At 33.1% G+C, this 72,089-nt stretch overlaps 5 protein-coding genes, 1 long non-coding RNA gene and 1 other non-coding gene across 9 annotated transcripts; 3 read left to right on the top strand and 4 right to left on the bottom strand.

The window, feature by feature from the left end:
* The first annotated feature begins 15,348 nt into the window (after nucleotides 1–15,348).
* On the top strand, nucleotides 15,349–15,874 carry LOC140862065 (uncharacterized). Its single transcript, XR_012143722.1, has 2 exons — nucleotides 15,349–15,514; nucleotides 15,595–15,874. It is a non-coding gene; the product is annotated as an uncharacterized lncRNA (long non-coding RNA).
* A 134-nt stretch (nucleotides 15,875–16,008) lies between these two features.
* On the bottom strand, nucleotides 16,009–18,666 carry LOC140862064 (two-component response regulator ARR17). The gene is made up of 5 exons (XM_073265068.1): nucleotides 17,573–18,666; nucleotides 17,128–17,210; nucleotides 16,677–16,757; nucleotides 16,517–16,587; nucleotides 16,009–16,427 (listed from the first exon to the last, which is right to left on the bottom strand). The coding sequence occupies exons 1-5, from the start codon at nucleotides 17,712–17,714 to the stop codon at nucleotides 16,319–16,321; spliced, it is 486 nt and encodes a 161-aa protein (XP_073121169.1). The 5' UTR covers nucleotides 17,715–18,666; the 3' UTR covers nucleotides 16,009–16,318.
* A 508-nt stretch (nucleotides 18,667–19,174) lies between these two features.
* On the top strand, nucleotides 19,175–19,246 carry TRNAH-GUG (transfer RNA histidin (anticodon GUG)). The gene has a single exon. It is a non-coding gene; the product is annotated as a tRNA-His (tRNA).
* Nucleotides 19,247–29,886: 10,640 nt separating this feature from the next.
* Nucleotides 29,887–34,289, top strand: LOC140862935 (uncharacterized). Its single transcript, XM_073265963.1, has 2 exons — nucleotides 29,887–31,858; nucleotides 32,312–34,289. The coding sequence occupies exons 1-2, from the start codon at nucleotides 30,468–30,470 to the stop codon at nucleotides 33,765–33,767; spliced, it is 2,847 nt and encodes a 948-aa protein (XP_073122064.1). The 5' UTR covers nucleotides 29,887–30,467; the 3' UTR covers nucleotides 33,768–34,289.
* A 342-nt stretch (nucleotides 34,290–34,631) lies between these two features.
* LOC140860385 (uncharacterized) lies at nucleotides 34,632–38,356 on the bottom strand. 2 transcript variants are annotated; one of them, XM_073263392.1, is made up of 4 exons: nucleotides 37,977–38,356; nucleotides 37,733–37,892; nucleotides 35,683–35,801; nucleotides 34,632–35,536 (listed from the first exon to the last, which is right to left on the bottom strand). In XM_073263392.1, the coding sequence occupies exons 1-4, from the start codon at nucleotides 38,109–38,111 to the stop codon at nucleotides 35,195–35,197; spliced, it is 756 nt and encodes a 251-aa protein (XP_073119493.1). In that variant the 5' UTR covers nucleotides 38,112–38,356; the 3' UTR covers nucleotides 34,632–35,194. The 2 variants fall into 2 exon arrangements, with proteins under 2 accessions (XP_073119493.1, XP_073119492.1); XM_073263391.1 differs by having other exon boundaries at nucleotides 35,683–35,810; nucleotides 37,977–38,350.
* Nucleotides 38,357–42,184: 3,828 nt separating this feature from the next.
* Nucleotides 42,185–46,436, bottom strand: LOC140867185 (uncharacterized). Of its 2 annotated transcripts, none has more exons than XM_073272259.1 (7): nucleotides 46,180–46,436; nucleotides 45,957–46,062; nucleotides 43,392–44,402; nucleotides 43,193–43,255; nucleotides 42,923–43,113; nucleotides 42,623–42,735; nucleotides 42,185–42,486 (listed from the first exon to the last, which is right to left on the bottom strand). In XM_073272259.1, the coding sequence occupies exons 1-7, from the start codon at nucleotides 46,237–46,239 to the stop codon at nucleotides 42,375–42,377; spliced, it is 1,656 nt and encodes a 551-aa protein (XP_073128360.1). In that variant the 5' UTR covers nucleotides 46,240–46,436; the 3' UTR covers nucleotides 42,185–42,374. The 2 variants fall into 2 exon arrangements, with proteins under 2 accessions (XP_073128360.1, XP_073128361.1); XM_073272260.1 differs by having other exon boundaries at nucleotides 45,957–46,047.
* Nucleotides 46,437–49,336: 2,900 nt separating this feature from the next.
* LOC140860699 (uncharacterized) lies at nucleotides 49,337–49,996 on the bottom strand. Its single transcript, XM_073263706.1, has one exon. It carries the CDS (start codon nucleotides 49,994–49,996, stop codon nucleotides 49,337–49,339), a length of 660 nt encoding a protein of 219 aa, XP_073119807.1.
* Nucleotides 49,997–72,089: the final 22,093 nt, after the last annotated feature.

The following is a 72,089-nucleotide window of genomic DNA, read 5'->3' as shown; positions in this document are numbered from 1 at the left end:
TACACTATTATTTTTGGTATGAGTTGCAAGAAATTCTTTACTGAGCTTTCAATTTGTTTAGCTATGAATTCATCAACACCGATGAAACATATTCTTTATAGCATAATCATCCACCATATGTATAATTGTTGATACCACAAAAATTTGTAGTGGTTCATACGTTGGTCGATATTAAGTAATAAATACAACGATCTAAACTATATGAATTATGCTACACACATGATCACGTGTTTTTTTTTGGGATTCTTTACGCAATGTCGTACCTAGGATTTCGGAAGCTTGAGTCGAATTAAGAAATCGAGCCCCTCAAATAATGTCGTAAATTATTTAATTAGAATTTTTTTTTTCAAAAGAGAACGAAATTTTTTTTGGGTCATTTTTCAATTATGAACGTCTTTGTTGAAAATATATTATATTATATTAGAATTGTATGTTGAAAATTGAGTTGTATTATTTTGAAAATTAGTGTGTGATGATGTAGATGATGATGAATTAATTTTTGGACTAATCTCCAATTAAGATCTATAAATAGGTCTCTCCATTTGTGTAGAAAAACACAATTTGAGAGAATAAATTTAAAGTGTGGAGTTTGAGAATATTTTGAGTTTTTGAGTTTTTATAAATTTTACTTTTCACAACACGTTATCAGCTCGATCGCTCGAAGGTTCTCTATAATTTCCAACGCTCCAAAATACAAGAAGAAGTCAAAAATATTCAACAAGTAATAATTTTTATTTTACTGTTTATATAATTTTATTGTGTATATATTAATATATAATATCATGTTATGAAAAAAAAAAAAAGTTTTTTTCAAAACTTGTTATAAATCCTGGGAGGATGTTAAGACGACATCCCACACTCCCGGTAAGGGATACGACAAATATAAAAGACTCTAAGGTTCTTAAACAATATAATCATATTTGTATAATTTCATGTTATTATATAAAAGGTTGTCTATGACACCGATCTTATAATAATGTGATATGATATACTATACCTGACTTTATACTAACTATATTGGTATAATTTCACAATATTATATAAAAGGCTGTCTACGACACTGACCTTATAATAATGTGATATGATATACATAATTATTTAATTATGATTATCATTATATGCATTGCATCATTATCACGAATTTTTATTCAACATATATTCGATTTTTTCTTTACCCTCAACGGTCACAAACGGCTAGTTTTTGGTCTATAAATATGTTCACTCAAACTTATTTTCAATCACACCAAAATTCACTCTTTCTCTCAAAATATTTTTACTCGATTTTTCGAAGATGGAGATGATGGCATTTATAAGGCTATTTTTCATAACGATTATGATCATCATGCTCACGAGTCTTATACTCACCAGCGATTTTTCACCACATACTTTTTATCTATTTGTATACGCACTTGTAATTTTCATTTTTCCATTATTTTGTATTGTCATATTAATGGAAATTAACTAATAAAATGCATTTTTATTTTTCTAGTACCACTATGTCAAACTTGACAAAGCTTGAATTCGTTGCACTCGATATCACTGGAAAAAATTATATGCCATGGACTCTTGATGTTGAGATGCTTCTTGAGTCATTGGATCTAAGTGATACCATCAAAGAAATAAATATATCAACCTCACAAGATAAAGCAAAGGCAATGATTTTCTTACGCCGACATCTTGATGAAGGGTTGAAATGTGAGTATCTCACAGAAAAAAACCCAATGATTTTATGGAAAGGATTGAAAGAAAGATTTGAGCATATAAGGGAAGTGATACTCCCGACCGCCCGTGATGAATGAAATACGTTGAGATTCCAAGACTTTAAAAAAGTCAGTGATTATAATTATGCGATGTATCGAATAGTCTCGCAATTAAAATTCTGTGGACTTGAAGTCACAGAGATGGAAATGCTTGAGAAAACATTTTGCACTTTTCACGCATCAAATATAACTCTACAGCAACAGTATAGAGTGCGTGGTTTTACGAGATATTCTGAACTCATTGCATGTCTTCTTGTGGCGAAAAAGAACAACGAATTGTTAATAAGAAATCATCAATCCCGATCCACTGGATCAACGGCATTTCCTGAAGCAAATGTCGTAATGAAAAATCAAAATCAAAATCAAAGGCATAGACCAGATTTTGGTCGTGGACGAGGTCGAGGACGTGGGTGTGGACGTAAAAATGATCGCGGTCGTGGTCGCGGCCGTGGATATGAAAATAATCGAGATAGTTACTTCAATAACTCATCTCAAAAGAACGTAACGAACCACCCACCAAAAAGGCAGCATGAAAATACGAGTGAAAATGAAAATCACTCAAAAAGAACTGAGAGTGTTTGTTATAGATGTGGCACTCCAGGACATTGGTCACATATTTGTCGAACCCCTGAGCACCTATGTAAGCTCTATAAAGAATCGACAAAGGGGAAAGGAAAAGAGACCAATTTTGTTGAAAATAGTGACCATTTAATTGGTTCAACTAGTTTTAATGTTGCAGATTTTTTGAATGATTTCGAAGACATTGATTAAAGATTGGTGGAACTAGATTGTAACAAATTTGTATTTTTCATGCATTCTTGTATTATAAAGCATGTTATATTTTGCATTTGTATTGTACTTAATTTTTCTTTATTGCATTTTTGTGAAGTTTGATATGGAAAATGCTATGAGCAAACATGGAAATAATAACATGGAAATTTGCATATCGGATAGTGGTACAACGCACACTATTCTGCGAGATGAAAGATATTTCTTGGAAATAAAACCAACAAAAACAATGGTGAATACAATATCAGGTCCTGTAGACTTGATTGAAGGTTGTGGTAAAGCACAATTTTTGTTACCAAATGGTACAAAATTTCTGATAAATGATGCTTTATATTCACCACAATCGAAAAAAAATTTGTTGAGTTTTAATGACATATATTCTCATGGATATAATACTGAGACGATAACTGATGAAACTCAGAAATATATGTGTCTTACCACATATAAATCAGGAAAGAAATATGTGGTTGAAAAATTATCAATGCTCCCTACTGGATTGCATTATACACATATAAGGCCAATCGAATCAAATATGGTGGTTAATAGTTCTTCAATATTAATCAATTGGCATGGTCGATTGGGACATCCTGGTTCAATAATGATGCGAAAAATTATTGAAAATACGCATGGTCATCCATTGAAAGACCAGAAGATCTTTCAGAATAATAAGTTTCAATGTAAATCATGTTCTCTTGGAAAACTTATTATAAGACCATCACCAGCTAAAATCCAAACAGAATCACCCATATTTCTTGAACGTATTCAGGGTGATATTTGTGGGTCAATTCATCCACCATGTGGACCATTTCGATATTTTATGGTATTGATCGATGCCTCCAGCAGATGGTCACATGTATGCTTATTGTCAACTCGGAATGTGGCATTTGCAAAACTAATGGCTCAAATAATAAAATTGCGGAATCAATTTCATCAAGAAAATAAGACTTGATAATGCTGGAGAATTTACTTCCCAAACTTTCAATGACTATTGTATGTCAATGGGAATTACTGTTGAACATCCTGTTGCTCATGTTCATACACAGAATGGATTAGCTGAATCATTGATTAAATGTCTACAACTGATTGCTAGACCAATGATTATGAGAACAAAACTCCCTATTTCTATATGGGGACATGCAATTTTACATGTTGCGGCATTAATTCGCATCAGACCAAGTGCATATCATAAATTCTCCCCATTGCAGCTTGCATTTGGTAAAGAACCAAATATTTCTCATCTGAGAATTTTTGGATGTATGGTGTATGTGCCTATTGCACCACCTCAACGATAAAAAATGGGTCCTCAAAGAAAAATCGATATTTATATCGGTTATGATAGCCCATCAATCATTCGATATCTTGAGCCTCAGACAGACGATGTGTTTACAGCACGTTTTGCTGATTGTCATTTTAATGAAGAAATCTTTCCAATGTTATGGGAGAAAAGAAACACATCGAAAAAGAAATCACATGGTATGTACCATCATTGTTACATTTGGATCCAAGGACCAAACAATGTGAGAAAGATGTACAGCAAATTGTGCACTTGCAAAGAATTGCAAATCAAATGCCAGATGCATTTGCAGACACAAAAGGGGTAACAAAATCATATATATATGTTGTAAATGCCCTTGCTCGAATTGAAATTCCAAAGAAACAAATTGAAGACACTCATGATGTTATAAAACACTTGAAGCGTGGAAGGCCAGTCGGTTCCAAAGATAAAAATCCTCGAAAAAAAAAGGCATAGAGAAACACGATGATCATAAAATAGAAAATGGTGTTTCAGAAAAAACACCTGATGATGAAAATGTTCTGTCAGAACCACAAACTCACGAGAATCGTGAAATCTCTATCAATTATATTAATACTGGAAAAATATGGAACCGAAGAGATATAGAAGATATTGATGAGATATTTTCTTATAATGTGGCATGTGACATCATAAATGAAAACGAGGATCTTGAACCAAAATTTTTTGGTGAATGTAAAACTCGTCATGATTGGGAAAAATGGAAAGATTCCATCCAGGTTGAATTGGATTCGCTAAATAAACGCAATATTTTTGGACCTATAGTCCTCACACCTGAAGGTGTAAAACCTATTGGATACAAATGAGTTTTTATTCGAAAGCGAAATGAGAAAAATGAAATAGTAAGATATAAAGCTAGACTTGTTGCATAAGGTTTTTTTCAAATGCCTGAAATTGATTATGAAGAAACGCATTCTCCTGTTATGGATGCAATTACGTTTCGATATTTGATTAGTTTGGCAGTGTCTGAAAATTTGGAAATGTGTCTGATGGATGTTGTTACGGCTTACTTATACGGATCACTTGATAGTGATATATACATGAAAATCCCTGAAGGATTTAAGATGCCTGAGGCACAAAGTTCAAAACCTAGAGAATTTTATTCTGTAAAATTGCAAAGATCATTATATGGGTTGAAGCAATCCGGCCGAATGTGGTATAATCGGCTAAGTGAGCACTTGATGAAAAAGGGATATGTAAATGATCCAATATGCCCTTGTGTTTTCATCAAGAAAACAACATCCGGATGTGTAATTATTGCTGTATATGTTGATGATTTAAACATCATTGGAACGAATAAAGAAATTCAAGAGGTTATGATGTACTTGAAGGAAGAATTCAAAATGAAAGATCTTGGAAAAACCAAGTACTGTCTAGGTTTGCAAATAGAACAAAAAGAATGTGGAATTTTTGTTCACCAGACAAATTATACAGAAAAGATCCTTAAACGTTTTAATATGGATAAATCAAATCCATTAAGTACTCCAATGGTTGTAAGATCATTAAACATAGAAAAGGATCCATTCCGTCCATGTGAAGATGATGAAGTTATTCTTGGTCCAGAAGTACCATATCTAAGTGTCATTGGTGCCCTTATGTATCTTGAAAATTGCACTAGACCAGATATATCTTTTGCTGTAAATTTATTGGCAAGATTCAGTTAATATCCAACAAAGAGGCACTGGAACGGAATTAAACATATATTTCGTTATCTACGAGGAACGACAGATTTGGGACTTTTGTACTCAAAAGACACCAATCAAAGTATCATTGGCCATGCCGATGTTGGATATTTATCTGATCCACATAAGGCACGTTCCCAAACCGGATATGTATTTACTCGTGGAGGCACCGCAATTTCTTGGCGTTCACAGAAACAAACACTCGTAACAACTTCATCAAATCACGCTGAGATTATTGCGCTACATGAAGCAAGCCGTGAATGTGTTTGGCTAAAATCAATGACACAACATATCCAAACTTCTTGTGGATTATCATTAGACAAGAAGCCTGTGACGTTGTATGAAGACAATGCTGCATGTATTGCTCAAATGAAAGAAGGATACATCAAAAGTGACAGAACAAAACATATACCCCCAAAGTTCTTTGCCTACACTCAAGAGCTTGAGAAGAATAAAGATATTGATATCTGTTATATTCAATCAAGTGAGAACTCAGCAGATCTCTTCACAAAGGCACTTCCCACGACGATATTCAGAAAGCATATATACAACATTGGGATGCGCAATCTGCGGAATATGTGAAGAATCACTCATGTTAACATAAGGGGGAGTTTACGTGGCTGCACTCTTTTTCCCTTACTATGGTTTTTATCCCACTGGATTTTTCCTAGTAAGGTTTTTAACGAGGCAGCATAAAACACGTAATAAAGATAATCATCGTATGACGATCATCATCACAAGGGGGAGTGTTGAAAATATATTATATTATATTAGAATTGTATGTTGAAAATTGAGTTGTATTATTTTGAAAATTAGTGTGTGATGATGTAGATGATGATGAATTAATTTTTGGACTAATCTTCAATTGAGATCTATAAATAGGTCTCTCTATTTGTGTAGAAAAACATAATTTGAGAGAATAAATTTTTAAAGTGTCGAGTTTGAGAATATTTTGAGTTTTTGAGTTTTTATAAATTTTACTTTTCACAACAGTCTTAATATTTTTATCAGTTTTTTTTTTTTGAATTATATGGACATGAATATTTAGAGGCGAACTAACCTTCTTAATTCATATTTGCATGTTAAACATCTTTGCGGCATCGGGTTAGACCCTAAACAAATTGAACATAGTAAAAAACTAAAAAAATTAAAATTCAAGACTTGATTTCGGCTCTAATTGGTTCGGATTAGAGCTCAGCTCGAGACTAACCAAAAGATTTGTACAGTTTTGTGAGATATTTACGGTTGAGTTATATCACTAAATTGGAGTGAAGTTGACTGCTTGAGTTTGAGCGGATTGAAAATTTTAATATTCAAGCTTATTAAACTTCAACTCAATTAGTAGAGCTTCACAAGATCGATTGATTTTCGAGTAATTTGAGCATTAAATCAAGAAGCTTGATTGTGTACTGAAAAAAATAGCATATATTATTTATAAATCGATTATTGATAGACATAGTATATGGTATAATAGTAATTTAAATTATATTTGAATTATAAATATAATAAACGAAACTATCTATATATAAAAACAAAAAAGTATACTGGAAAAAAATCGATTTTTTCCCGCCTAAAAATTACTAAAAATAGAAAAATGCATAATATATATTCGTGAAACGGTGGAAACATGAAAAATATATTCAATATTTCTGTTTTTAAAATATTATGAGATAAGATTAAATTAAAATTTTTGTTTTTAAAAAGATGATAAGCAATAACACCAAAAATATTCATCATATTTAAATTTGTTTAACAGCAAAATCCATTTTCAGATAATATTACAAGATAATAATAAATTTAAATTTTTTAAACATCAGAATCTTTTTTTTCAAAATCACTTTTCAGATGATATTACGAGATAACATTATTATAACCCTTTACTTTTAAAAAGATGATAAACAGTAAGACCAAAAAATAAAAAAAAACATATTTTTTTTTCAGATTATATTACGATATTATATTAAATTAATTTTTTTTAAAAATATGTTAAACAATAATACAAAAAAATATATAACAAAAAATTTAAAATTTTTAAATGATCCCTTTAACGAGATAATATTTAAATTTAAATTTTTTAAACACGAGAATCATTTTTCAGATGATATTACAAGATAATATTAATCTACATCTTTGCCTTTAAAAATATGACAAGCAGTAACACCAACAAATATACAACATCATATTCTTTTTTTCAAATTCACGAAGACTAAACCAGTCGAGATTTTGAAGAATGACAATTGACACACATGTTTAGTGCAACGTTGTCGTGAGGTTTCGCCATCAATGAAATTTTGTTCTTTGAAGCTCCGTTTGATTCATCGGTACGAACATGCATTCAAGAAGAACAAAATTTTCAGCTTAGAATGTGTGTTCTACAATCGAGACGACGAATGATTAAGTTTTTGTTTTTTTACTAAAACATTAGAAATATTCATCTAAACTTTTTATATAATTGTCCTATTCTACTGTTCACGAATTCATGGAACGATCAAGAATACAGTTTTGAACAAGTTTAGACCGATCCTCAAATGGAGAAATTTGTTTGTTGTTAAAGACGTGATAGTTGCTGAAAAATCATATGTACAACAAAACAACACAAAATAAATACAAAATTATTGTTCTTAAGAAGACTTGAGTTTTTGTGCTCTTTGAAAACACGTTTCCATCCTTCTTTATGTATGAATTCAAATCATTTGGTGAATTGAAAATCAGAAATTAGTGGATGAAAAAAAATACTTTTTGGTTATTTAAATTCTAATTTTTTATTTTTTTTCTGAAATGTTATAAACAATTTTCAGATTTAAGTGTTTGTTTTGTTTTTTCATATGTCACAAGCAAGGTGGTGACGAGGGAATACACACAAAATAAAGAGATAGACGGACACTTACAAAACTTATCAATATCATCCTTGAAGACACATGGTAAGTACTAATATTTTGAATTCTTGCTTATTGTTCACACTAATTCAATGTTAATTTTTTTTTATAAATAATCGATTGACGTGTACGTTATGGGGAAGTTAATTGACGATTTGATGACTTACTTTGATAAATATGGGTAAGAGCCAACTGTTTGCTCAAAAAATATTTAAAGGTGAAATAAGTTTATCGACCGCGTACAATATTTCCAAAATGTTGATGAATTAGGATTTGGATGAAATTGACTAAGGTATTTTTTTAAAATTTAATTGGTAATGATAAATTAGTTTGTGTTTATTTAGAACGAGAGAGGGATATTGAGAAATTGGCAATTCAGAAGGAGAATCTCGACCCCTATTTATAGATAGGAGTTCAAAACTTCCGATCGTGCCATCGAAGCTTCCTATCGCTACTTCAAGAATGTGTGTCATGTGATTGGACAACTCCCTATTGCAGGTTGAGTTCGGACATTCCGATCACTAGTTTGGAGCTTCCGAACTTCCTTGAGTCAAATCATCAATCAGAAACCCATACCCTGTTTGTTTCAGAGAGTTCGGACGTTTCGATCTCAAGTTCGGAGCTTACGACTTGCTCGGTGCTTCCGAGCACCATCCTTGTCATTCGAACTAGTTTTGATCTTTCGAACTTTAAATACTCTAATTCAGACCTTCCGAACTGCTCAAGCCCTTGATTTCCTTTGGGCCATTTTCGAACGTCCTGAATCCTATTTTCTACTTATATTCCTCAAATAAGGGATTCTTAATCATGTTTAACCATTTAAACATTCTTAGACAGTTTAATTGCTTAATTTGGAATTGGGTTACTATCTAACTCAAGTGTCAGGGGAATAAAAAACGTCAGCATGAGAAAAATTTTCTCGTGTCGGCTCCACGATAGAAATTGTGAGTCATCAAAAATTTTGTGTTCCAAAATAATTTTCTAGCAGTTTGTTGTCGATGCATACATGATGATTGAATCTGCAAGGTTTACGTATATTAAGATGCATAAAAAAACAACTACGATGTGAAATGTACAAAGACCTCCATGAAGCTCTTTTGTGTGGAGAAACTGATATGTCTAGGGAAGGAAAACAAATTATATTACCATTTTCTTTTATTGGAGAGATGAGATACATGATTCAGAACTATCAAGATGTTATGACTATATGCAAATGAGCTGGACATCAAGATTTATTTATAATTTTTACACCTGAATGGCCCGGATTGTAAGATTTATTGAGGCTAAGGATTTGAAGACTGAAGATCATTATGATATTGTGAGCAGAATGTTCAAAGTGAAGCTGGATGGCTTGATCAAAAATCTTCGTAAGAACAATATTTTCGGTGATGTTCAAGCAGGTAATAATTTTAAATTTCTTGCATCAAATTATATATGTACGTGTATCTTGATATATATAGGACTAATTTTATTTTAGAATAATTTCAAAAAATTTTATTAACTTTATTGCAGTTATATATACGGTGGAATTTCAGAAGCTATGATTACCTCATACACACATTCTTCTCTTTCTCCATAAAAAGAAAATTTCCAGGAGAAGATGCAATAAAAGGTATAATTTCGGCTGAAATTCCTGATGAGAAAGATGATCCAATTTATCATTGGATTGTGCGTGACTTCATGATTCATGGTCCATGCGATGCGAGGTAATAATTTTAAATTTCCATGTCAGATGGTTGTTGCACAAAACATTTTCTGAAAAATTTTGTTGACATCATACTAATAGATGAGGATGGATACCCAGTCTATACGCGTAGGGCGAAATGTTCAGAAGAACGCTGTTAATTTGGACAATAGATATGTCGTTCCATATAATCATTATCTATCGAGCTCATATGATTGTTGAATGGTGCAACCAATCTCGAGCCAGTATTTGTTCAAGTATATAAATAAGGGACACGACTATACGACTACATCATTTTATCAGATTGTTGATGATGAGAACTCATGTAAGCATATTGACGAAGTTAATATATAATATGATTTCATATATATTTCCTCATGTGAGGCAATTTTTGGTTTTGACATTCAGTACAGAGATCCACCAGTTGAGCGATTGAGCTTTCATCTTCAGAATAAACAAAATGTTGTATTTTATGACTTGGATCAAATTGTTAATGTTCTTGATCATACTGTTAATCAGAGTACGTTTCTAGCTTGGTTTGAAGCCAATATAATAAAAAATATTCCGAGGCAAGAGAGATAATATATGCTCAGTTTTCGAGGTTCAAATGAAACAAAAATTTTCAACTGGACGTATCTTTTTCGTTCCACCTGGACGCGGAGATTTGTATTACTTAAGATGTCTATTGAATGTAATCCGTGGTGCAAAAAGCAACGATGATATATCTTTTGTTAATGGTATTCAATATCAGTCTTTTCGTGATTCTTGCTATGGATTAGGGTTGTTAAACGATGACAATGCGTATACTGATTTTATTGTTGAGACAAGTCAATGGGCTTCAACACAATCACCGAGAGCTCTTTTTACTACAATATTATCATCAGATTGCATCAACCAACTCGAAGTAGTTTGGGAGTCCTGTTGAACATACTTATCATATGATATTTTGTACAGACAACGAAACTTGTTAAAACACCAAAGTAAGCACCAGGTAATAATATGACTTTTATTTTATAGTAATATTTTTTACAAAATGTGTTAACGTCATTGTTTTTTTTTTTTTTTTTTTACAGAATTGCAATTAAATGAGGAAGAAATTTAAAATTATGCATTGGTGGAAATCAAAATGTGTTAATGACATGTGAATGACACGTTAATGGTTGTACGTAGTTTATTCAAACAAGGGTGGAATTTCTTTTTTTACGGTTATGGAAGTACTGGAAAAACTTGTAAATGGAAGACCCTATCGGCAGCCTTAAGATCGAAGGGATAAATTGTATTAATGTGGCATTCGGTGGTATCACATCCCTTCTTTTGCCTGATGGAAAAACTGCTCATTCTCACTTTGGAATTCTTTTTAATCTCAATAAAGAATCAACATGCGATATAAAACAAGGGAATCATCTTGCGGAACTTATTGTAAAATCCAAACTTATCATATAAGATGAAGCTCCAATGATGCACAAGTTTTGTTTCGAATCACTTGACAGAACCATGCGCGACTTAATGAGATTTGCAAATACTTCAAACTGTCAACTCCCTTTTGGAGGCAAAACAATATTCGGTGGTGATTTTCGATAGATTTTGTCTATTGTTCCGAAAGAAAGTATACATAATATTGTTCATGCCACTATTAGAGCCGCCAATTTGGGTTAGGTCCGCCGGGTCGGCCCGCCCACCACACAATTTAAGTGGGTTGAGTTGAAATTTTTTCAACCCAACAAAAGGTGGGCCTAGATGGGCCAACCCGCCTAGGCCCGCAACCCGCGCGAGTTGGCCCGCGGGCCTGGAAAATTAATAATTTATATTTATTTTTATTGTGATATATGTATTTTTTAATTAAAGTTGTGAAATTTTTTTTGTATTAATTACTTTATATAAAATTATACATATGAAATCAATAATTAAAATTTTTATTAATATGTTTATATTAATATTTATTTATGAAATGATATTTATAATTAATTATAATAATTTTTATTTATTTTTATTTGTCGTGAGTCAACCCGCGGGCCGGCCCGCCTAACCCGCAACCCACCTTGGGTTGGGTTGGGTTGAAGATTTCCAGCCCGTCGGGATGGTGGGTTGGTCAGCCCTCGACCCGCCAAAAGTTGGGTTTTTGGTGAGCCGGCCCGCCCCGCCATGGGTTGACCCGTCTGACAGCTCTAGCCACTATTAATTCTTTATGTCTGTGGAGACACTGCATAGTTTTGAAATTGAGTAATAATATGCGACTTAATAATTTAGCTTCTAATGAAAAAAATATGAAATTAAGAGATTTTGGGATTGGATTATAAATATAGGAGATGAAAAATTAAAGAACTAGCTGATGACTATGTGACCATTGATATTCCAGATGAAATGCTACTGAAAGACTACGATGACCCTATGGCAACAATCGTAGAGATCATATCCGTTGTTTGGTAATACGGTAAGTGATACAACATACTTCCAGCAGAGAGCTATATTAGCACCGAATCGCGTTGTTGTTCAGTCCATAAGTGAATACATGACATCACTAAACAGTTCGGAGGAAAAATTGTATTTAAGTTATGATTCGGCGTGTCATTCGGATAAAAATGTTGATCTATTGCAAGATGTGCATACACCCGAATTCTTAAATGAAATTAGATATTCTGGAGTTCCGAATCACAAGCTAAACTTTAAGGTTGGAACTCCAGTTATGTTGTTACGAAATATAGACCATTCTGTTGGATTATACAATAGAACTAGATTGATTATAACAAGGCTTGGGAACCATGTTTTGGAAGAACGAATTCTTACTGAAAGTAATGCGGGTCATATAATGCTTATTCCAAGAATATCATTAACCTCTTCTGATCCAAGAATTCCTTTTAAGTTCCAACGAAGACCATTTCCGTTGATTGTTTCGTATGATATGATAATTAACAAAAATTAAAGAAAATCATTATCCCATGTAGGATTTTTTTGAAAGAAACATGTTTTCAGTTATGACGAACTATATATTTCTTTATCCACAGTTACAAATAAGGTTCTCAAACTTTTTAATATGTGATGTAGATGATAACCATAAAAACTCAACGACAAATGTCGTATTTAAGAAAGTTTTTCATAATTTTTAATTTTTTTTTTTTTCACATTAATTGTATTAGTCACTGTCAAGTTAGTTTGTGTATACGTTTTAATTACATTGGCAAAATTTTTATTTTATCTAATTTGTAATCATATAATATACAAGATACACTCTATACATCATCATAGAGTCAAATACTAGTTATAATTAAAACCAAAGCCGCTAAGCGAATTTTTCTGCAAGCTTAATAACACAATAATATATAAATCCAAATCATTATTATAAAACGTTAATCCTCCCAGAAAGCGAGGTTTTATTTGGTTGTATTTTTGGACTTCTAAGGGAAGTACTGTTTCGGGAAAATATTTAACAAAATAATTTAAGGAAACAAATTGTATATTGGTTTTATTTTGCAACAATAAGATATTTTTTTATATCGTAGATATCGAATCAAATAATTAATTACTTTCACTTTTTTTAGAGCATTACATTCTGGGTTTAAAAAAATGATATAATCACATAGTATTTTGAAAATGTGGAGAGAAGATGAGGTAAAATGTAATAATTATGTTGGAGATACGAAAAAGATAGAAAGATAAATCATGGAGAACGAAAATGAAAACGAATGAATTGTTTTTTTTTTTAATTGAAAGAAATCCGTGATGATATTCAAAATTCAAATACATTTCGTAATCCACGAGATTAAACATAAAAAAGTTCAAATACATTCATTTTTAAACAAATTAAGATGATGACAAGAACACTTACATCTTGCAAAACAAGAATCTATTTTTGAAGATAACGAATGTTTATTCAAAATTTTGTGAAGAAAAAGTTGAGAAGTGATTTCTTGAAACTCTATCACTGGTTAAGTCATGCTTTTCTCAAACACTTTTTAGGAAAATACTTTGCAAAATAAAAATATGTGTTTAGTTGTTTTACTTTGTGAAGATAATTAAAACTGTTGAAGTCAAATTATATTCATATTGTTACTAAAAATTACTTTAAGACAACATAAAAATAGCATCTCTTTTGAAAATAAATAATTTAATAAAATAATAATAATAGTATTGGAGCAGAGCTTTATTCCAGGGGAAGAAGATAATAAAAATAAATTACAATGTTTTTTTTAATAATTATTATAATGTTTTTAAAGTGAGAATAAAAATACAAACAAGAACTATAGTATCGACGACTATGTCTCGATTTTAGCAAAAGTTGAACAACAACCAATCATTTATTTTAATAAAAACGAATCCAAAAAACTAGAAAAATAAAAATGTTGCCATGCTGTTGAAAGCTGTACATTTCGAATTTATTATTTCTATCCAAAAGCCAGCCCACTTATTCCCATTTATTAAATAAAATTATTTTTTTTGAATTATATATATTATTACATTCTTTAATAATAAATGAAAATTTTAAAATAGTAATATACAGTAAAAGAAATATCATATCATCCAAGTTATTTTATCTAAACTAGCGAAAAATGCACACATTTTGCGTGTGTAAAAAAAAGTTTTTTGTATTTATATATATTTTTAAAAGTAAAACATAGAGCAGTGAAAGAGATTTAGTGGGTAGTTGAGGGTAATTATGGAATAAATAATTTTGGTGTCCTCAAAGTAGTTATTATAGTGTGCTCATCTTTTTATATAGTAGTATAAATAAATATTCAAAATAACGATCTAAATAAAACCATAGAAAATCATCTTTAAAATTCTAAATTTTAATGCAATTATTTTATAAATACTTAATTAATATCGAAAAACAATGCATAGACAGAATTATTGATATATTAACTAAAGGTGGCCACAACGCGCATTTAACACGATTCATAAGGTTCTCCATTTCCCATACCAATAATTCTTCCTCCTTGCCCACCGGGGCATAGGCGAGTTGATAAGGCTTGAGGTGACGTGAGAAAAAATTTTCCAGCGTTGCGGGTTCGATCCTCGTGTAGAGCATATTCCTCATTGAAATATTTGGGGGTATGCTCTGGGGGTTGGACCATGTTGTTCCCTCCCTCAGGTCCCTGCCTACTCGTGCACATCCCTCGATTTAACCCCCGCATGAGCCAATGGGCCTCTGACTCATGTGGGATGGGGTCCCCTTCAAAGTCAACCTTTTTTTTTTTTTTTTTTAAATAATTCTTCTTCCTTACTCCTTAATCAACCATTTCCTCGTAAATCCTCTCTCTCATATATATATATATATAGACACACACCAATTCATCAAGAAAAAGGCTTCAATTCATCCCTGAAAAAAGGGCTTCAATTCAAAAGGGCCATCCAGGTAAAAGGCAGCCATAGATTTGCTGCTGCAAGCCTGCAATATGTGTATCAAGATTCTCAGTGTACTGGAATTCTTGGATTTGAGTTAATTTTCTTTTTTAATTATTGATTTGCATAATTTATTTTTTATTTTTTTTTTCAGATTTAAATACGAAATGGGACACCATCACCATCACCATCACCACCACGACCACGGTCTCGACTACGACGATCCGATGGTGGCTTGCTGCTGCTGGCCATGTTTATTGGTTTCCTCTGTGTTTAGAATGATAGGGAGATGCATGTTTGTTGTGTGTTATCCTGTGCTGCAGTGCTGCGGATTGGATGATCGTAGGCATCATCACCACAACCATTTTTATTAGTATATTTTCATCTTCATGTTATGATTCTTTGAGATTATTCATTGATAATTTTTTCTTTTTTGTTTTTGTTTTTGTTTTTGGTGGGTTTGATTAATATATCATAGTGGGATTAATTATTTTTGACTTAACATGCAAGAAGAATGACTTCTCTTACATTTTGTGATCTCTACAATGTGACGCCAATTAACTTCATCATAAAACGTTAAAGGCACACTTTTTATGATACATTCCTTTGATTTTGGATGCATCTGATTCATCCAACTGCGTTGTAATGGTTCTTGTTGTAAGGGTTGCACCCTTTCCGGCATATGTGAATGGGATCGATTTCGATCTCGAGTGCAGGAAACTAACTCAAATGACTATAATATTTGTAAATTATGGCATAAAGAAGAAGCAAATCCACACTGATGTGTTGCTATAAATGAAGAAACTAACTGAAAATTTGCTTCCTTTATCAAGAAAACACTGCCTAAGAAGTAAGAACAAAAGTACTCGAGAACTGAATCAGACAAAGATTTTTGAGGATGTTCCGACTGAGGATTGTAGCAACTTCTTCACATCTGAGTATTTAAGAGGCTTTAGCATGAACATTTGTGCGCCTTCCTCTAAGCACCTATCGATTCGAAGAATTAGAATGAGATACCGTAACCGTAACATGTGCAGAAATATATCTGGAACTCAGACAAGAAACATATGAATTACTTGTTTATACGAGTTGGGACGTTTTCGGATGACATTATGACAACAGGCACATCCTTCATGACTGATGATTCCTGCTTAGGAAGATTTCAACATGAATATTTCGACTTCTCGTTACCAGTCAAGTGAAATTATTCTACATTGGGAGTTCATAACAATTCACCTTAATTTTCTTGAGCAGTTCATATCCGGTCATTCCCGGCATGCAATAGTCTGTGATAATCATATTCACCTTTGAGACCTGCTGCATTACAAACAGGAACAAGGGATTTAAAAATGTCAACATTTTTGCGCGATGAATATGCAGAAAAGATTCCGAAGAACTGGATTGGGATTCAGTAGTTGCTAAATGGTTAAATGCTCTGCTAATATCTATAGAGCTGCAGCAAGTGAACAATCAAGCCGCTTGGCCAAAGCTCTGACTTATCAAGCTCAACGTCTTACTTCTTTAGTGCCACCATAGTTTTATAGTTTCCAACTTTTCAAAATATTCAGGGAGTTTGTACACATGTGAGCCTAATTCAGTATTTCGTTTGCCAATCAAATCGATCGAGATCAAACTAAGATAATAATTGTGTCAAATTTATGTAATGCTTCCATAACAAGTTGCTTACTTTGTTATTCACATTGCTGCTCTGGTTGTTATCTCCTAAGCCAAGATACTCTAATGCCCTTAATCCATTTTCTGCAGTAGTCACTGCAAGAAAGCCATATATAGGTACATAAACTCAATGAAACCATAGCCGAAATTTTTGTTAAATAAATAAAGAAAGAAAAATTCTTTTTTGAAAAACAAAATTTTTAAAAAAAATCACACAAGCAAAATTCTTAGATTTTTTCCCATGCACCATTGATTTTGTTTCATTATCTTTCAAGAAACAAAAAACATCAGTATAAGCTTCTCACCCCAAGCAAGCCTCCAAACGATATTAAGCATGTGATTTGAAAATAAATTCATTTCAAGAAATATACACTCTACATAGCAATGAGCCTATGAAGGCATTTACACAATGAAATGGAGACAAATTTTATCCCAAGAAGATGGAAATTTTCCGTTACCTCTGCAAGATGAACTCTTGAGCAATTTCTCAACAATTTTACGATCAACTAAATTGTCATCAACCGCAAGAACATGAGGTTCTTCGACATCACCCACCATTCCCTCCGCCAAATCGTCCGAACCCGAACCCGAAGTATCCATTTTTATCACTTTCTTGACTATAAAGCCAGAACCCAACCTCAAAATAGCACCAAAAAACACACCAAATAATATCTACAAAAACTGAAATCGAAAGCCCGCCGAGGAAGAGAAGGAACACAAAGGCCTAAATGTGGTTGGTGGTATTTAAAGAGGATGAAATTAAAGACCCTAAACCTTTTGTGTTTTCAAGAAAATAATTCAATTCCAAAGTTTGTCACAGATATTTCGTGATCTCCTTAAGTTTCTCTGGATTTGATGCAGTATTCAATCACCAATAATATCCCATTTTTGTTTCGAAAATAAAAGCAAAATCCCACTCTGTCTACCTATTTTTTCCTCCTCATACCGTATCAAAATCAGTATCAGAATCAATATCAGAATCTCCCCACTGCTCCATGAGATCCTACACTGATGCTACTACTATTATACTAATCTTTAATTTTCTCGAACTGGGTCTTCCTATTAATAATCGTGCCATATATTCACAGGATTTTCATCGAAAATATGGTACATCATCGAGAATTACAAGAAATCCAAGGCAAAGTAGAGGGGGATAATGTGAGACATTATTGTCTTTGGCATCAGCCACAATTAATTTTTGCAATAAATACAGTGGATTTATTGAGATTTAGCGTAGCTATAGCCATAAATGATGAAATCACACAAAATTTAGGCACTGTTCGAATCTATGGAAAAGATGAGAGAAACGGAAATGGAGCCTTCAAACAAAACAAAAAACTTGTATTTCGAAAATCTATTTTAATAAATTTATACTTCACTTGAAAATTTCAAATTCCACCCCTAAAAACATTAAAATTCTACAATCTCACCATCTACTCTTATTTCCGATACAATTATACAAAAGATCTCATGGTCTATTGACAAAAATGAATCTCTAAAAACCAAATGGCTTTAAATTCAAATCCCACGTATGTGGCTAGTATATAGGAAATTCGAAACACAAAAGAAAAGGCTAAAGTATGCTATAAACGGTGTGTAATAGACTATTTGGATTGAAATATATGTTTCACGGTAGACAAGTTTTTGAAAAATGTAATTACAGTTACAACTTACGGGATTCTCGTGTATGCATTGATGACGGTTTAGAAAGTTAATTAGGATCTCGGGTGTTAGCTATTGACAAAAAGACGATGTGTAATAAACTAATAAAATATATAGTTTTATAGGTTACTGCATTACTTCAAAAATGTATCTAATATTACATAAATAAAATGATAAATATACACAAGTGTGCCGACCAATGCCCATCATCAACTCGACCAAATGTTTTGAACTTGATACGTTTCATGTGATTCGAGATGTGTAACAAGTGATTCGTGTGCGTTGGCACGTTTTGATGATTAATTAATTAATTAATAAAAGTCAAAGGCGACTCCACATGCCTATAAATTGGAAACATATGTTTTATTTATCTTATGTTGCAGAGAAGAAGACAAAAAGTGGCTGTAGTTTAGTGGTGAGAATTCCACGTTGTGGCCGTGGAGACCTGGGCTCGAATCCCAGCAGCCACATTTTTAATTTTGCAATAATTAATAACCCTAATTTCTATAAAATTTTATTATTTTTGTTTTTTGAAATGCAAAGACCAAAGAGTTGGTTTTTTTTTTTTTAAATTACAAATTCATATTTTTTTAAGGATACAAATTCATGTAATAATTTTCGCATTTATAATCAAGAGTTCTTCTTGGTTTTACTATGTATTAATTTTCGCATTTATAATCAAGAGTTCTTCTTGGTTTTACTAATTGTATTCCTAAATATTATTTCATAGAAATTATGCGAATTATTTTTAATTTTTAGGTAAAGATTGTAATTCTGTATCGAGGTAATTAAAACTATAGTGTATTGAGGAAAAATATTATAATATAATTATTATAAAACTACTTTTGAGTGATGACCATTTTATTAAATACAATACATTCCCTATAGATCAATGTTAACCTAGATACTAAAAAGTATATTTTGAAAGAAATAAAACCTATTGGCAAAAACATTTTCTTTTCATTTTCGTAGAATGAATACATGAACATGATATATCACTAGCTTTAACACCTATATTTAATGCTATTTTATATAAAATTGGATGTTGAAGAGGATTTGTTTTTAAGCTATTATTACGTGACCAATAAGAACTCTTCCCATTCTTTAAAAAAATAACTCTTCCCATTCCCTCAAAAAAAAAAAAAAATCTTCCCATTCTTTCAAAAATAAATAGATACAAAAACTCTCCCAATCATTGAGAATTTTAGAAAATTGAGCAAGCTAAGGTACCATCAGAAACATGAACAATATAAAATCTTTATAATTTTTGATAGATTTTGTTTAATCGATTCGAATGGATAACTTGAACAAAAATTATCATCATTCGGGCTTGGAAGCCCTCCCAAACCACTCATTATACAATTTTTTTTTATAAAAAAAATCTAACCATGGAAACCCAAACAAAGAAGTTGTGCTACCTTTACAGTGAATTTTGTCAATAAATTTAAGAAATTATAGGAAAAAGGCCTCAAAAGTAAAAAAGATGATGCCTGGCCATCCTTGAGACTTCACTTTCAACATTATAGAACATTTACTTAGTTCAAAAGATAAGACAAGTATCTCGTTTTTATGTCCATGTTTGTTTTCATTTTTAAAAGGGTTGACCCTGAAGGAAATCTCATTCCACATGAGTCAGAGGCTCATTGGCTCATGCGGAGAGTAAATCGAGGAATGTGTACGAGCGGCAGGGACCTGAAGGAGGGAGCACATGGCCCAATCCCCAGAGCATACCCCCCACAATATCAGCAGGAAATATGCTCCACACGAGGATCGAACCCGCAACGCTGGAAAATTTCTTCTCACGTCACCTCAGGCCTTACCAACTCGCCTATGCCCCTGTGGGCGTCCATGTTTGTTTCCATGTTCACATCGAATACCGCAGATGGACGAATCCCATGTCGTAGATGGACTCAAATACAATAGCCGAATCATGTGTTAGATAGGTAATGTTTAGGAGAACTTTTAGGAAACACTTATCTGATTTTCATTATGTTAAGAAAAAAATGAGAAGTGTTTTCTAAAAATTCTTCCAAGCAACACTTTAGAAGTTTTGCGGATAAGAGAACGTAGTAGATATTGTAGCTAGGCTAGCTAGTTGGTGGTTTAATCGGTTTGTATAACCCCATGAATTTTTTGCTTCCAATTTTTTTATTTTCTCATTTTTTGAACAGTATTTTAGGAGAATATTAAATGATATTTCTTACATATCTGATATCACTTTAGTCGGAAGTATATTTTTCGATCCCAAGTAAATATTTCATTGAAAAATGATGTCCACATGATCAGAATTTAGAGGGATGCATATATTTTGAAATCATATTTTTTGGTTATGTCATCCAATCAAATTTATGATATCACTATTTAAAAATAGAAGCATGTTATTTATACTCTAAAAAGTAAGAAGATGAAAAAAATAAGTGAAAAACTAAAATTGCAATACGAATTACAACAATATGATCGGGTACATTTTTTTTCCAAAAAACCTGAAACGGATATGCTTTCGGAGTCAACCATTATTCTAAGTGTAAATTGCTCAAAAATTCCCAATGCAAACATGTTTTGCACCATACTCCCTAGCCATTTTTTTGTACCACATTTTTTGTTAAATTGTACCACATCTTGTATGGTTTTGTACCACATCTTGTATTGTTTTATACCATATTTTATGACTAGGGACCCCAAAGCAAAACATGTTTGCATTTGGGGATTTTTGAGCAAATTGCCCTTATTCTAAACTTATTATTATTATTATTATTATTATTATTATTATGTTAACAAAAGTTTAATTTATGAGATTGAACCCTTATCTAAGACAATCTACAGAGTCTTGTTGAAATATTTAGGAAATTGAAGCCAAAAATACTTGCCACGAGTTTCCACTACAATTCCTAACGAAAAGTCGAAAACGCAATAAGCCATTTCAACTTTGTCATTAATATATTAACAAGTAAAATAATTCGGATTCATAAATTTAACATGTGCTTGAATCTTGCTCCAAAAGACTTTATAGGGTCAATTCATTTACAATTCCAGTACAAATATCATTTCATCATGGTTCGTATCCATTTATACATTTAAGTATCGTTTGATATATGTGATATAATGAATTGTATAGGTTCTCAATTTTTTCTCTTCTTTAATTTCAAGCATAAATCGCACAATTGTTCCATTTAAGTTTGTGAGATGACTACAAAGAAAAATAATGGGGAGGGATCCATTAAGAAGATGTTAAAAGGCAATTATGGGGAGAATGTTTCACTTTATTGTATCAAAACCATAATTCTCTCTCTATATATATATATATGCAATAAAGTAGTAACATGACCATGTGAATTCATGATAGTCATACTCATATATTCAAATAATTTATTTTCTTTTATCTAAATAAAATAAGATAATAATATTTATTAATTAAACTGTTTTAAAAAGTAATTTCTAATACTCGGATATATATTAAATACACGTAACATGTGCTCGAGTGTGTGAGTATTATTCATTCAGTTTAATGTTCGTTTAGATGTTGGTTGTGACATCTGAAGCCAAACTTTATAAGGCGGTATATGATTTTAAATATGTATGGTTACTAATTAAAAGATGAAAATCTCACCAATGGATATACGTAATACGATGAATAACATGAATGAACCGATAACATGCCAGAATAGGAGTTACAAAAAATTTGATAGCTATTACTCATTTCAAGAAGATGCATTTTCTTTCCGAGAGCTCTTTATATAAAAATTTCAAACTTAAGTGTGTTTGACTTTAAGCAATTATGGAATGGGTGACTCCCGTGAAATTTCTCAGACTACATGAGAATGAGGATATAAGTACGTTGAAAAGACTCATCTTGATACAAGTGGACAGTCGTCGAATCTAAAGCGTTACATATCGACATTGATATATTACCTCAAGGAGTTAGGTTACAATAACCATTTTGTTTGTTGAGATGAGGGAAAGCGATGCATAAGAACTTTATTTTCTTATATAAGTTTTTCATCAACTTTAATCGTAGAAAATGAATTTAATGTTCAGTAATAAAAAACATGAAAAAAAATAAAAGAAAAGAATAAAAAAAATATGAATCGAAAAAAGAACGTAATAATTGTTAAATCAAAACCATGAACAAATAACCAACCAAATTGTCCTAGTTGATAAATTAAGAATAAAGAAAGTAAAGCTTGTTTTGGAGCGGAAAATATGATTGTATTATAAAGTCGAGGATAAGTAGAGTGGTCGGGAGATCGATATATTACTCTCTACATAATGCTCTTGACATTCAACCATGCAAATACAAAATGTTTGTGATTAAAATTTAATATAAAATATAATTTGATTACATTAAAATATAAAGAAAAAGACTATTTCAAGAAAATTGCTGATATTTTATTATGTTATGCTTGTAAGGTGTTATCACAAAAATCAGGATATTATCGAGAAGGACAATTCGAGGGGAAAAATGATGAATTTTTATTTTGAATAATGTAGGTTTATATATATATGTCGTTATTGTTGTGAAAAAGTAAAAATTTATGGTAAAAAGTAAAAACTCTCAAACTCAAAATATATCAAGCTCTACACTTTATAATATTTTTCTCTCAACTCAATTGTATTTTTCATCACAAATGAAGACCTATTTATAGATCCACATTTGAGATTAGTCCAAAAATAAATACATCATCATCTACATCATCACACACTAATTTTTCATATTTTACAACTCAATATTCAACATTCAACATTCAATATTCAATATTCAACATAATAATAATAATAATAATAATAATATAATTTTCAGCACTCCCCCTTGTGATGATGATCGTGATATGATGACTGTCTTCATTACGTGTTTTATACTGCCTCGTTAAAAACCTTACTAGGAAAAACTCAGTGGGATAAAAAACATAGTAAGGGAAAAAGAGTGCAGCCACGTAAACTTCTCCTCATGTTAACATGAGTGATTCTTCACATATTCCGCAGATTGCACATCCCAATGTTGTATATATGCTTTCTGAATATCGTCGTGGGAAGTGCCTTTGTGAAGAGATCTGATGAGTTCTCACTTGATTGAATATAACATATATCAATATCTTTATTCTTCTCAAGCTCTTGAGTGTAGGCAAAGAACTTTGGGGGTATATGTTTTGTTCTGTTACTTTTGATATATCCTTCTTTCATTTGAGCAATACATGCAGCATTGTCTTCATACAACGTCACAGGCTTCTTGTCTACTGATAATCCACAAAAAGTTTGGATATGTTGTGTCATTGATTTTAGCCAAACACATTCACGGCTTGCTTCATGTAGCGCAATAATCTCAGCGTGATTTGATGAAGTTGTTACGAGTGTTTGTTTCTGTGAACGCCAAGAAATTGCGGTGCCTCCACGAGTAAATACATATCCGGTTTGGGAACGTGCCTTATATGAATCAGATAAATATCCAGCATCGGCATAACCAATGATACTTTAATTGGTGTCTTTTGAGTACAAAAGTCCCAAATCTGTCGTTTCTCGTAGATAACGAAATATATGTTTAATTTCATTCCAATGCCTCTTTGTTGGATATGAACTGAATCTTGCCAATAAATTTACAGCAAAAGATATATCTGGTCTAGTGCAATTTGCAAGATACATAAGGGCACCAATGACACTTAGATATGGTACTTCTGGACCAAGAATAATTTCATCATCTTCACATGGATGTAATGGATCCTTTTCTATGTTTAATGAACTTACAACCATTGGAGTACTTAATGGATTTGATTTATCCATATTAAAACTTTTAAGGATCTTTTCTGTATAATTTGCCTGGTGAACAAAAATTCCACATTCTTTTTGTTCTATTTGCAAACCCAGACAGTACTTGGTTTTTTCAAGATCCTTCATTTCGAATTCTTCCTTCAAGTACATCATAACCTCTTGAATTTTTTTATTCGTTCCAATGATGTTTAAATCATCAACATATACAGCAATAATTATACATCCGGATGTTGTTTTCTTGATGAAAACACAAGGGCATATTGGATCATTTACATATCCCTTTTTCATCAAGTGCTCACTTAGCCGATTATACCACATTCGGCCGGATTGCTTCAACCCATATAATGATCTTTGCAATTTTACAGAATAAAATTCTCTAGGTTTTGAACTTTGTGCCTCAGGCATCTTAAATCCTTCAGGGATTTTCATGTATATATCATTATCAAGTGATCCGTATAAGTAAGCCGTAACAATATCCATCAGACACATTTCCAAATTTTCAGACACTGCCAAACTAATCAAATATCGAAACGTAATTGCATCCATAACAGGAGAATACGTTTCTTCATAATCAATTCCAGGCCTTTGAAAAAAACCTTGTGCAACAAGTCTAGCTTTATATCTTATTATTTCATTTTTCTCATTTCGCTTTCGAATAAAAACTCATTTGTTTCCAACAAGTTTTACACCTTCAGGTGTGAGGACTATAGGTCCAAAAATATTGCGTTTATTTAGCGAATCCAATTCAATCTGGATGACATCTTTCTATTTTGTCCAATCATGACGAGTTTTACATTCACCAAAGGATTTTGGTTCATGATCCTCGGTTTCATTTATGATGTCACATGCCACATTATAAGAAAATATCTCATCAATATCTTCTATATCTCTTCGGTTCCATATTTTTTCAGTATTAATATAATTGATAGAGATTTCATGATTCTCGTCAGTTTGTGGTTCTGACAGAACATTTTCATCATCAGGTGTTTTTTCTGGAACACCATTTTCTATTTTATGATCATCGTGTTTCTCTATGTCTTTTCTTTTTCGAGGATTTTTTATCCTTGGAACCGACTGGCCTTCCACCCTTCAAGCATTTTATGACATCATGAGTGTCTTCAATTTGTTTCTTTGGAATTTCAATTCGAGCAGGGGCATTTACATCATGTATATATGATTTTGTTACCCCTTTTGTGTCTGCAAATGCATCTGGCATTTGATTTGCAATTCTTTGCAAGTGCATAATTTGTTGTACATCTTTCTCACATTGTTTGGTCCTTGGATCCAAATGTAACAATGATGGTACATACCATGTGATTTCTTTTTCGATGTGTTTCTTTTCTCCCCCTAACATTGGGAAGATTTCTTCATTAAAATGACAATCAGCAAAACGTGTTGTAAACACATCGCCTGTCTGAGGCTCAAGATATCGAATGATTGATGGGCAATCATAACCGATATAAATATCGATTTTTCTTTGAGGACCCATTTTTGATCGTTGAGGTGGTGCAATAGGCACATACACCATACATCCAAAAATTCTCAGATGAGAAATATTTGGTTCTTTACCAAATGCAAGCTGCAATGGGGAAAATTTATGATATGCACTTGGTCTGATGCGAATTAATGCCGCAGCATGTAAAATTGCATGTCCCCATATAGAAATAAGGAGTTTTGTTCTCATAATAATTGGTCTAGCAATCAGTTGTAGACGTTTAATCAATGATTCAGCTAATCCATTCTGTGTATGAACATGAGCAACATAATCAATAGTAATTTCCATTGACATACAATAGTCATTGAAAGTTTGGAAAGTAAATTCTCCAGCATTATCAAATCTTATTTTTTTGATTGTATAATCGGGAAATTGATTCCGCAATTTTATTATTTGAGCCATTAGTTTTGCAAATGCCACATTCCGAGTTGACAATAAGCATACATGTGACCATCTGCTGGAGGCATCGATCAATACCATAAAATATCGAAATGTTCCACATGGTGGATGAATTGGCCCACAAATATCACCCTGAATACGTTCAAGAAATATGGGTGATTCTGTTTGGATTTTAGCTGGCGATGGTCTTATAATAAGTTTTCCAAGAGAACATGATTTACATTGAAATTTATTATTCTGAAAGATCTTCTGGTCTTTCAATGGATGACCATGCGTATTTTCAATAATTCTTCGCATCATTATTGAACCAGGATATCCCAATCGATCATGCCAATTGATTAATATTGAAGAACTATTAACCACCATATTTGATTCGATTGGCCTTATATGTGTATAATGAAATCCAGTAGGGAGCATTGATAATTTTTCAACCACATATTTCTTTCCTGATTTATATGTGGTAAGACACATATATTTATGATTTTCATCAGTTATCGTCTCAGTATCATATCCATGAGAATATATGTCATTAAAATTCAACAAATTTCTTTTCGATTGTGGTGAATATAAAGTATCATTTATCAGAAATTTTGTACCATTTGGTAACAAAAATTGTGCTTTACCACAACCTTCAATCAAGTCTACAGGACTTGATATTGTATTCACCATTGTTTTTGTTGGTTTTATTTCCAAGAAATATCTTTCATCTCGCAGAATAGTATGCGTTGTACCACTATCCGGTGTGCAAATTTCCATGATATTATTTCCATGTTTGTTCATAGAATTTTCCATATCAAACTTCACAAAAATGCAATAAAGAAAAATTAAGTTCAATACAAATGCAAAATATAACATGCTTTATAATACAAGAATGCATGAAAAATACAAATTTGTTACAATCTAGTTCCACCAATTTTTAATCAATGTCTTCGAAATCATTCAAAAAATCTGCAGCATTGAAACTAGTTGAACCAATTAAATGGTCACTATTTTCAACAAAATTGGTCTCTTTTTCTTTTCCCTTTGTCGATTCTTTATAGAGCTTACATAGGTGCTCAGGAGTTCGACAAATATGTGACCAATATCCTGGAGTGCCACATCTATAACAAACACTCTCAGTTCTTTTTGAGTGATTTTCATTTTTACTCATATTTTCATGCTGCCTTTTTGGTGGATGGTTCGTGACGTTCTTTTGAGATGAGTTATTGAAGTAATCTCGATTATTTTCATATCCACGGCCGCGACCACGACCGCGATCATTTTTACGTCCACGCCCACGTCCTCGACCTCGTCCACGACCAAAATCTGGTCTATGCCTTTGATTTTGATTTTCATTTTTCATTACGACATTTGCATCAGGAAATGCCGTTGATCCAGTGGGCCGGGATTGATGATTTCTTATTAACAATTCGTTGTTATTTTCTGCCACAAGAAGACATGCAATGAGTTCAGAATATCTCGTAAAACCACGCACTCTATACTGTTGCTGTAGAGTTATATTTGATGCGTGAAAAGTGGAAAATGTTTTCTCAAGCATTTCCATCTCTGTGACTTAAGTCCACATAATTTTAATTGCGAAACTATTCGATACATCGCAGAATTATAATCACTGACTTTTTTAAAATCTTGGAATCTCAACGTATTTCATTCATCACGGGCGGTCGGGAGTATCACTTCCCTTATATGCTCAAATTTTTCTTTCAATCCTTTCCATAAAATCAGTGGGTCTTTTTCTGTGAGATACTCACATTTCAACCCTTCATCAAGATATCGGCGTAAGAAAATCATTGCCTTTGCTTTATCTTGTGAGGTTGATATATTTATTTCTTTGATGGTATCACTTAGACCCAATGACTCAAGATGCATCTCAACATCAAGAGTCCATTGCATATAATTTTTTCCAGTGATATCGAGTGCAACGAATTCAAGCTTTGCCAAGTTTGACATGGTGGTACTAGAAAAATAAAAATGCATTTTATTAGTTAATTTCCATTAATATGACAATACAAAATAATGGAAAAATGAAAATTACAAGTGCGTATACAAATAGATAAAAAGTATGTGGTGAAAAATCGCTGGTGCGTACAAGACTCGTGAGCATGATGATCATAATCGTTATGAAAAATAGCCTTATAAATGCCATCATCTCCATCTTCGAAAAAACCGAGGATAAATAATTTAGAAAAGGAGTGAGTTTTGATGTGATTGAAAATGAGTTTGAGTGATCATATATATAGGAAAAAAACTAGCCCTTTATGACCGTTTGTGACCGTTGGGTGTAAGAAAAAATCGAGTATGTGTTGAATAAAAATTTATGATAATGATGCAATGCATATAATGATAATCATAATTAAAATGTATATCATATCGCATTATTATAAGATCGGTGTCGTAGACAACCTTTTATATAATATTGTGAAATTATACTAATATAGTTAGTATAAAGTCAGTTACAGTATATCATATCACATTATTATAAGATCGGTATCGTAGACAACCTTTTATATAATATTGTGAAATTATACTAATATAGTTAGTATAAAGTCAGGTATAGTATATCATATCACATTATTATAAGATCGGTATCATAGACAACCTTTTATATAATAACATGAAATTATACAAATATGATTATAATGTTTAAAAATCTTAGAGGCTTTTATACTTGTCGTATCCCTTATCGGGAGTGTGGAATGTTGTCTTAACATCCTCCCAGGATTTATAACAAGTTTTTGAAAGAAAAAACTTATTTTTTTTTCATAACATGATATTATATATTAATATATACACAATAAAAATATATAAACAGTAAAATAAAAATTCTTACTTGTTGAATATTTTTGACTTCTTCTTGTATTTTGGAGCGTTGAAAATTATAGAGAACCTTCGAGCGATCGTGCTGATAACGTGTTGTGAAAAAGTAAAAATTTATGGTAAAAAGTAAAAACTCCAAAACTAAAAATATATCAAACTCTACACTTTATAATATTTTTCTCTCAACTCAATTGTATTTTTCATCACAAATGAAGACCTATTTATAGATCCACATTTGAGATTAGTCCAAAAATAAATACATCATCATCTACATCATCACACACTAATTTTCCACATTTTACAACTCAATATTCAACATTCAATATTTAATATTCAATATTCAACATAATAATAATAATAATAATAATAATAATAATAATAATAATAATAATAATAATAATATATTTTTCAACAGTTATTTTATTTTAAAGTTAATTTTAAATTAAATAAACCCTTTTTCCATCCTATTATATAGACGGGGCCCATGTCCAACCACCACGTGTAATCACAAAATAATAAATCAGCCAAGAAAAAATATTCCACGTGTCACAATTACAGATGGAGATCCAATGGACCCACTGCAGGGTAACATTCCTCCGCTCCCCTCTTCCCACTCTCTTTTGAGCTGTTGAACGTTGGACTCCGACAAAATGTAGAGAGAGAAAAGAAAAAGACACTGAACGCCTTAAATGCTACCAGTGGCCGGAAAACGCCATTTAGTCCTCCACATTTTCCGGCGTACATGCCGGTGACGCTCCCTTTCTGTCTCAGCTCCTGTTGCGCAGAGAATATTCCGGCGAATCTTTCATCACATGCTTGGGCTCACAGTTTTATAAGAGAATCTCTAATAAGTTTTTGCTTTCGGATCTAACCCCTGTGTTCGGGTCTTCTTTCTTCGTTAATGTGGCGGCGTGGTTGTAAGCGTTTGATGCTTGGGTACTTGATTTTTTCTGGGTCGTTTTCATTTTTCCCTCAGGTCTCCGTTTCTAGCCGTTGAGAGTCAAGAAAAGTCGAAGTGTATGCGTACACGTGCTTGTATGTGTTTTGACGAGGTGGAGCGGTAATAAATGTTGGGTTTTTTTGTGGTTCGAAACGGTTGAAAAATCTGCGTCTTTTCAGCTGGAATTTAACGTCGGTGAGCTATGCAGTTAGTGTTCTCTGTTTTTTCTTTAAAGAGGGACACAGAGTGATGCCTTAGACTGTCTGCGTTATTATTTTTACTGATGATGAGGAGCCTCTTTGGAGTTCTTATTTTCATTTGTTTATGGCCATTTTTGGCGAAATCTTTGAGCCCTTCTTTAGACGATGATGTTCTGGGTCTGATTGTGTTCAAGGCTGATGTTATAGATCCATACGGGAGATTGAATTCTTGGAATGAATATGATGAAAAGCCTTGTAAATGGGATGGGGTGAGATGCAATCCCAGATCCGATAGAGTGACTGAACTTGTTCTCGATGACTTTGGGCTTTCGGGAAAATTGGGCAGAGGTCTCCTTCAGTTGCAGCTACTGCAAAAGCTATCTCTTGCAAGAAACAATCTAACAGGGAACGTAAGCCTTAGCACAGCCCAGCTTCCTAATCTGAGGGTCTTAGACTTGAGTGGGAATGCCTTTACTGGTTCAATTTCAAGTGATTTCTTTAGCCAATGTGGGAATTTGAGATCTATATCATTGGCTAACAACAAGTTCTCCGGACAAATTCCTGAGAGTTTGGGCCTGTGCTCGATGCTTGTTTCTTTGAACTTCTCCGGCAATCAGTTTTCGGACGTGCTACCTTTGGGAGTTGGGTCATTATCTGCTATGAGGTCACTTGATTTGTCTGACAATATGTTGAAGGGTGAAATACCAAGGGATGTTGAGGGTCTGAACAATTTGAGGATGATTAGTTTGAGGAAGAATCAGTTTAATGGTGAAGTTCCATATGGAATTGGGAACTGCTTGTTATTGAAGTCAGTTGATTTAAGCCAAAATTTACTCTCTGGTGCACTTCCAATCACAATGCAGAAGCTTAGATTGTGCAAGGATCTCGTTTTAAGTAAAAATGGATTCGTAGGAGTGGTTCCTGAATGGATTGGAGCAATGAGAAGCCTAGAGATCCTTGATTTTTCTGAAAATAACTTCAGCGGCCAAATCCCGGAGTCTATTGGGAATCTTCAATCATTGAAGATTCTGAATGTATCCAAGAATGCACTAACTGGGATCTTGCCTGCGGCCTTAGAAAACCTTGTCAATCTTCTCTCTTTTGATATTAGTCATAATTTATTTGCAGGTAGACTTCCTGTTTGGGCGTTCAAGCTTGGTTTACAGAAGTTTCAGGTTTCAAATAATGAGTTGAGTGGGAGCATTGATAATGCTTTGGATTCAGCATCGGAGAACTCACTGAAAGATCTTTTGATTTTGGATGTATCCAGAAATAAGTTATCAGGTGAAATTCCGTCTGCTATTGGGGGATTTGGAGGTTTGCAGTTCTTAAATATGGCAAGCAATGAGTTCATCGGTAGCATTCCTTCAAGCATCGGAAAACTGAAGGCTTTGAGTGTTTTGGATTTGAGTGAGAATCAGTTGAATGGTAGCATTCCTACTACAATTGGGGATTGCTCTTCACTAATGTTGTTGTGAGTTATTTGCTTGATCTTGTGATCTATTATATAAAATCCATATATGGTTTCTCTATGATTTAGTTTCAACTGTTTTTGTCAATTAAATGTCTGGTGGATGATTGTAATTCTAATCAACTATGTATAACTAGTTCCCAAGCTGCCATCTTGTTGTTACTTGGAGTTGTGTGATGGTGATTTAAGTAATTGTCGAAATGGCTAGTTTTGTAACTAGTTAAATTAGAATAACTTTTGATGGATAACTTTTATATCTTTTTAACAGGTAATTTGATTTGGTTAATTTGGATCATGTCTTTAGCTGCAGACTTATCAATGAAAGAAGCGATGGACTTGTGATTTTAGTTATGAAACATTTCTTCATTTGTAGAGTTAAGTTGACCCCTACGGTTATAAGTTCCGAGCTTTGCTGATCTAACTAAGTTCCATTTTGCCAATGACTGAAATTCACAGGTCTTTAGCTCACAACAAAATAGCTGGATCCATCCCTGTATCCCTGGCCGAGCTTACGTTCCTGCAAATTGTTGACTTTTCTTTCAACAAGTTGACAGGTACCCTGCCAAAGCAGCTGGCAAATCTCGCACACCTTCAGTCATTTAACATTGCATACAACCAGCTACAGGGTGACCTGCCCGCTGGTGGATTTTTCAACACCATTGATCCATCATATGTATCTGGGAATCCATCTCTTTGTGGTGGAGCTGTTAATAGGAGCTGTCCTGCCGTCCTCCCTAAACCTATTGTACTTAATCCCGAGTCCACCGATGCCACACCAGGTGCCATCACCGAAAGTTCTGGCCGTAAGAAAATGCTAAGTATTTCAGCCCTGATAGCCATTGGCGCAGCTGGTGCAATTTTTGTTGGTGTAATTGCTGTCACTGCACTTAATCTTCGTGTACGTGCTTCCACGTCTCACTCTGCCGGAGCCCTTGCTTTTTCAGGTGGAGACGATCTTTTCAGCCATTCGTCTTCACCAAATGGCGATTCAGGAAAGCTTGTTATGTTCTCAGGCAATCCCGATTTTAGTATTGGCACACATTCTCTGCTGAACAAGGATTGTGAGCTTGGTCGAGGTGGATTTGGGTCCGTTTATCACACTATGCTCAGAAATGGGCGTTCGGTTGCCATCAAGAAACTCGCTGTTTCGAGCCTTGTCAAGTCCCAAGAAGATTTTGAGAAGGAGGTTAATAAACTTGGGAAAATACGCCATGATAATCTTGTGTCACTTGATGGCTATTACTGGACACCATCACTACAGCTTCTGATATACGAATACGTATCTGGCGGAAACTTATACAAGCTTCTCCACGAAGGATCTGGTGAAATTTTCCCTAATTGGAAGGAACGATTCAACATTCTTCTTGGGGCGGCTAAAGGGTTGGCTCATTTGCACCAGGCTAACATAATCCACTACAATATAAAATCAAGCAATATATTGATAGACAGCTTTGGTGGACCAAAGGTTGCAGATTATGGCCTAGCCAGACTTCTACCAACACTAGATCGATACGTGTTGAGCAGCAAAATCCAAAGCGCCCTTGGTTACATGGCACCTGAATTTGCATGCAAAACTGTCAAGATAACCGAAAAATGCGATGTGTATGGATTTGGCATTCTGGTACTTGAAGTGGCCACTGGAAAAAGACCCGTTGAGTATATGGAGGACGATGTTGTAGTGTTATGTGATATGGTTAGAGGAGCACTTGATGAAGGCGTAATCGAGGAATGCGTTGATATTAGGCTTCAGGGCAAGTTTCCGGAGGAAGAGGCTATACCCATACTGAAGTTGGGATTAATCTGCACATCACAAGTGCCTTCAAACAGGCCTGATATGGCAGAAGTGGTTAATATTTTGGAGCTTATCGGATGTCCTTCGGAAAACCAGGACGAGCTGGGAGATTTAAGCTAATTCTTTTTGGAGTTTGGAGCAATGAACTTGCTAAAAATGCAGGATGATCGGTGAAGATGAATCCGGTTAGTTCATATTATGAAAGGAGAAGTAGCTGTCTTGTTTGAAATTCTGTGAGAGTTTATGGTGCATGAGTTGAGTTTTATGCAGTTACTTCTCCTTATCATACTGGATTATCGGATTCCTATTCACCGGCTTTGAATTATTACCTCTTATCTAGGTAGATTAATTAAGATGTTCAATGTACAAGTTTAGCACTGAGTTATTTAAGTTCTTCCATCATTATTTAGATGTTCAAAAACCATATAAAATCTTGCTCAGAAACTGTGTATTTCATGTAGACATGTGGAATGGTGTGGGAGTGAGGGGACGACTGAATGCCTTTCTCATTCTTTCTCTAGCTCCTCACTGAAATTTGTTGAAGTCAAGGATGGAAGATTTTGCATTGTTTAGGGATGTAAACGGATCGATCGAGCTATGAACAAAATTTTAAAGCTCGAATATAGTAAAACCGAGCTCGAGTTCGATTCGAATTTAGAAAATTTTAATACTTTTTGAATTCGGTCTGAATAAAGACTCGAGTTTGAGTTCTGTCCCAACATTGAATCAGGACTCGAGTCGAAATGCTTGGACATGTTTACAGTCACCAGATTTGCTTCGTAATGTTCAAATTTTCAACCGGGAAAAAGCAAAATGAGACAACGAAAAATAGAAAACTGTTTGTATAGAAGCCCAGGTGGCAATTGGCAAAGTACATACCTGATTTCATTTGGTTTGGAAACTTTTCAAACGAAATCTGATATTTAAAAGCCATAAAAATATACATGATGCTATTGAAAGAGGTCGAGGACAAGAAATGATAGAGAATGACAGAGGATCGAGTTCATATAAAGAAATCCTCTATTAATAGTGGATACGATCTCGATATTTATTATATATGAGACCAGTATATAAACATAGGAAGTGTTTCTAATCCGTATCCTGTGGCAGAGACCAACTCCATATAAGCAATAATATTGACCATATTTATTGAGTGCAGAAAAACATCATCAAGAAACCAAAAAGACCCTATCAAATAGTTTGAACATTCAGCTTCTATCAGACAAAAAATGTTCCTTGCACAAGTAAAACCAACATGTCTGTCCAAATTGGCGGAATCCATTCGAAAAGATAATTGGTGTTCTCGTGTGTTGTATTCCAAAACTTTGTAAAATGTCCTACCCCAGTAGCATATTTTTCAAACAAGGCAGGCTGCATGCATACATACAAGTTGTAAGACTCGGGTGTTTACTACTCTTTGGCTATCTGTGGCTTGATAGTTCGTGTCATCCGCGGGCTGGCCGAGGAGTATAGTATATCTCAATCTCGACTTCAATCTTATCCGTTTCCAGTTGAATAGAGCATATCCACTTTAGGGTAGGAACATATCATCGCTTTTCCACATCCCAGTCATCATCACCCCATTCTTCGTCCCAATCTCCGGGTGTTTCGATTGTAAATGTCGAGTTGGGTTGCTGCTCCCCCATTTCAAGTTCTTTATACTTTACACCATTAAGGTGTCGTCCCTTTGTCCTAAACTTGCAGCAGATCAAAATTCCTCCGATGAAGAATGCCGTCACCAAAAATAAGTATGTTCCATTTACTGGTGTCACGTAATTCATATAGAAACTTTTTGGCAGCGAAGCTCCTAAATGAATGGTGCAGTTTCCATTTTCAGTGCTTAACAAGATCGAAGAATACCCTGATCCCATGTTGGACGATAATTTTAACTGTCACGGGAAACACAAGTGAAATATCAACAGAAAGAAAATCATAAAACAGAGGATGAAATCTATCCATGTTAAATGAGCAGGAAGTCAGGGTCGGACGACGCTAGGACACGAACAAAGAGGAAATAAAAATTAAAAGCCAGTACCTTCTTGCTTTGGTGTCCAGGTATATCGGCATGCTCCTCCACGGTAATGTTTGCAGGAAAGAGGGTAATCCTTACTCCGTGAGAGCTCTCACCCTCATTCATGACAAGTACGTAGTTGGCTTGAAATACTGTTAGGAAAATAGATACTATGAGACTTGCAACCATGAGAAACTTTAAAATGAGTCCAAAAAAAAAAAAATTGTTTCATTAGATTTGGATTCTAACGATGTTTAACGGTTATTTTCATTCGACAGCCAATTTGGCCCACACCAGATTCATTGAGAATATTTCATTCAATTCATGTTTATTCAATGTTTGTATCAACACAAGAAGTTTGAACAATTGTCTGGTCAACTACAACATAATTTTCTATATTATTTGAGACATGATTAAAGCACCCACCGTGCTGGACCACTTGAGTTTTCCTGAATAAATGTTCGAAGTATACAGCATGCAAAATTTTTCTGTTTTGATATTCGTTGGTTCTGCTAAGTTATTGTGATTTCAATCGGGCTTCATTTTTAGACTAAGCAACACATAATAGATGATCTAATTAAATGAGAATGCAAGATTCCAACTGAATACCAATGAACTTGTTGTGTTCGCGTCTTCACAATGGAATGAACCTAATGGAAAGCATGCTGCAGAGTATGAATATGTAGACCCAATAATCATAAACGCAGTTCAATAACGAGACCATGAGCTAAGAAATTCAAAGAGAGAAGGGCTAATCAAGAATTTATGGACAAAGAACTACAATCTAAACAAATAGGGAAACGTGGTGATCCAAATGTTATTATGTTATTTTAGGCCCAATTTGTATGGTTTCGTCTAAGCCCACAAATAAACACGGGGAGGTGTTATTTCTTGCATTATTCACAAGGCTTTAATTCCATTTTTATTTGTTCTTGAGTGAACCTTGTGGATTTTTCTATGGATTTTGCTCTAGGATTACCTAAACAAAATAAAAGTTGTGAATTCTATTTTTGTCATTGTGGACAAATTTTCAATTTTGGGACATTTACCACAAGACAGACAATGCTTCCCATTTCACGGAATTGTATTTCCATGAGGTTACAAGCCTTCATGGAGCACAGAGGACTATCTTATTAGATTTGAGGTGAAGGTGAGCTACCTTTAAAAGACTTTATAGGAAAGTTGGGAACTAAATTCTTGTTTCGAATACACGCCATCCCTAGACAAATTGTTATATAAAAGTGGTGGAATGACATTCTCTGCCTTATTGCAAGCAATCATTCAGAACTTTTTTTTTTTTTTTTTGTCAGAAGCAATCATTCAGAACTATATAAGCACTAGGAGGATTGTTTGTCTCATGTCAAGTTTGCTTGTCATAAATAAGAATGCCTATTCAGCTAGTCAGCATTTAGCATTCGAAATTTTTTATAATTTTGAAGGCTTTGACACAATTGGATTTAGCACCTCTGTGAACCAATTAGCAAATGAGTTTCGAGGGGATTTAGGCAAAGTATGTGGAGCAGCTATGTTAGAATTTAGAAGGTAAGACAACAAATCTAGAAAAGGACAGTGAAATATGCCACCAACGCCAACAAGGGACACAAATATGTTTGAACCAAATTACAGAGAATGGTTCCATTTGCGAAAAGATAGGTTCCTAAAAATTTGCGTAAGACCTCAATCACCCCTTACTTTAATATAATCATTACCGACTCCAAGAAAGATGACTCCATCTTAACTTCACATGCCATCTTCTCTATTACCACCTTTTAGTTAGTATTCATTAACAAAACAAACGGTAGAGAACAGTCAGCTGATGAGTAATTCATGCACACAGCACAGAGACATCATTACAATGAATTATGAAATTGGGACTCATCTATTTACTATCCAAACGATATAGCTCATCACACTACTTACCGAATGCATCATCCATATGCATGCATATACAAATGGAAGGAACAAGTAAATTCAAAAAACGGTGATTTCATTTATCAAGTAGGGACACAAAACCTGAAAACTGATAATTCATTCAGCAGAGAAATGAACCAAACAAACAGACAGAGAAAGCTACCATTTCCATCAGAAGGAACACAGGCTGAAACATGTGATTCCACAATATCACACTTATCCGCCACCATGTCACATGTCTCCTTCTTTGGCGAAGTTACAGGACCTCGCGCATTCCCAGAACCCCTATTCTCCACCGGAACGGGGCCAGGCGATGGAGATACCTAAAATCAAACATTTTTCATTATCAGACAAAGCAACAGACGCCACAAATGGGTAAAAAGAAAAACTATGCGGGCTGCCCATACCTGAACATTTAGCTTCGAAGCATCAGAATCCTGCTCTAACTTTCGAAAGATACCAAAAAAAGACCCATCGGAATGACAAGGGACAACAACACAAGTCAAGAAAATCACCGTTAGGGCTAACCTCAAAACTCTCATTATCCCAAAACTTTCTCGGAACCAAGATTAAATCTTTAGCCCAATATCTGACCCGGGTTTGAACAGGATTGATCCCTTGTGAGATGGGTCCGAAGGAAGAACAAGAATAAGCCCCGGGTCATGAAGATCTTCCGCAACATTGTTTTTGTATTTGTAGTTTCTTGGAAGGGAAGATGGTTGAAAATTTTAACGCAAATAGAGAGAGTGGCTCAAGATTCGCAAGTCGACAACGTTGACGGATTAATTTAGGAAAAGGGAACGCGTCAATTCGTCTTTTCCAGGCTTCCAGCAATGCCAAACACCACAATTTCTGTTTTTTTTTTTTTTTTTTTTGTTTTTTTGGACGAATGATTTTAAATTTCGATTACAGTTCTTATTTTTTGTTTTAGTCTATTATAATTATAATTTTATTGTTACGATGGGAAGCATTAATTTTATACAAACATATGAAAGAAAGATCTGAAGTTTATGATATAATTCTTTAAACATAAAAATATATAAGAAATTCACAGATTTGAAATTTGTCGATTCAAGCTCAACCTCAAAATTTAAGATTTCTTGCAAAAATTTAAGATGTCTTGAATTCCATCTTTTTGTTTTTTTTGAGTTTTAAGAAGATATTTATTTGATCCAAAAACCTAATTTTAAACATTAAAATCTTTTACATTTTATAAAAACTTATGGAATTTTATTTTGTTAAAATAAATTATATGTATTTTGTATTCAATTATTTTATATTTAAAATAATACATATTTTAAAACTCTACAATATAATTAATTTCCTGGATGAAATTTAAAGTTTTTTTTTATTACAAATATATAATAATTTTGTATTAGTTTTGTAACACCCGGTATTTTTAAATACGTAAATTCGCATGCATAATTAGGATAATTAATTATTTAAATTTTAGATTTATGGGTTAAATAATTATGTGAATTATTTGTGCATGATTTAATTTATTTTTAAGCCATTTAACACATAATTAGTGATTTTTATGATTTTTAGTATTTTAATTATTTGATCGCGTAGACAGGACCGTGGACGGACGAGATGACAACTTTCTAGCCAAATTATTTTATGAGCCTTTTTAGAGCCCTAAAATATTATTTTGAGTTTTATTATCTCAAAATTTTAAGTATTTAATTTTATATAATTTTAGGAGTCCATTTTATTCAAAATTAGCCAAAATATTGACTTTTTGTATTTTTAAAATTCCCTTAATTTAATATTTCGGGATTTTATTTTTAGTTATCAGATTTTAACTTTTAATTAGGAGTTTAAGTTGTATATTTTATATTTAAAACCTTTTTTCTTTATTTATTTAACCTATATTTTTAATTAACACAAAAATCAAAATCCTAAGCTACCCAAAACCCTCTCAACCGATCCCTCACCCCCATCAGCCGCCACCCTCACAAATCTTCATCTTCTTCGACCGAGCAAGCTCCAAGAACACCATAGCCACACTTTTGAAGGTCCAAAGCTCGTCGTCGTCGCCCCGTCGTCCCGGAATCATCTCACGTTCTTACTTCTCTTAGTTTACGGTGAAAGGCATGATTTTTCCTTCTCTTTTCTTCTCCATATCAGTATATGCATGTGTGTATCATGTATACATCAGACTTTTCCAAGATTTTTTCCAGAAAGTTTCGGTTTTGGATGTTGCATCTTGTTCTTGCATTGTTTTGGTTTGCATACTCACGTTTTTCTTGCATGGATTGATCATGGCTGCTGCTCCTTGGTTGGAGACATGTATCAGGGTCCCTAGGGTCGATTCAAGTTGGGGTTTGAGGCTAAGGTAGGCAGGAAAAGAAGTTCTTCACTTCTGATGCTCCTGTCGCGCAGGTTTAGGGTTCTGGGGAAGAAGACTTTGATCTCCTTCCTCAGGCCACTATTTTGGGTGAGGTTTGTTGGGTTGGAACCTACTAGATGTTGGCTGAGTTTTGAAATTGGTTTCACGATTTTAGGTGGTCGGAATCTCGAGAACGAAGCAAAACGCCACAGCTGCTCCTGTCTGCGCGTGAGCTGCGGGTAGGCTGTTTTGCAGAGCTTCGTTCTCCCTCTATACTTGATGGTATGGGCTGGTTCTTACATGGTTGGAAACGTCTTGAAGAGTGCTAGAGGTAGGTGGTGGTGCTCTGGCCAGGGGACGGCCGGAGCACGGCGGCAACTGCCCCGGAAAGCTGCTGCTCGCGGCTGTGGGAAAACTAGGAGGGGCGATCGGGTAGGGTTAGGTGATGGGTCCGGGTCGGGTCCTTGGGTCCGGGTCAAATCAGTGGGTCGTGGGTCGGGTTAAGTGAGTTCGGGTCCGGGTTTGGTGGGCCGGGCTCGAGTCTTTTTATTTTTAAAATATTTTGTGAATTAATTGGTTTTTGGGCCAATTAATTAGAAATAAAATTATTTGGACTCCCAAATAATTTTATTTGGGCTTTTAAAATTTTAATTAAGTTAGTCCATTAATTTTATGGGCTTTTGGAGCCCATAAAAGTTATTGGGCCAGTCCTTGGGTTTTTGGGCCCATTGGGCCAGTTTAAGTTGTTATTGGGCTTAGTGTATTTTAATGGGCTTAAATTAATTTAATTGGGCTTAGAATAATTTTATTGGGCTTAAGTATATTAATGGGCCAGTCTCAGTGTTAATGGGCCAGATTTAAGTAAATGGGCTTGAGTGTTAGGGCCAGCAGTCCAGTACGATCCATGAAAATTTGCATGTGTCCTGAATATATATTTAATTATTTTTATGCATTTAAGTTATTTTAATATTTATATGTTAGTAAGAAATTAAATTAAATATATATGAAGGACACACAGTTTATTCAAGTACATGCATTCATGAAATAATATTTTATGCATAATTTAATGTTTAAGGTTGAGCAAGAAAATATTTTATGTTGGAAGTTGAAGTAGTGTGACAATTTAAGGGGGATTCGTCCCCATATGATTGAAGGGCAGTTTACTGCCAATTTAAGAGGTGATTCGTCACCGGCCACGTACGTTGGTTTCCACGCTGATCAGTATTTAATGTATGATTTAAGGTTACACTACGGATACAACCATGCTATGTTAGAAAATTAATTTGCTCAACAATGTTATGTATTATGTTAGTTAAGTTTATTTAAGTTAAGATATGTTATGTAATTTTTAAGCATGCTCATTCATGTATATGTATGTACTAGTATTTAATTGTTTTAAATTATTTTAAACCCTTGTTATGTTAGCATGTTGGGCCTCTAGGCTCACTACACTGGTATGGTGCAGGTGAGTACATAGAGGAAGATGTAGCTCCCACCGGAGGCGAGGATGTATGAGCGGACATGCAGTGACCCCGTGACCGTGATAGATGTCTGAGTCACCTTGCATGTTTTTGAATATTTTAGCATGATACATTTTTATTATTTTTTTTTTTGTGTTTGTGAGGTTAGAATATTTTATTAACTATTTTCAGTGCATGCAAATTTTATTCATTTTACTTATGCAGGATTTTTAATTAAATGTTTGACTCAGATATTTATTTTATTTTTAAGAATGCATTTTTATTTAAGTATTTAATTGTCTATTTATTTATTTATTTTAAATCTTTTTATTTTGTGCATATATGTATGGTCATATATGTACATATTTTATTTAGTAAGTAATAAAAAAAAAAAAAATTTCCGCATATTTATTTATTATAGAGTTAGGGTCGTTTCAAGTTTTCTATTATGTCACCTTTTTAAATAATTTTTTCGTATGTAATTAATTAAATTTATGATTAGTGTATGTTAATATTCGACACACACACACACACACATTGAATTAATTTGATTGAAAAATTAAATTATAAATTTTCAGGACAAAAATAAAGTAAATGGGATAAATCAATAATTTATGTTTCTCAACTTTATTCAGAAAATCAATTTATTATATTGAAATAGTGAGATTGGACAAGTTTCTACATCAGTGGAAACAATAGAATTCCAAATTTTAAAAATAAATCAAGTTTATTATTAGCTAGCTATTCAAATAACAAATACACTCTCTATGCTTGGCAATAAGTTAAGAACAGAGGAAATGTGCATGACCTCAATAATTCCAATGCCTAAGGTTAAACTCTAACATGACAACAATATTAAAAGAACAAAGCAAGAAACTAACTTTACCTTGTCATCTGCTGACCTAACCACAAACTAATTATACCAATTAGTGTGTGCTACAATTACAAACAAATGACCAGGTTTGAATGTCTCATTCCAGACTTACTACAGTAACAAGTAGGTGCTAGGAAAATTAGCAGTATGATTGGTTTTCCATCGATAGCAAAAAATTGCAAGTCGAATATATCGAAGCAGCAGCAGCTCTAACTGCTAGATCCTTCTCTGAGTTATCAACTTCTGCTGATCTGCATTTTCAAATGGATTAAAAGGATAAAAAAGATTTCGGAGCCGGTTTCCAAGAAATGGTGTTTTCTGTTTCATGTTTCGCTTTCTCGTTTTTTTTTTTTTTTTTGTGAGAAACAAAATATTACTAATATTCACCTGCTATCGTTTCTGGTTAGACTGGAGTGTTGTGGAGCATAGTAAGAACTATTCTTGTAGAACCCTTTATCACAATTCAACTGCATTTCCTTCACTTGGTTCAGCCAACTTTCCTGATAGCATATAATGATAAGATTTTTGAGCCATTAATTTCTCTAAAACTGAGTGGGAACCAAGTTATGGTTGGAACAAAATATGAACCTGCCTTTGTTCCGCGCAGTCAATATTTAATAATGCATCAAAGATAACTGATACTTTTCTATCAGTGTTATCTGGTTAAAAACTTTATCACCGACTCACCAAATGACTCTCCTCTTCAGAAAGGGCTTTATCCATTTGTCCAAAGAGACTACTCCATCGAATACTGTGTGCTTCAGCATTTTCTCCATGACCTTTAGTTGTTTCTTGGTCAGATGAAAATTCTTTTGACATTAGGGAAGGTAAGTCGATCTGAATTACCGCACGGACTCTTTTCTTACTTCGTCTCAGTGCTATGATAAGAAAGCAGAACGTTCCAAAATTATGTTATGTACATGGCGGTACCTTTAATAATTTTCAAAGATAAATTACCCGCAAGTCGTCCTTTGATATCTTGATTAAGAAGTTCCAACCATCGGGAAGCTACATTAGCAGCTGAAAAGGAGGCAGAGAAATAACATTCATCAGTATCAAAAAAGTTCTTTCCTCTCAATTTGAGCCTTCATATGATGGAGTGAAATATAGAACAGAAATAGGGAAGGAAGAAAGGAAACTTGAGAAGCCAAACAACCTTTAACGGAAAGTGAAGTAACACTGCTGATGTTTGCTGAGTCATGGGTTAAAGAACTATTGTTCTCTGATGCAACAGTTTCAGAAGATAACTGCCTAAACACAAGCGCATCATCATCATTTTCTGCTTTGAACTTTGAATGCATTCTTGCTGAAGTTGTTCTCGCTCCCATATATGAATCACCATCTCGTGTGACCTCAGAATTCAAAGACATTGATCCAGAGAAAAAGGGATAGCCCTTCATTTGCATGCTTCCAAGAAATGTATCTTCACGATGAGCTACATGTCCTTTTAGTCCTGAACTATTCACATTTTCCATGTTCTTGCTTTCAACATATTCTTTTATACCACTCTTCATTGGACCGAATTGATCGCTTCCAGAAAGCCGATTTTCATTTCTTTCAGACTTAACGATTGCTTCAATGATAGAGTGAACCTGTTTTTTGTTTCTCACGTGGTTGATAATTCCAGGATTAAGTCCATGAAGTAAACCACTAGGAGCAGCAACCCTTGCAAAACGATCAATCTGTTCTTTCTTTGCAAGTTCTATCTTCTTCTTCAGCGTGTCGTTTTTACTCTTCCGCCCACGTGGCTTTGGTATTGACATTGGTACAGCTCCATAAGGAGCAGACATATAACCGTTCTGTTTAATCTCTTTCCAAAGTTTCATGGAATCTTTTTCATCAAGAGGCCCTATACAACTTCCACAATCAGAATCATCCACGGACTTCAAATTTTCAGGGTTCTTGTAAGAATAGTAAGGGTGGTTGTTTATGGAACTGGAGATATCTTCAACATTTAGATCTAGATCAAGCCCTCTAGACTTCACATAACCATCCCTACATTCCCTTGCTTGAATCTTAGAGGAAGGGGATTTGTTCGTTTCTTTAACACGAGCTTCATTACCATTTGCATCATTGCTAGGATCAATGTTAACATTAAGATCAAGTTCTCTTGAGACAGTATTGGCATCTAATTGTGCCGCATTGTTTGCTTCTCCTCCTGCTTGAGCTGCATTACATCCAATTTTTTACATTTCTTTCTGGGATTAGTTTCAGATTAGTTTCTTGGACATGATAGAAAGATAACAACAAATTCAGCAGCTAAAGGAAAAACAGAAGAGGATTAGCTAAATAATTTAGCAAAATTTAAAGCACATGTATTCTTTCCCAACCAACAAAAATATTTTTACAAATTCTCGTTGGACAAGTACCAGCAAGTCATCTCTCATCAGACTGTATAACCTATGCAAAACTTTCTCATTCATTTATTGGTAATAAAATATATATTGCATCTATAATGCACAAACAGTAATGCGGCATCACATATTGTTAAAAGATTTAGTACATGACATCACAAGAACTAGACGAAATATACATACATAAATGCGTAGATTACAAATACTGAAAATAGAAAACCAAAAATATAAATTAATATCAGAGTATAAGAACATTGATATATATTGATACAATTCTATCACATTTTGAAATTAAAACAAACTTCAACACATAATGGATCCACTACAAAAATAAAAATCATGCATTTTTTTTTCAAAAAAACTGAAACCATAAATTCAAAACATATAATGAATAAGAGATCACTAATAATTGAATTTTTTTAACCGTTTCCCTTAAATTTTGAGAAATGTTGAACTAATCACTATTTTTAAAAATTTGTCGGGCCCTTTGTTGCTCAAGCATATCAACATTTTAAATATGGCACATTATGTGTCCATACAAGCCAATTTGTTTAGTGTTTGTGCAACATAGTTGCATTTTGTATTTGTAAATTGTTTGACATTACATCATGCATAGACAAAAACTCCAAGATTTTTACAACACAGAGAATGCGGTGTCACATATATGACGGTAAACATGAAATATTAGCAATGCCTGTAGTTATCTAAATCTATTCCAAGTTGATGAGCATTCAAGAATATCATATTGGCCTATTGTTCACTACAGACTGATAATATTGATGTATCCCAAATGTTAGGCATCTTGTGCTCCATTACCATTAAGTAGTGTTAGGGTGAATTTTTAGGAAGCAATTCTCAACGTTTCTTTCCTTCACAAAATTTCTCAAATTTTGTGAATGGATGTTCATTGAAGATGAACTCACTAGAAAACCCCTTACCCACAATTTTCCCATCGTGATAGATAGATGTAAAGTTAAGTTATCAAGAAATAGTATTCAGTGTATATTGGGAGACAAATTCCAGAGAACTGTTAAACACCATTGCAGCGCATTGCCATTTTAAGGACAAGACTGCACAAAATTTTGTAGCCATCTTTTTTACTCCAAACCGTAAATGCCCATTTTTCACCAACGGAAACGAATCATAAAACATGAGCCTTCCTTGCATTCAGAGGAGGAAGAAACAAAACTCACAAGGGATATGCTGAACTTGATATATATAGCCTAAATAAGCCGATAAATCTACAATATTTTTAACTATTCAATCCATAAATTTAGATTACCGTGTCCAAATAAACAGTGAAAATTCAAGAAAATCCAAAAAAAAGGGAAAAAAAAGAAGAAAAAAGAGAGAGGCTAAACTCACACCTTCAGAGCGAAAAACAGATTCAAGATCGCGCATTTTAACTCTTTTCAGAGAATTTCCCGATGTTTCATGGCCTTCAAGAACGCCCCTTTTCTGCCCTACAGAAACCTACCAAATCAAAACCAAGAACCCTAAGAAATTTAATTTAACACATAAAATGAGGATTACAAAACTAAAAAACTTATCCGCACAACAAAAATCTAGCGTTATTCTGAACGGTCCAACCTTTGATTCAGATCTGGGCTCAGACAAAGATCGAATCTTTAACATACTTCCGTTATCCATTTCCGTTTAAAATTTTTGAAACAATGGGAATTCAAACTTTCAAGATTTTCAAACTGACGAATTTAAATACAAGTTAACACATTCAAGCAATGAAAGAGGTGGGCCAGAGAAAATGAACGAAAATATGTAAGATTATTGATTAAAGAACCTAGAAAATCATTTGGCAAACAGCTTGAAAAAGGGTTTGGGATCTGTTTAAGGAATTGTAACTGGACATGCAAATGAAACAGGGCAAATCCCAAAGATTTGAATTTGGCTCAAGGAGCGCGCTGTGTGTAACGTTTTTATGGCATCAAATCAAATAAAAATATTAATAATAAATATGTTAAAAATAATAATAATAAAATATTTAAAAACTAATATTTATAGTGACGCGTGCATGAACATTTAAAAATATTTGTGTGTATCAACAGTTATTTTTTTTTAGCAAAGTTATTATTTAAAAATCTAGACATTACACAATTAAAAACTTTAGGATTATCTTTTGTAGTCTTTTCAATCCAAACAAGTCATAAATTTTCAAATATAGCAAACTTAAGTATTTACTATAAATAGAGTTTTTTTTCTTGGAAATCATCCCTAATTTAGTTTTTTGTTTCTATTTTAAAAATATATAAAATTATAAATAAAGTTAACTATGTTCTCCTAAAAAAAACTAACTTTGTTTACGTCGAAGAAATTAAAACGAATCAAACCGTTCAGTTTAATAGCATACTAGCATAACTGGGTACACGCATTGCGTGTGTAACGAACAAACATCATGTGTTTTTTCTTCAAAAGTGAAAGATGTGAGAGATGGAAAAGTTGAAATGACATAAAAATCAGCATATTGAATTTTGAGATAGTCAAAATTGTGGTAGAAAAAGTCAATAGTCAAAATTGTGGTAGAAATTCTGATGGAAATAAGTAGTTGAAAAAGAATATGAGTGTAAAGAGTATTTTTGGGCATTTGAAAAATAAACCAAGACACCAACAAACAGTTTTTATAAGATGCTCAAACTTAATTAATAGTAAAAGATATTATATAACATAGCATAAGTAAAGTACTGTACCATCATTTTTTTTATCAATCGAGAGACTTATTTTTCAATAAAATATCTACTAAACCTTTATTTTAAAATAAATTTACAACCTTCATGCCATTATCATCTCTCGTTTTCTCATCATGTTTCTGAAATTCTAGATTTCCAAACATAATTTTCAATCCTTATCTATCATTTTAAATTTGTCAAAAAGTAGGGAAATTTTTTTTAAAATGACAAAAAAAAAAGAGAAAAATAATGTTTGGCTTTAATCAACAGATTCAAAACTAGCGTCCTTTTACACGCGAGGTTTTTTATGTTAAACTAAAATAATTGCATACACGCATTGCGTATGTAAAATAATATAATATATTTAATATTGTATGTTATGTATAAATATTATTTTTTTGATAATATTTAAATTTATTTTTTTCATTTATAAAATAATATAAAAATAAATTTAAAATTTATTTATCAATTTATTTTATTTATAATGTTTAGTTGAGAAAAATATAGAAATTTGAAATATTAAATTTTTTTTAAAAAACAAATAAAAATAAAAATATAATATATATATATCACATAAGGATAATTTCGGCAAATGAAAAAATGGTGTCTAAGGGGGAGATTCTTTATATATAGGGAGAGATAATCTTTTCATTTTTAAATTTATGATTTATGAATTTCTATATAAATTTTTTATGTATGTGATATGATTATATAATTAAAAATTAAAAAATCTATATAAAGATAAAGAAATATTTTTGTACATTTTAAACATTTGTGTAAAGATGATGAGATATGGTAGTTAAGACAAGTTTTAATTTTATTAAAATATATTTTTATGGCATTTTTTTTTATCAAATATAAATGAATGATTTCCGTGAAAGGGTTGCTTGTAAAAATTCATGTTTTTACAGCTTATTTCCACTAGATATTTAAATTTTGTTTATTCAAATATATTCCAAATTAGAATTTTTACTACCATTAGTGTAAAATTTTAAAAAAAAAACTAAAAAGCTAAATAATTTCATAAAACTATATTCGATTATAATTTACACAAATAATGCATGCGTGACTAAAGTGTGTTTGTAGAACTATCAAAACATGCTAAGTGTGAGGACCAACTCGCCTTTACAATATAAAATAAATGAGTTATAATATATATATGTTAAGTTGATAATTTCTCAATCATCTGTAACTATAGATCGGTCCACCTGTTAGTTTGTTGTATGTTTATTAGCTTGGTTTAACAATATTATGAAAGTGTTTGCTCTCCCAAATACTACCGTGATATTCACGTTCCAGTTAGGTTACTAATGGAATCTTTTTGCTTTTTCTTTAATATTTTTTTTCATCTAATTTGCGCGTTTTTATCTATTTGAATTTTTAAGGTTATAATACAAACAAGTTTTGATTTGAAGTTTCGAAAGATTAATATGTGGAATTCTTACCACATATAAAATGACACCTGTTGAATTGAAATACTTGCACAACAACGCTTAATAATGACGATGATGCAGTATGTTGGAAGAATAAATCCAAAGATAGCGCCTATTGAAACTTATACGATATCATGTGTTACTATGTGTTGCTACTTTCATGTTATCGAATATATATGAAAATATATTTTGAAAAAAAACTAAGAAAAAATAAGACCAAATAAAGCATGAATGTCATGTCACCCCAATTACAAATACATTTCAGTGTTCATGCATGCATATCATCATAATGAAGGAACAAAGTTCCCGATCGGAATCAATAAAGACTCGTAAAAGCAAGGATTTGTGCAAGCCTCCGTTGCTTCTTTATTAGTATTAACACTATCATAGTATTATTAAACAGTCTTCCCTATGAGGTGTTTTAGGAACACGATATCATATTAAAAAATAATTCAAACATAAGCCAAGATTTCAAAATTTCCCCCAATTAAAACACAGGGGAATATGATTATTGGGTCAACACATGAATCATCTAAAAAGCATCATTTTGGTTCCCTTCAATGTACCAAAAGAATGGTTTGGATTCAAGTTTTCATCTAACACCAAACCACCTATCTAATTCTATCATTGCCATCATTGCAAACACCAAGAATCGCTGAATTGTTGGAAAGCACTGTCCCTAAAATTCCTCACCTTAATCAAACAAAAATGGGTGCAAAATCCCAATCCTATCCCACCACAAACTCTACTTGTCTGCAACAAATAGCAAGCAGATCCACAACCCTTCCCCTTGTGCTGCACAACCACTCCCCATGCCTTTGTAAAGCTCTCTTCTTCATTTTCTTGGTCCAATTGCTTCACAAAAATAATCCCTTTTGGAGATTTCAGTTTCCCATTTTCCCATTCACTTTTCACCATCGGCCATCTCTCTGAACTCGCCCTTTCTATCTTACATTCACTTCTCCCACTTTCTGAATATACTTGCACCAACAAAGGTGCCTCCTCCAAGCGCTTTACAATGTCTGACACCGATTTCCGCATCAGAGAATCAATGTTTTCCGAAGAAAAAACCGCATCTTTTGCATTGAAACCGGGCATCGACACTCCCCTTTGGGGTGGAGAAAAAAGGGATAAATTTGATGAAGCGATCGACACGGAAGAGAACTTTCGAGGGCGTTTCTTGGCGTGATTTGAGATTGATAAAAATGGGTTCAAAACACAAAACTGAGTGGATAGAAAAGAGGGATTATTATTAATGGCGTCTGATCCCATAGAAATCCCGATCCTCGCCATCTCAAAGTAAGATGGCGATCGATTCGATTAGGGTTCTCCAGAAAACTGTTGGATTTTAAGATTTAAGTGTTGGATCATTCAGATTTCGAGGGAGAAGGGGTGGTCGGTGGAAGAAGGTTTGGACTCTTCGGAGGCATCGGCTATTTATAGAGATTTTTGTGGGCAAATTTACATTGGCACTTTGGGAAAACGAAAAAACTCTCCTTTAAAATTAATTAATCATGATTAAAATCGAGTTTTTTTGCTTTAAAAAAATATTAGTTTTTTTTTTTAAAAAAAATATTTTAAAAGATCGATATGATGTTAATGATGACTCTTTCTGTAGAATATTATATCGTTTAAACTTTTCACGAAAATTTTTCGCATTCTTTGTCAAGAAAAGTAGAAAACCCAATGTGGATATTTTTCTTTTCAGTTATTTGCACCAACCACCCTGTAAAATATTAAAAATGTACATTTCTCTCCTGTAAAATTTTAATAGGCATTTTCAACCCTGATCTTTTAAAAAATTAGCACACTCGCCCCTTCAGATGAGTGATTATTGCGCACGCGGCCCTCATGCGACTGGACAAAGATTTTGATATATTTTTTGCACCAAATACCCATGTGAAATATTAAAAATAATATTTGACCACTGTGAAAATAATTTTTAAATATATTCAACCCATAATACACAATTTTTAATAAAATCCAATTATAAATATTTAGCAAACATTTTTACTTTATTAATTTTTATTTTTTTATTTTAAATGTATTATCATTACTTAATTATTTTCTAAAAAATATTATTATTTTGTCCTGTTATCATTATTTTATTAAACTCACTTCGTATTTCCAACTTTTTCATTAAACATGCATTCATAAACAAATATTTAAATAATTTCAAATACCAAAATATTGAACTAAACTGATAAATTTAAATATATTATTTTTTCGATTTAGAACTATATATTATTGAACCAAAATTTAAAATTTTCGAGAATATGCATTACACAATTTGTAATAAATAATAAAAAAATAACATGCTTATATAATTCTAAATCGAAGAAGTAATATTCATAAACTTATTACTTGATTCAATATTTTGGTATTTTAGATATTTAAATCTTTATTTATGAATCATGTTTACATTGATAAGTTGAAAACACAAAGTGATTTGATAAAATAATGATAATGGGATAAAATAATAATTTTTTTAGAAATAAATTAATTAAAAATTTTAAATTTAAAAATAAATAAAATTAAAAATGCTTGGTACTTATCATGCACTTATCATTTTGATTTAATATTTTGTTACTTTTAGGTAAAATCTTGTTTATAAATGCATTTTTAATGAAAAAATTGGAAATAACAAGAAAGTTTAATAAAATAATGATAACAAAATAAAATAATAATATTTTTTAGAAAATAATTATATAATCATAATAAATTAGAAATTAAAAAAAAAATAAAAAAGCAAAAAATATTTGCTAAATATTTTATAATTAGATTTTAATAAAAATTGTGTATTATGAGTTGAATATATTTTAAAATTATTTTTACAGGGGTCAAATATGCATTTTTAATATTTCACAAGGGTATTTGGTGCAAAAAAAAAAATCAAAATCTTTGCTCAGTCGCATGAGGGACGCGTGCGCAACAATCTCTCATCTGAAGGGGCGACTGTGCTAATTTTTTAAAATGTCAGGGTTGAAGATGCCTATTAAAATTTCACAGTGGAGAAATGTGCATTTTCAATATTTCATAGGAATGATTGGTGCAAATAACTATTTTTCTTTTTTTAGGGAACAATGTGGATATTTGATTTCATTTGATAAGAGAACTGAGAAATTCCATGTGAATTCTTCTTTTTGAATAAAAGAATCCTAGTTAAGTTCTTTAATGATAGGAGTTATTGTTCTCTAAAGACACCTTTGATTCAACTATTGTCTCTCCTGTATTAAGATTGGTCATATCTCGAGAAACTTCGCAGGAGGTCAACTATAAATGAATGTCACATCGTCTGATGCTCATAAATATGAATCCAACTATGTATCATACATGGACGTATCCAAGAATTAGATATAGGGTGGACTTTAACTTAATGTTAAATAAGTTATATATTATTAGGATAAAAATATATAAATTATATATATATATATGTGTGTGTGTGTATGTTTATATATAACAAAATCCAATATATCATGTTGTTCAACATAATGTCCTGTGAAATTTTGAAATATAAAATTCATCTATAATAAAATCTATATGTATCTCTATATAAATATTTTTAGCTAAATCTCGTTGGATAAATAAAGTGTAAAAAAATCTCAAATAAACTCATCTACAATTTTATTGTGAAGTATAGTCTTCTCATTCTTTATTATTACAAAAAAAAACTCACTAATTAATAGTGACGATAAAAATATAATATAAGATGAATCAAAGAGATTTTATTTGTCACTGTGAAAATTGTCTCATTTTCATATGTATAAACATTTATATAATATAATATAATATAATTAAAATTATAATAAATTATTTTATTATTTATACTAAATTATAATGAAAGAGACGTGAAAATATAGTTTTGGTTTCGCACGATTTTAGTCCATCACGATATATTTAAATCCAAAAATTTATAATACCTAAAAAAGAGAAAAAAAAATAGAAGCCTAATGAATAATGATAAACTTACTTGATAAAAAAGCAAATATTTATTGTATACAAAATAAAAATTTATAAGAAAATGATACATTACTAGCTAGTTAGTAGTTACTACAATACATATATAATAAGCAAAAAAAATTTTTTAAAAAAATTGTATGTTGACAGATTACGGGCTTTGTTCGATATAAGATTTTAATATTCAATATAAAATTCACTTTTTCCGCTTTTGTTTTTTAAACATTCGGGTTTTGGGTGTTGAGGCCTGAAGCAATGATTTTATCGGACTGGCTAAATGAACAATTTACATGGTTAACCAAAAAATGAAAAAATTGTTGGGCAAAAATGTTCTAAAGCGCAATGCGCTTACATCTGAGTTTTTGATTTACTAACGTCATTTTTTTCTCATGGTGTAGTTGAAGGATTCGAATTAACAATTTATAATGAGTTCGTTATATTTAATTGGTGCAGAGAGGTAATGATTTTTGTTTTGTTGCTGGAAAAATTTTATCGTGTAATTAATGGTATTTTCAAACTTCCAAATTAAGTTGATAACAAAAAATAAGAAAAGAAATTGTATCAGACTTTCTCAATCTTTTCAATTAATTAACATAACGATTTTATCTTGTCTCATCCTGGTTGATATGAATGAATCAAATGATGACTTAAAAGCTTATAAGCAGCCACTAATCAACCTATTTTTGTCGATTCAATGAGAAACGAAGGATTAATGCACGCATAGGTGTCCAGCACAAAGCGAAGAGCACGTTTCACATAAATAGCATAACAAAATAGTATTTTAAAAAGATAAATAAAATCAATTTATTTTGAAAAATATGAAAAATGAGATATCTAATATTAAAATCATCATCATTTTCATCTTCCACGAATCAAATATTAAAATGAGAGAGCAGATGTGACATAATATATATATATATATATATATATATATATATATATTTATTGGGGGTTTCTTTTGCTCTATTCTATTCTATTATAAATATGTAGGTTTTATTATGAATTTACATTGGTGTCCTTGTGTGTTTAATGACACTAATTAATGAGTTTTTTTTTTATTAATTTCTAATGAATTTAATTATATAGTTTATATTTAAACATTACTTACATAAAACATGATGAAAAAATTATTGAGCTATTTTTTTCTCATTTCATTTCATATTTCTTATATTATCTCTTTAGTTGTGATTGTTAGCTAAAATTTATGATTTCAAATATTAATTTTTATTTATATACATAATTATGCAAGTTATATTATGAATTTACAAACATCCTCTTGTTTGTTTAATGACTTTAATTAATGTGTTTCTTTTTGGCTTTATAATTAATTTAATTTATATGGTTTATTTTTATACATTACTTGTATAAAAATGATGAAAAAATTATTGTTAGTTATTTTTTTCTTTATTTCTTTCTAATCAATTTAATTTATATTGTTTATGTTTAAAAATTATTTGCATAAAACATGATGAAAAAAATTGTAAGCTATTTATTTTTCGATTTGAATCATTATTTCTTACCTCTTTAATAGTGGTTGTTTGCTAAAACGTATGTTTTCAAATATTAATTATTACTATATTATATATAATAAATATGTAAGTTCTATATGTAAATTCTATTGTGAATTTACAAATATTACATGGTTGCTCTTGTGTGTTTAATAAATTTAATTAATGAGATTTCTTTATTACTTTATAATGAATTTAAGTTATATAGTTTAGGGAAAACTGCAAATTTGGTCCTGTATGTTTGTCACTTTGCGATTTTGGTCCTTTATGTTTTCATATTTCAGTTTTAGTCCTGCATAATTCGATTTTTGGAAATTTCGGTCCTTTTTATTCGAGAATGCTTACGTGACATTGTACACGTCAGCTCCACATCAGCACTGAATTGGTGCCACGTCAGCGCCACGTCGAAAAAGGACTAAAATTGCCAAAAAATAAAGATAGCGGACTAAAACTGAAATTTGAAAATATAAAGAATTGAAATCGCAAAGTGACAGACATACAAGACCAAAAAAGCAATTTTTTCTAGAGTTTATGATCAAACATTACTTGCATAAAACATGTTAATTTAAAAAATTGTTGTAAGCTATTTATTTTTCCATTTGAATTTTTATTTCTTATATCTTTAGTAGTGGTTGTTTGCTAAAACTTATTTTTTAAAATAAATTTTTTATTTTTATATATAAATATGTAAATTCTATTGTGAATTTATAAATATACTCTTGTTTGTTTAATGACTTTAATTAATGAGATTTCTTTTTGTTTTTTCTAATTAATTTAATTTATATGGTTTATGTTTATACAATACTCTTATAAAACATGGTGAAAAATTATTGTGAACTATTTGTTTTTTTTCATGCATTTGTATTCTTTTTTTTTTTTAATCTCTATAGTTGTGGTTGTTAACTAAAATTTAAGTTTCAAATAAAATTTTTTTGCACCCATAATTTTTTAGTTTAATTTTTCAAATTAATTTAATCGTGTAAATCACAATTTCGATACAAACTCGGTAGCACACTGCTCTTTGCTAGCCCTCGATAATATGGTTATAAACACTTAAATATAAACTGAATGACTTAAGAAACTCTGCTACACTTAGAGAGAATCTCGTGTATATTTAAACTTATGTGTTTAAATCAAAGTTTTTTGAAAATATATGAAAGAGAGGGAGACTAAACCAAAACCTCTCAAGATTACTACAATTACAATAATGAAATAAAAAACAACCAAAAAGCCAGAACTAATTAAGAGTTATAAAATTTTGAGGAACTACGATTTAAGGTAGACCAAATGTGAGACCCCTGCCGCACATAGCAAAAATGAAAGCTTTAAAATTAGTTTAAAATGGGTTATAATGGACTTTTATAGCAACTTGGGTTAATAATTTTAATTAAAGCGAGGACGAATAAGAAATAGTTTTTATAGGGCATATTGTGCAGTCGCGCAAGCACGGACATAGGTCCGACTCGTGACATAATGGTAACAGAGCCGGTCACCTGCAGGAACCATGAGAAATAAGTGCTATACGGGGTAAAGTGCTTCGTGCGTGGGATCCACCTCTTGAACCTAAAGGAGTCACCTCTAGATTCTTGGTGCTGGTGGATCAGTTAGTGCGAGGACGTCATGTTCTTGTTCTGAAGGAAAGATGATTACGAGACCCCTGTCCCATATGAGAAAATAAAAGCTTTAAAATGAGCTACAATGCGCTTCTATATCAACTTTGGTTAATCATTTTTGTAAAGCGAGGACGACTACGAAGTAATTGCTATAGAGACTCCTTGTGCAGTCGTGTAAGCGCGGGCCTGGGCCCGGGGCGTGACACCAAACATTAAATGTTGAAATCTAATATTATTGTTGTTATCTTTTGTTGAGTTAATTAATTTTATGGTAGGTCTCTCAATCTTGCTCATATTTAAAAATAAAAATAATATTTTTGATATTAAAATTAATAATTTTTCTGAAGTGATCTAAATAAGAAATCAATTTCACAAAGTTGGTTCGTAAAATTGTCTTACTATAGTTTTTGTTTTAGTTTTGTTTCGAATTTTAATTACTCAATCACATGTGTTTCCCCACGTGCAACGCACGTGCACGTTTTCTAGTTTTTAATAAATAAACGAGAAATCACACTTTTAATTCATAATTTCTACACTTGTCAGAATTTTTTAAAGCAAAATTAGTTGTTTTTCTATGAAACACGTCCAAAAAAAAAAGATGATTTCCATGAGACGTACGCTTTGGAGTTCGCGGAAACGCAGATTGTACCTTTCGTTACGCTTCACGCGTAAATGAGCACTTTTGTGTGCTTTTGACGACTATGACTCCCCACTCCATCTAATTTAATTTAACCCATAACAAATTGATGATTGATGGAGGAGTTTGGTATATTTCTGTGGTGCCTGATCTTGAGAGACAAGGGTAATATTTATTTATTTATTTATTTAGCATTAATTCTAATCATGTAACATAGAAATTGAAACATGGGGAGAACTTAATTAATGCTGAGTTTGATGGCCTAGCTTCAGTTTGAGAATTATTGTTTCACTCTATTGGATGACATTTGGCTTATAGGCAATCGTGTTATCTCCAATCCGGTTCAGACCATTTTAATAATTTGCTAACATATATATATATTTTCTCCTAAAAAATTCATAAAACCAAGAAAACATACAAGATATATTTTATTATTCCCATGCCATGGATTTCTAGCTTTGTCTAGTCACTCTCACTTTTGTTCTTCATCCATCCATATATCCATCCATACATCCATCCAAACTCAAAAGTACCATAAACAACGTACAGGTTAAGCATAGTTCAAAACATGATAATAAAGTCATAGACTAGCTGAAATCAAATCCATTTCATAAATTTACTAAATTTGAATCAAATGGAACGATCGTTCTTCAATAATATTAAGTTGACATTTTGGAATATATGTATTTCATTCATCAGCTACAAATTAATTAGTTATCAGAAAGGTGCGAACAATAAAAGTAAGTAACATGATTCCACGCTCTCGATATACATTCGAGGTCAGGTGTATCCATTCATTATATTCCTTAGCATGCAGAAGAAGACGAATAATTTGGTATCCCCCAATGAATCTATCTTTCTGACTTTGCGCTATAAATCCTCATTCCAACCAACCTAGACTGTTAACATGAGCTCGAAATATGTGGGAATCATCATTCGTGCCCAACTTAATATGCTGAAAACATTCTCCTGTCTTAACATTATAAGAAACACAGTATCTCTGAGGCTGTGCACCACACAAAGCCAATATCTCCCTATCTATCAACCAACCCACGGGTATTATCTGATCCATTTCTGTACATAACAATTTCTTTAGCATCATGCTCCGAGGTTCCAAATCAAAGCTAAGCAACTTGTCCCATTCTTCAATTTCAAGATTCATTTCCCAAGAGAACAGTTTCTTCAAACCAGTACATAAAGCCTCCACAAACCAAAGGGAATGACATGAAAGCTTTCCTAGTTGTGAGAGAGAGGTGTTCGATATCAATATGCATGCCTCCAAACTTTATCAACCCCAATAGTTAATTAGCACAACACATTTTACTTATAATAATCATACACCTGCACCAACAAATCCCAAACCACGTCGTCCATGGTGTAATATTCCACAGAAAAACAGAGGAAGAAGGAGCTAGCTAGCTGCTGCTTTGTCATGGGATTAACGTACAATGTAAGGAGATGGTATATGTCTCTGAAATAACTGGCCAAAACTACACCAGTACAGCTAGCTAGTCCGATCCATAATAAACAATCAAACAACACGTGGTCAAACTTGGATATATATCTCGAGACAACAACATCGCATTTCCAGAAACATCACCGCGCGCGGTACAAATTATAACCCTGGATTATAAGTCCACGTGGTGAATTCAGAAGGTGGTCGTGAATGAAATTTCAAGAACGGATCATGAGGCTCCACTCTCGGCAAACATGACTCATCGCATAGCGTAAAACTAAAGTTGGCAGATGTAAAGGAACTTTGCAAACCATTTCTGGAGGAAGAAAGTCTCTTCTTGGAACACCTCTTGCAACGATGGTACATGCAAGGGTTGATGTCTGAATTCCAGAGACCACCTGTGAAACCCCGAATTTTTAGAATTTATATTTCAATTCGTGATATAGGCCCCGTTTGGATTTGGTAGACATTTTTTAAAAAAAACACTTTTTTAAACTATAATTTTTGGCTTTTGAAAAAGCTCTAATTTTGACTTTAAAAAGTACTTATTTAAGCACTTTTCTGGTCAACCAAACACTTTATTAAATGAAAAACACTTAAAAAAGTGCTTTTTTGGTCTAACTTTTGAAACCAAACAGGGTCATGATTATATATTCCGAGATAATTTTGGAGATCGAGTATATATTCAGATTTTATTAATTTGATATAATTAGTATACAATAAGGTAAGTGATCTAAATTTAGAAGTAATCAAATCTCGAGAAATGAAAATTTCAATCAAACTTGGAATATCAAGATTTTGTTCTATTTTTAAACTTATTTTGTTGTGCCTATAAATATAAGAGCAATGCTTAAGAAAAATCACTCATTCTCTCTTTTTCTCTCCATAATTTCGAGAGCAGCAAACCACAATTATTTTGCCCATGTTGTGAGTGAAGCTACCAAGTTTTTTTCATTGGTTTTCGTGAATTAGGTTGCCATCTTCTATTGTCTCTTTTCAATATGAAAGTTGCCATTTTGTAAGAGCCACTCGAGAGTTAGGATTAGATTAGAAAAATTAAGTTTTTAAGGTGGGTTTAAGGATGCAAATTCGAAGATTCTAGCAAGGAAATTTCGAAAATTCAATTCTAAATTTTCGAGAGACTTGTATTTTATTTCCGATCAAAGTTTTGTCGGTTGATTTTCACGCGCGTCATCGGTAAGTGGGCTTTGTTTTAAAATATTATGTATGATTTAAAATTCGATCGTTCATGATAATCTTTGGAATTTTGCTATATAATTCTTATTCATGATAAGATTTGTTAAGAGTATGTTTTGACACTGTTATGACTCAAATTATGAGTGAAAAGGAAATTTCCGAACCATGTTATGTTATGGCCCTGATGCGGTGGGTAATAATAACCGTTCTATGACCTCACCCATTAGAGGGATTACATATAGGAGACTGATCAGTTAGCCACGAATAATGAGAAGAATTTCAGTGTCTGGTCAAAGTTATGTTATGTTATGTTATGTCATGATGATTTTCATGCTATGCTATGTTAAGACATGATATGAAATGTTTACGATTTGAATTATGCTATGAGTTTTTGAAATAATATATATATATATATGTATATATTTTGATATGATCGATCGGTCCCCACTTGCTGAGTGTTTTCCAAAACACTCACCCCTTACCTTTTTCCTCCCAGATGATACAGAAGAAGAATTAGAGAAGAAAGAACAAGACATGCTTTGGAGATGGTGATGAAGATAATTTTTGAGCTTTTATTCTTATTTTTAAGTTGTAAGACTGGTTTGCATATACTGTATTAAGAGCCTGGTTGTTTTTGAATTTTATTTGAAAACAACGGCGATGTCACCCGACCCAGGGATCGGGGTGTGACAGAAATGGTATCAAAGCAAAACCAGGTTCATGGTCTTGATGGGAAATTAGAATTAAGAATTTATGATCTTGATGGGAAGGAACCACTTGGGTGTAGTATTTATATTGCATAGACAATATAAAATTTGAGATTGATTTTGTTGGTGAATTTTTGGTTTAAGTTAGATTGAATTATTTAAGTCATTATTTTTGGGATTCATATGAAATCATTTGGGAATTAGATTAAGTTTTGATTTTTGAGATTTAAGTTGACATTTGGAATTTAAAGTTGACTTTGATATTAGGACTTATATACTAAGTTTTAAATTTTTAGATTTAAGTTTTATTTTTGTATTGATAAATTAAGTTAAAATTTTGGGATTTATTCTAGAATTAACGGTAATGAGATTTTAGTTTCAACTAAGTTAAATCAAGTTTCGAGGACGAAACTTCCAATAAGATGGGAGAGATGTGAAACCCCACATTTTTAGAATTTATATTTCAATTCGTGATATAATTATATATTCCGAGATAATTTTGAAGATCGAGTATATATTCAGATTTTATTAATTTGATAGAATTAGTATACAATAAGGTAAGTGATCTAAATTTAGAAGGAATCAAATCTCGAGAAATGAAAATTTCAATCAAACTTGGAATATCAAGATTTTGTTCTATTTTTAAATTTATTTTGTTGTGCCTATAAATATAAGAGCAATGCTTAAAAAAAATCACTCATTCTCTTTTTTTCTCTCCATAGTTTCGAGAGCATGCAACAAACCACAATTATTTTGCCCATGTTTTGAGTGAAGCTACCAAGTTTTTTTCATTGGTTTTCGTGAATTAGGTTACCATCTTTTATTGTCTCTTTTTAATATGAAAGTTGCCATTTTGTCAGAGCCACTCGAGAGTTAGGATTAGATTAGAAAAATTAAGTTTTTAAGGTGGGTTTAAGGATGCAAATTCAAAGATTCTAGCAAGGAAATTTTGAAAATTCAATTCTAAATTTTCGAGAGACTTGTATTTTATTTCCGATCAAAGTTTTGTCGGTTGATTTTCACGCGCGTCATCGGTAAGTGGGCTTTGTTTTAAAATATTATGTATGATTTAAAATTCGATCGTTCATGATAATCTTTGGAATTTTGCTATGTAATTCTTATTCATGATAAGATTTGTTAAGAGTATGTTTTGACACTGTTATGACTCAAATTATGAGTGGAAAGGAAATTTCCGAACCATGTTATGTTATGGCCCTGATGCGGTGGGTAATAATAACCGTTCTATGACCTCACCCCTTAGAGGGATTACATATAAGGGACTGATCAGTTAACCACGAATAATGAAGAATTTCAGTGTCTGGTCAAAGTTATGTTATGTTATGTTATGTCATGATGATGTTCATGCTATGCTATGTTAAGACATGATATGAAATATTTACGATTTGAATTATGCTATGAGTTTTTGAAATAATATATATATGTATATATTTTGATATGATCGATCGGTCCCCACTTGCTGAGTATTTTCCAAAACACTCACTCCTTACCTTTTTCCTCCCAGATGATACAGAAGAAGAATTAGAGAAGAAAGAACAAGACATGCTTTGGAGATGGTGATGAAGATAATTTTTGAGCTTTTATTCTTATTTTTAAGTTGTAAGACTGGTTTGCATATACTGTATTAAGAGCCTGGTTGTTTTCGAATTTTATTTGAAAACAACGGCGATGTCACCCGACCCCGGGATCGGGGTGTGACACCACCTGTGAAAACCCGAAACTTAGTCTGCAAGATTTCACTAATATGTAAGGATCTCTCAAATTATGCAAAGTATACTCTTACCTTTTTCCAAGATCTGATGCCCGAGATCTTGATACTCAATCAGCATATTTTCAGCAATTGAATCAAACAATAAAAATGCAGATTTGTTTTTCCTTCTCCAATTCGCACGGAATAAGGAAAATTCTAGCCTCTTTATGTGCTACGCAAACCGTCCCTCAGCTCTTAGAATATTCACGTCCAGAGCATTTCTTTTCTCTATATTTTACCGAAGCAATCAAGCAATTTGAATCAAGAAAATTCTGTCAACTTTATGCCTTATTCACGTGAATAAAGGCTGTCATCTTCCTCTAAATTACTATTGGTAGTCAAAGGTTGGCACTTGTTCCTTCATAGTCACGTGGGGATAAGAATTGGAAAAGCAAATTTGACATCAAAGTTTAGGCTTGAAAGGTACGTCAGAGCTTGTCTTATTCCTTTGCCAAGGTTTCGAATACTTAGTATAGTAGCTAAGTATCACTAATTTGCAGATTTGTTCTTAATTTTTTAGGTTAGTGGCTTAGGGATTTGGGAAGAGTTATTGCTCAAATTTTCGAAAATTCAAATCTGAATTTTCGAGGTCTTGCTCCTAACTTTCTGTCAAAGCTTCACCTGTTAATTGCACAAATAATTTCAGTAAGTGGGCTTATGTTTTAAAATTATATTTATGTTTTAAAAATTCGATCGCTCATGTTAATCGTTGGAATTTTGTTATTTAATATTGTTCATGACGATGTTTTGCTGAAAATATGTTTTGACACTGTTATGAATCGAATTAGAAGTGGAAAGAGAATTTTCGAACCATGTTATGTTATGGCCCTGATACGGTGGATATAATAACCGTTCTATGACCTCACCCCTTAGAGGGATTACATATAGGGGACTGATCAGTTAGCCACGATTAATGAGATGAATTTCAGTGTCTTGTCAAATATTATGTTATGTCATGTCAAATATGTTATGATGTTATTTATGCTATGCTATGTTGAGACATTATATGAAATATTTATGATTTAAATTAATCCATGATTTTGTGAAATAAATATATGTATGTATATACTTTGGTATGATCGATCGACCCCCACTTGCTGAGTGTTTCCCAAAACACTCACCCCTTACTTTTCCCTCCCACATGATGAAGAAGGTGATGTAGAGGATCGTGAACAAGATATGTTTTTGGATGGTGATAGAGGAATATTAAGACTAAATTTTACTATTTTTATTATTGAAATTTTTGCATTAATATTTTGTTATTGAGTTTTTAGACGCTTCCGCATTTGTTTCGTTATTTTGGATTTATCGAGTTGTAAAGACAATGTTTGGAATTCATTTATGATAATAGACTGGTTTGGTTTATACTGTACTACGAGGCTAGTTGTTTTATAATTTTTGTAAATTTGAAACAACGACGGTGGCACATCTCGGTCTCGGGGCGTGACATTGAAGTGGTATCAGAGCCGCGAGATTCATAAATCAGGATGGGATTCCGTACCGAAAAAAAAAATTTGACGTTGTCAAATTTAGACCCAAGCCCAGCATATCCTCACCCGAAACGACCCTCTGAGTCAAACACATACTTTGTATGATCAGTGACGTTTTTAGCCCAAATTCAGTTGTTTGAGCCCTCGAATTCGCGTTTTTGCTATTTTTGGAAATGTTTGTTTTGCCTATAACTCTTTGTGGGAAATTCAAAATTCGATTCCGTCGATTGTCCCATACTCCTTATGATCAGTAGTTCAATCCTTGAGAAAATCTCAAAAATTTTCATTTTCGGAAAATTTGCCTAAAAATTTTGCTCTATATCAATTCTGCCTGAAGTTTCATCAATTTGAATTCTAACTTGAACCCATTCCTCTTTATTCTAGGAAGATGGCTCGCACCAAAGTTACGGCTCGCAAAAACGTTGTTCGAAGCAAGGAACAAGTTATCGATTCATTGAGGTCTTCGCTATACGTGGAGCAATACGAGAAAGAAGAAATTATGAAAGACATGAAGACACTAAAGGCTAACAAGAGCGAGATGGAGGAGCATCGGAATCACCTTGAAGCCGATGTAACGTGAAGGAACTACAAAGCCAAGTGCAAACTCTCACCGCGCAAAAGTTACACGTTCAAAACCAAGTGCAAGAGCTGCAACACACTGTGCAAAACCTTGAGGCGCAAAACTTAGCCGCACTCGAGTACATTAATCAGCTCCATATGGCAGCCCTTGCGGGAGAAGATGTTCCGGTAGAAGATGAAGCCTCGGGCGATGGAGAAATCATAGATTAGGCTTTCATCTAGCTTAGTCCTTTTATTCAGCATTGTTTTTATTTTATTCAGCATGATATCTTGATGTTTTGAGACTTGGTTTGTTTTGCTTCATTTATCTTCATGACATTTTGGGAATCAATAAAATAACTTTTATTCTTGGGATTATTTATTGATTTATTGATTCTGCTATTTCCTTTCTTCTTTAAGTATCGTGTTTCGACAAACTCTTAGAACTCTTTTACTATAGGAAATGGCCGGAGAACCCCCAAGAACACGCAACAACAATCGTGGGGATAATGTGAATCCACATCCAGGAATCAGTTTGAGCAGAGAAGACCTTGCGGCTATCGCAGCAATAGTGGCAACGACCCTCCAAGGGATGGGAAATACCAATGGCAACGGCAACGGCAATGGCAATCCGCCACCTCCCCCACCTACTCAGAATGGAGTCAAATTCCATTATGAATCACTCCATAAGAACCAAACTGAAATGTTTAAGGGAGATGCTGACCCAGAGGTGGGACGAAATTGGATGAAGAAGATGGAGGACCAACTGCGTTTACTTGAAGTCCCTAAAGCACTTAAAGTGGAGGTAACAATTCCTTTTCTGGAGGACAAATCAAGGAAATGGTGGAAAGCCGTTTCACCTGCTATGTTGGCTACGGGACCAGTAACATGGCAACAGTTCAGTACTGCGTTTTTGAAGCAGTACTTTCCAGCGGAGGTTCGTATACAAAAGCTAAGCAAATTTGAAAATCTCATGCAATCCTCAGATATGTCAGTTGTTGAGTACACTTCTAAGTTCAATGAGCTTGGATATTATGCCCCTACCATTATGGGAGATGATGATCTGAAGCTACACCGTTTCAAAAAGGGGTTGAATAGCCGAATCCAGTCGGCGTTAGCAGTTTTTCAGCCTGCCAACTTTGAAGACTTGATGGGAGCAGCTATCCGAGCTGAATCGGATATCAAGCGTCGGGAAGATGACTTCAAGAACAAACAACCTCTGTCTGGTCAATTTTCTGCAATCGGGCCAAAACCCAAGCTGGTGGACCATCCAAGGGAACTTACTCTGCTCCAAGTCGACCATTGATCAAGCCGTGTCCTACCTGCAACTTCCGTCACGAAGGGGAATGTCAACAGAAAACTTGCGCCTGTTTCAATTGTGGGAAGTTGGGGGCACCGAATGACTGATTGTCCTGAACCAGTGAAGCCAAGGATCGGGCCGAATGGTAGTGCTGCACAGGCCCAACCAAAAGAGATGAAGCCCAACGCCCGTATGTTTGCTATCACACAAAAAGGGGCAGATGATGCGAATGAAGTCGTGGCAGGTACCATTTTAATCAATACTAAGCCTGCATATGTTTTATTTGATTGTGGTGCCACTCATTCGTTTATATCTAAGAGATTCATTAAAAATATAGGGCTTATCTTTGAGAAACTAACTGAACCACTGAGAGTAGCAACCCGTACTAACAAGATAATTGAGACACTCAAGATACATAGAAAATGTAAGATGTGTGTCTGTGAACAAATCTTTGATGCTGATTTGGTTGAACTCAACATGGTAGAATTTGATGTCATCCTTGGGATGGATTGGTTGTCTAGAAACCATGCAGTGGTTAGCTGCCGGGATAAGAATGTTAAACTTCGAACCCCAAACCACGAAGAAATTACATTCCAAGGCAAGACCAAGACGCGAAAACCCCTCTTGTCGGCCTCCCAAGCATGGAAGGCGATAAAAGGTCGCGAAGAAGTTTACCTGGCTATGGTGAGCGAGGTAAAAGAAGAACCAGAGCTCAAACTAGAAGACCTTCCGATTGTACGAGAGTTTCCGGATGTCTTTTCGGAGGAACTACCCGGAATGGTTCCAGACCGAGAGATTGAATTTGAGATTCAGCTAGAACCTGGTACTGCTCCAATTTCTAAAGCTCCCTACCGAATGGCACCAGTGGAACTCAAAAAGCAAATTAGACCGCTTGCATCCCCGTGGGGATCCCCAGTCTTATTTGTTAAGAAAAATGATGGAAGCATGATAATGTGTATAGATTACAGAGAGCTCAACAAGATCACAATCAAGAACAAGTATCCTCTTCCAAGGATAGATGACTTGTTCGATCAACTTAAAGGAGCTACTGTTTTCTCCAGACTAGATCTGCGGTCGGGCTATCACCAGTTGAAGGTCAAGGCAGAAGATATTCCGAAGACGGCTTTCCGAACAAGATATGGGCACTACGAATTTTTAGTAATGCCGTTCGGCTTGACAAATGCCCATGCGGCATTTATGGACCTCATGAACCGAGTTTTCAAACAGTTTCTTGATAGGTTCATGGTGGTTTTTATTGATGATATCCTCGTAAACTCACCTAGTGAAGAGGATCATAAAGAACATCTCCGTATTACACTGCAAACCTTAAGGGAGAATAAACTCTATGCCAAATTCAAGAAGTGTGAATTTTGGTTAAGAAGCGTGGCATTCTTGGGACACATTATCTCAGTAGCCGGAGTCTCGGTGGATCCCAAGAAAGTTGAAGCAATAACAGACTGGCCCAGACCCAAGTCAGTGACTGAAATTCGAAGCTTTCTGGGGTTGGCTGGCTATTATCGAAAATTTGTTGAAGGATTTTTCTCAATAGCTACACCTCTTACGAAACTCACCCAAAAGAACGTAAAGTTCGATTGGAATAAGGACTGTGAAAAGAGTTTTGGAGTCCTGAAGGAAAGGTTAGCATCAACACCAGTACTAGTGCTACCCGAGGAAGGAAAAGATTTTGCAATTTATAGTGATGCATCAAAGGAAGGTTTGTGATGCGTGCTAATGCAAGAAGAGAGAGTGATCTCCTACGCATCTAGACAACTGAAACCTCATGAGAAAAACTACCCCACTCATGATCTTGAGTTAGCAGCAGTAGTGTTCGCACTAAAAATTTGGAGACATTACCTCTACGGTGCCAAGTGTGAAATTTTCACTGATCACCAAAGTCTCAAGTATTTATTCACGCAAAAGGAACTGAATATGAGACAAAGAAGATGGATCAAACTCTTAAAAGATTACGATCTAATCATAAGCTGCCATCCAGGTAAGGCCAATAAAGTGGCTGACGCCTTGAGTCGAAAGGACATGAGCAAGAAGATTCTAGCTTCATTAACGGCTCAACCGTGTCTCCAAGAAACAGTCAAATTGAGTCAAGAACTAGATCCGTTGTTGGCTAAATTCAAGGGACAAATCAAGGAGGGAAAATTACTAGACTTTCAAGTGGATGATAAAGGAGTCCTATGGATGAAAGGACGTTTATGGGTACCGGACGTCAATGATCTTCGGAATGAAGTCATGTCTGAAGCACACAAGTCAAAGTTTTCAGTACATCCGGGGAGTACAAAGATGTGTAGAGATCTAAAAGGTAATTTTTGGTGGAATGGAATGAAGAAGGATGTCGCAGAATTCGTCTCTAAGTGTCAAGTATGCCAACAGGTTAAAGCAGAACATCAGCGACCTGGAGGGTTACTCCAACCATTAAAAATCCCGGAATGGAAATGGGAGCACATTTTCATGGATTTTGTAGTGGGACTCCTTGAATCAAAGCAGTGGCATGATGGTATTTGGATGATCGTAGATAGACTCACAAAATCTGCGCATTTCCTACCAGTACGTATGAAGTATAGTTTGGAAAAATTTGCTACGCTATATATGGATAATATAGTACGGCTACATGGGGTTCCAGTCAATATCTTGTCTGACAGAGATCCAATATTTGTATCGCGCTTTTGGAAGAGCTTTCAGCAAGCTATGGGGAGTAAAGTCACACTCAGTACGGATTATCACCCTCAAACTGATGGCCAAACTGAGAGGACAATCCAAACCCTTGAAGATATGCTGCGGGGATGTACCCTGGATTTCAGCAGTAGTTGGAGCAAACATTTACCTTTAATTTAGTTTGCTTACAACAATAGCTACCATAGCAGCATTGGAATGGCTCTGTATGAAGCACTGTATGGGAGAAAATGTCGTTCTCTTCTGTATTGGGACGAAGTCGGAGAGAAGGCTGTTATCGGACCCAAAATTATTCAGGAGACAGTGGGAAAGATTTCAATAATCAAGGAGAAACTTAAAGCTGCACAAGATCGCTAGAAATGTTGGGGGGACTTGAAAAGAAGACCTTTGGAATTTGAAGTTGGCGAAAAAGCTTATGTCAAACTTTCACCTATGAAAGGAGTCGTGAGATTTTGCAGAGCTGGAAAATTGAACCCGAGATATGTAGGACCTTTCAAGATTCTCGACAAATTGGAAACATTGGCTTATCGACTAGCTTTACCACCTGCTATGTCAAGAGTTCACAATGTGTTCCATGTGTCGCAGCTAAGAAAGTATGTTCCCAACCCAAATCATGTTTTGGAAGCTGAGCCATTAGTAACTGATGGTAATCTGAATGAAGAGCTGAAATATGAGGAAGTCCCTATTCGAATAGTGGATATCATGGACCAAGTCCTTAGGCGAATGACCATTCCTTATGTCAAAGTACAATGGTCAAATCACACTGAAAGAGAAGCTACTTGGGAGTTGAAAGAAAAGATGCAGGAGAAGTATCCTTATTTATTTGAAGAGCAGGTTAACTCAAGTTTCGAGGATAAAACTTCTCATAAGGAGGGAGGGATGTGAAAACCCAAAACTTAGTCTGCAAGATTTCACTAATATGGAAGGATCTCTCAAATTATGCAAAGTATACTCTTACCTTTTTCCAAGATCTGATGGTCGAGATCTTGATACTCAATCAGCATATTTTCAGCAATTGAATCAAACAATAAAAATGCAGATTTGTTTTTCCTTCTCCAATTCGCACGGAATAAGGCAAATTCTAGCCTCTTTATGTGCTACGCAAACCGTCCCTCGGCTCTTAGAATATTCACGTCCAGAGCATTTCTTTTCTCTATATTTTACCGAAGCAATCAAGCAATTTGAATCAAGAAAATTCTGTCAACTTTATGCCTTATTCACATTAATAAAGGCTGTCATCTTCCTCCTAAATTACTTTTGGTAGTCAAAGGTTGGCACTTGTTCCTTCATAGTCACGTGGGGATAAGAATTGGAAAAGCAAATTTGACATCAAAGTTTGGGTTTTTTTTATTTTTACTGTAAATAAAAAAAAATTTTAAAAATACCGTAAAATTTAAAAAATATCAGGAATACTGTAAAACTCCAAATCTGACAGCGGATGCTCAAACCACGTAGGCCGCGTCCGCTCCTACTAGGAGCGGACGCTGCCCAGTAGGCAGCATCCTTCGTCACGAGGAGCGGATGCTGCTTAATAGGCAGCGTCCTCCGCCACGAGGAGTTGACGCTGCCTAGTAGGCAGCCTACGTGGCCACACATTACTCATTTAATATTATTTTAATTATAATATATAGTCCGTGATTATTAAATTATTGAGTTATTTGCACCAAACACCCTTGTAAAATATTAAAAATGCACATTTCTCCCATGTGAAATTTTAATAGACGTCTTCAACCCTGACTTTTTCAAAAATCATTATAGTCGCACCTTCAAATGAGTAATTGTTACACATGCGACCCTCATGCGACTGGACAAAGATTTTGATATTTTTTTTGCACCAAATACCCCCGTGAAATGTTAAAAATGCATATTTGACCCATGTGAAAATAATTTTTAAATCTATTCAATCTATAATACACGATTTTCATAAACAAGTATTTAAATAATTTCAATTACCAAATATTAGACTGAACTAATAAGTCAAACATATTGCTTTTTCGATTTATGACTCTATATTATTGAACCAAAATTTAAATTTTTCGAGAATATGCATTGCACATTTATAATAAACAATAATAAAATAACATGCTTATATAATTCTAAATCGAAAAAGTAACATTCATGAACTTATCAGTTGGTTGAATATTTTGGTATTTTTAAATATTTAAATCTTTATTTATGAATCATATTTAATGAAAAAGTTGAAAACACAAAGTGATTTGATAAAATAATGATAAAGAGTTAAAATAATAATTTTTTTATAAATAAATAAATTAAAAATTATGAATTAAAAATTAAAATTAAAAATAAATAAAATTAAAAATCTTTGGTACTTATCATGCACTTATCATTTTGATTTAATATTTTGGTACTTTTAGGTATTTAAATCTCGTTTATTAATGCATTTTTAATGGAGAAGTTGGAAACAAGAAGAAAGTTTAAAAAATAATGATAACAAGATAAAATAATAATATTTTTAAAAAAACAACTATATAATCATAATAAATTTAAAAATAAAAATAATAAAACAAAAAATGTTTGCTAAATGTTTTATAATTAATTTTTTATAAAAATCGTGTATTATGAGTTGAATAGATTTAAAAACTATTTTCACAAGGGTCAAATATGAATTTTTAACATTTCACAGGGGTATTTGGTGCAAAAAAATATCAATATCTTTGTCCAATCGCATGAGGGGCGCGTGCGCAACAATCACTCATTTGAAGGGGCAAATGTACTAATTTTTTAAAATGTATGGGTTGAAGATGCCTGTTAAAATTTCACATAAGAGAAGTGTGCACGGGGTGTTTGGTGCAAATAACTCAATAATTTAATACTCACGTTAACGTATTATATATTATAATTAAAATAATATTGAATGAGTATTGTGTGGCCACGTATGCCGCCTACTAGGCAGCGTCCGCTCTTCGTGGCGGAGGACGCTGCCTACTAGGCAGCATCCACTCCACGTGGCGGGGGATGTTGCCTATTGGGCTCCTAGTAGTAGCGGACGCGGCCTACGTGTTTTGAGCGTCCGCTGTCAGATTTAGAGTTTTACAGTATCCATGATATTTTTTAAATTTTACGGTATTTTTGAAATTTATTTTTTTATTTACAGTAAAAATAAAAAAAAAAAACCATCAAAGTTTAGGCTTGAAAGGTACGTCAGAGCTTGTCTTATTCCTTTGCCAAGGTTTCGAATACTTAGTATAGTAGCTAATTATCACTAATTTGCAGATTTGTTCTTAATTTCTTAGGTTAGTGGCTTAGGGATTTGGGAAGAATTATTGCTCGGATTCTGCAAATTTTCGAAAATTCAAATCTGAATTTTCGAAGGTCTTGCTCCTAACTTTCTGTCAAAGCTTCACCTGTTAATTGCACAAATAATTTCAGTAAATGGGCTTATGTTTTAAAATTATATGTATGTTTTAAAAATTCGATCGCTCATGTTAATCGTTGGAATTTTGTTATTTAATATTGTTCATGACGATGTTTTGCTGAAATATATTTTGACACTGTTATGAATCGAATTAGGAGTGGAAAGGGAATTTTCGAATCATGTTATGTTATGGCTCTGATACGATGGGTATAATAACCGTTCTAGACCTCACCCCTTAGAGGGATTACATATAGGGGACTGATCAGTTAGCCACGATTAATGAGATGAATTTCAGTGTCTTGTCAAAGATTATGTTATGTCATGTCAAATATGTTATGATGTTATTTATGATATGCTATATTGAGACATGATATGAAATGTTTATGATTTAAATTAAGTTTTTGAAATAAATATATGTATGTATATACTTTGATATGATCGATCGACCCCCACTTGCTGAGTGTTTTCAAAAACGTTCACCCCTTACTTTTTCCTCCCAGATGATGAAAAAGGTGATGTAGAGGATCGTGAACAAGATATGTTTTGGGGATGGTGATAGAGGAATATTAAGACTAAATTTCGCTATTTTTATTATTGGGATTTTTGCATTAATATTTTGTTATTGAGTTTTTAGACGCTTCCGTATTTGTTTCATTATTTTGGATTTATCGAGTTGTAAAGACAATGTTTGGAATTTATTTATGATAATATACTGGTTTGGTTTATATTGTACTACGAGGCTAGTTGTTTTATAATTTTTGTAAATTTAAAATAACGCCGGTGGCACGTATCGGTCTCGGGGCGTTACACCACCAACCTGAATTTGCATGAGTTACATAGAGGGATAATACTGAGTTTAACACATAGTGACAGCTTCGATGCATATGTATCAGGAAAATTTAAATCTCTCAACTATTTATGCAATGTCGGGCATATTTAGTGCATAAAAAGCTTTAGGACATGCCTCTGTTACGTCGTCCCGATGTAAATCTGGCCTATCGCAAAACTCTTTTAAATCTTGTCTTGACTTTGCGTTACCTTTCGTTCTGCTAGGTACATTAAGAAATAAGAATTGTATTAAAAATACTTTCGAAGACGTTTTTATATATCAACATGCATCTCGTCTTAATTATG

Source organism: Henckelia pumila, chromosome 4 (assembly GCF_033568475.1).
Source record: "Henckelia pumila isolate YLH828 chromosome 4, ASM3356847v2, whole genome shotgun sequence".
Lineage (NCBI taxonomy): Eukaryota > Viridiplantae > Streptophyta > Magnoliopsida > Lamiales > Gesneriaceae > Henckelia > Henckelia pumila.
Note: the sequence above shows the minus strand (reverse complement) of the source record. Positions and strands in the feature narration are given on the sequence as shown.

What these genes read in the sequence shown, in the direction of transcription:
- LOC140862064 (XM_073265068.1), bottom strand. Translation starts at nt 17,714, where the DNA reads ATGGATACTTCGGGTTCGGGTTCGGACGATTTGGCGGAGGGAATGGTG. An exon ending in CAAGAGTTCATCTTGCAGAG is followed by an intron (nt 17,211 to 17,572) that starts GTAACGGAAAAT and finishes GCTTTCTTGCAG; the next exon opens with TGACTACTGCAGAAAATGGA. An exon ending in GTCCCAACTCGTATAAACAA is followed by an intron (nt 16,428 to 16,516) that starts GTAATTCATATG and finishes TCGAATCGATAG; the next exon opens with GTGCTTAGAGGAAGGCGCAC.
- LOC140862935 (XM_073265963.1), top strand. Translation starts at nt 30,468, where the DNA reads ATGATGAGGAGCCTCTTTGGAGTTCTTATTTTCATTTGTTTATGGCCA. An exon ending in TGCTCTTCACTAATGTTGTT is followed by an intron (nt 31,859 to 32,311) that starts GTGAGTTATTTG and finishes TGAAATTCACAG; the next exon opens with GTCTTTAGCTCACAACAAAA.
- LOC140860385 (XM_073263391.1), bottom strand. Translation starts at nt 38,111, where the DNA reads ATGAGAGTTTTGAGGTTAGCCCTAACGGTGATTTTCTTGACTTGTGTT. An exon ending in CTTCGAAGCTAAATGTTCAG is followed by an intron (nt 37,893 to 37,976) that starts GTATGGGCAGCC and finishes GTTTGATTTTAG; the next exon opens with GTATCTCCATCGCCTGGCCC. An exon ending in TGTTCCTTCTGATGGAAATG is followed by an intron (nt 35,811 to 37,732) that starts GTAGCTTTCTCT and finishes TTTTCCTAACAG; the next exon opens with TATTTCAAGCCAACTACGTA.
- LOC140867185 (XM_073272259.1), bottom strand. Translation starts at nt 46,239, where the DNA reads ATGGATAACGGAAGTATGTTAAAGATTCGATCTTTGTCTGAGCCCAGA. An exon ending in AGCCCAGATCTGAATCAAAG is followed by an intron (nt 46,063 to 46,179) that starts GTTGGACCGTTC and finishes TTGATTTGGTAG; the next exon opens with GTTTCTGTAGGGCAGAAAAG. An exon ending in TACTTCACTTTCCGTTAAAG is followed by an intron (nt 43,256 to 43,391) that starts GTTGTTTGGCTT and finishes CCTCCTTTTCAG; the next exon opens with CTGCTAATGTAGCTTCCCGA.
- LOC140860699 (XM_073263706.1), bottom strand. Translation starts at nt 49,996, where the DNA reads ATGGCGAGGATCGGGATTTCTATGGGATCAGACGCCATTAATAATAAT.